We start from the raw sequence: 64,388 nt of genomic DNA on the forward strand, positions 1-64,388 counted from the left end.
TAGTAGTTATACTGTAAAATGTTTTCATCCATTTCAAACACCCATTAGTAACAACAAAATGTGGATATGTTTAATACAAGGCAGAGTGTCTTGCAGTTTCTCTTGTTCTCGGAACGGTGTAGGGTCAAGGAGACTCATGATGTATTCTTATAATTACTTCCATAGTCTTTAAATGCTTTTCACATTCATCTAATCTTACTTGGGCTTTACTGTTTTGGTTTTTTGTTGTTGTTTGTTTGTTTAAAATATCATGCTCAAGAAACTTCATGTTCCTTTACAAATTTATTTTAAAACCAAGTAACAAGAATTAGGTATCTCCCTCAAGGAATTTTCTTTCAGTTAAAAAAAAAAAGTTTCTTACAGGAATTACTTTTTAATAGGCTTTTCCCCAGCTATACAGAAATCTGAGTAGCTCTGGTTATCCTATGAGGATTGTGTTTCATGTCTTAGGCTTTCCAATCTGCTTACTGCCTGTGGTAGACCTTTCAGACTTTGCATCCTGTAACATTTTTGTGGTGGAGTGTACTGGGAAAATATTCCTGCAAGATACATTTCTTTTATGCAACTTCAGTACGTGCTTACTGGTGAGTATGCTAAATTAATTTGTTGCGTAGATCCATCACCTGGGGATAATGAAACCCTGCAGTGTGGAAGAGGGACAATAACACTCTAATTGTCATTTCTATGCCCTTTCCTTTGGAGTTGTGTTGTTGATCATAACACCCATAGTAATAAAAATGCATGGCCGATCGTGGTAGGTGACTTGTGCAATAGCATCCCTGTAGTCTTTGTTTTGCATTTGTGCCATCGAGCTCTCATTTCTCACGGCAATTGTATTAGGGTCTGAGTGGTAGAATCTTATGCTGCGCTGTACTGTCCTTGTGTTTTTCTTTGGCATCTGTGTGCAGTCCCCCTCTGCTACATGAATTCTCAGGGTGAATTGGCCTTGCTGTTCATCTAATCCCTAACTGTATTTTTTTGGAAGCCATCTTTGAAATGTGGCAGGGTATGTCTGTAACAGCTAAGCGAGCTCTGCCTCATTGTGAGAGAAAGGAATCATTCCATTCTGATCTGTGCATTACCTGTAGACTTCACATTGACGTTCTTCTTCTTTGAGGTGGAAAGGGACCACCTGCATCTGTTAATCTGATGACAAGGTTTGCCCGCTGCGGCTGGGGTGAACAGGATTTGACCTAGGAGCAGATGTGGCAAGGGTGATACTGTCTAGTGCCTACTTTGAGGGCACCTAAAGTGCCTAAGGAGACTTCCCGCTGCGCCTTTTGCAGCTGGGCTTGCCTATCCCACATCGGCCTTTTTAGCCATCAGTGTGTTTGTAGCAAGTGCGGGTAGAGCCCTTCCCATATCTTCATTTGCAAAGCCTAGCCATGATGACTTTGGGGGCAAACTGCTTTATTGTATGATGAATGCTCAGCCACTTGCTCTTGGTAAGTGGTGCTGGAAGTGAACCAGAACTTTTGTCTTGTTTTGTTTTGTTTCTGTTCCTTTTATAATCAGGCAGGCAGAAACATTTGCTTTGATCAGTCATCTTTCTATTTTCTCCTTCCTTTACCCCCAGGTACCAGCTTTTATCATTTCCCACAGCTCCGTGCATACAAACACTATAAACAAGTAGTAAAGGGTCTGAGTCATCAGCTATATTTCCTTGGGGAGTCCTGTCGAAGAGAAGTAGATCCTGATTTTTGTTGCTGTTGCTGTGCTTATGTTAAGAATCCCATGACACTGATCTGGTACTCATTTTTAAGAAACAAATTCATAACCAGAAGAAGAAGTTCAGGGAAATCAGCATATTTGTAATCTTCTGGTGGGTCTTATGTGCCTGCTAAAGAACAGATAGATATCTAGCAGTAACTCTTTCCCATTGGATTTTAAAGCAAAAGTGGGAAATAACTGCTGTCATTAACAGCTACTAAATTTGCATATTTATTATATTATGCCAATGAAGAGCAGGACTGTGAATAAACTAATGTTATAACTGACAAGGGATGTCTTCTGGCTGATGCCTTATATGGAATCTTATTGCTGTGACAATTGCTGGTTTGATGCCTTCCCAAATGCTGCATTTTTGAATAGCTTCTTTGAGGATGCTTTCTCAAAGAATTCCCTCCAGATCTAATAGCTCCTGCCATAACACAAATTATGTTTTTGCCTACATTTTGACTCAGTGTTCTTTGTATTAGAAAATGGTATCCAAAGTCCTACATGGATGAAATACAGAAACATACAATGAAAGGTCCATAAAATATGCATAGACTAGCCTTCTTCCAGTCTATTATTTGCTAAGATAACCTTGTAAACTTGTGATGCATATGTAATCCAGACATTGTTCATTATTCCTGTTGCTGAAAGAGAATTATCTAGGAGTGTTAAATAAAGTCAGCATCAACCAAGTGCAAGCTTTATAAAAGATGCTTTCTGTGTGCAGAAATCGTGAAGACAGATAAAGTACGCTGATAGCACACTAGTGCAGCTGAAATCAGATTTAACATTGATATCGTGTGGTCATCAGAATCTGGCGTACTGTGAATTATTAAACCTAATCCTGACAGTTGTCCCCTGCAGCTTGTGGCGATAAGAGCTTTTAAAGAGACGGAAGTCTTTGGCTTGTAATAATGGCACTAGGCTTGCATTGCCCAAGGCAAAGGCGTTGACTTAGAAATGTAATGAAATCCAGGGCAGAGATAAGAGGGAAAAGTAATAAATACACCATAACCGAGATCTGTCTGATGCGAGTTGCAATTTGTTCCAACACATTCCCCCTTCAGCTGGCCCATGCGGAAGCCGAATGGGAAATGGGGATGAACTATTGATTACCGGCGTTTGAATGCAAATACCGGTCCATTAACAGCTGCAGTGCCTAATATGGCTGAACTGATTTTGACCATACAGGAATAAGCACATCACATTTTAGCACCCATTGATGTGAAAGATATGTTCTTACTGGTTCCCTTGCACGAAACAGACGGGGATCATTTCACTTTCCCGTGAGAGGGGCTGCAGTTTACCTTTACACGCCTCCCTCAGGGATATCCTCACGTGCGCTATGCCTTAGCACAGGTGATCACCCAGATCATTCCCCCCGAGGGAGTTAAAGTGTATCAATATATTGATGATATATTGATTGATGGTCCTGAGGCCACCACAGTGAGACAAACCCAAACTGAATTACCTATCTGGAAGACTTAGGACGTCAAATTCCCAAAGAAAAAATACAGCTTCCTGCTTCTGAGGTGAAGTTCCTGGGTATTTGGTGGAGAGGAGGAGCAGTGTGTATTGCCCCCGAAACCTTAACTACCCTTGAACAAGTAAAAATACCTGAAAGTAAAAAGGAATGGTGACATGCTTTAGGTCAGCTGGTATTTTGGAGGAAACACATTCCAGATTTCTCTATTATAGCTTGCCCTTTAAGTGATCTGACACGCAAAAGGGTGATTTGGGACTGGATTCCTGTGCATGAGGAGACTTTAAAGCTGCTACTTTTTGAGGCCAGGGTATCCCAAACGCTGGTACCCATACACCCCACAGATCCACTGCACATAGAGTGTGGTTTTGTGATTCATGGACTATCCATGCATGTGTGGTAGCATGCACTACAGTCTTACTTGACCTATTCAGTTTTATTCGTGTAGATTTAAACGTACAGAAAACTGGTATTCAGTGTGGGAGAAAGGCCTCTTTGTACTAAGTCTAGCTCTGCAAGAAGCTGAAAGAATCATATGGTGACAACCTGTTGTTCTAAGAGGACCCTTCAAGGTCTTGAAGTTAGTGTTGGCCAGAACCTCACCCCCTGCAGGGGTTGCGCGGTGCGAAACAGTGAGCAAATGGGACGGGCGCTTAGATCACTGCTGCCACGCAGCGCCAATGGAGGAGGGAACAAAAGCTAAGCCCTTATGGCAATCCCAACCTTGCTCCCTACCACGGCCTTCACATTTGGTATCTGTGCTTGGATTGACGCAGATCGATGTGGTAAAGAACATAAAATCACTGACCCAATGGATAGGACCGTGCTTTTAACTAACTGGTTCAGACAAACTGGATGTACTCTTTGTATCTTTCAGGAATTTAAGAGCAAAACATTTTCATCATTGTGTCAGAAGGACAACGTGAGCATGTTAATGTTGTGAACCTGTTTATTTGCTGTCTCTTTGATTTGATCATTTTTATCGTTTGTATATATCATAATAGTATGTTTTGGAAATACATACCCCTAATGATTATTTGTATTATCTGTGTAACTTTATGTAATTGTGTTGGATGTTACAATAGGACATTGATCCAAAACGACAAGGGATCTATGTTACTCTTAGTGATTTCAATAACTATACATATTGTAATTAGTAGTCATTTGTAAGTGTAAATGGTTGATAACTGAGGAGTCTGTGTCCCAAGTCTTCAGGAGAAGGTATTGGATTGTCTATGATTAATCTTAAACTCTCCAGTCTTTCACCCGCCACCAGAAGAGTGCTGCGTGTGCCATGGTCGCAGGACCCAAGGGTGCTGATGTTTTTTTTCCTATCACTTTCATGTCTCTCTCTTTCTAGTCTAAACAGAAGGCTGTCTGTGGCACAGCTGGTTCTTTTGCTTGCTAAGGGCTCTTTGCTGAGAGACGTGTTGCTTGCTATAAGTGGACGATTGAAACACATTGTTGTTAGTTCTTTGTTGACTGAGAAATAAAACTGGTGTTAGGATCTTTGGTGTGATTCACCTTATTCCTGAGACTCTTGAAAACAATGCTAGTACTTCCAAGAGCCTTCCTGTGTCTGTATGCATGTGTGCTCTCCAGACAGATCAGTTTTTGATTACCACCGTATATCACTACATAAATTCCACAAAATAAATTTTCACATGTCACTGGGAAAAAAACAAACTCTAAAATAATGAAATTGTAAAATATGGGATGTTCTAGTACATTTTTCCCAGTTGTTTCCCAGAAGTATTTTTAACTTGGAGAAATGTATTTATTCTACATAAAATATATAAAAATGCTTTTATTATGTGAAATATTCATCATTCACTTTGACTAATAAATGCCAGAAAATAAATGTAGTTGTTAAGAGATAAAGATGGGTCTTTGCCAACACAGAGTGAAATCACTGGAGTGCTGTGCAGAGTCTGCCTTGGTTTTACCAGTGCATGCAAGCACTTGCAAGCAATGTTGAACTGTGCTAACGAATATATGGACCTCGGCTCTGTGTTTACAACCTGAGGCAGGAATTTAGATGCGAGAGCATTGAGGAATATATTACCTTATAATAAGTAGCTTACTGATTGTTACAAGAGTTTAATGAGGATAGCAGAAGGAAGACAAGAAGAATATATATTGAGATTACTCTTAAGCTTTCTTGTTTGCTCTCTTTAATTTCCTGGTAGTAAAAAGCATTGGTTTAGGATCACTATTAAAGAAACAGAGAAAAACAGAGAAGATAGGAAAGACTGAAATTCAAACCTTTTAAAAGTAACAATCTCATACAGTATATTGGGCCACATATTTTATCTTTCATGGGATTATAAAAAATTAAGGATTTTGAAATTTAGTACCATGAAATCATATATTTGTGTTATAGCTCAGTAAAAGGAAGTTTTCTATACATTTTGGAATTTTATATGTGTTAGTAATTGTACATCAAGTTGGTATTGCTGTCAGTGCTATAGCTTTTGTATTTTTTAACTCTGTGCACTTGCACTGCAACTAATTTTTGTGGAGATAGTACTGTATTAATTATAATTAATTTGAATAAATACCTCAAGCTCCTTGACTTCTGAGCATACAGTCATAGCACAAGTACTGCATTAGAAATAGGCTGATTTTGACATGGCAAAAGAAGCTTTTTTTGAGTATGGATAGAACTGCATTATTAACTAGGAATGTGTTCCTTTCAGTAAAGATCTCAGGATACAAAGTTTGATTAGGCAGGAGAAATCTTAACCAATATTCAGTTAATGCTTATCTTCCAAGGGAAACCTGTTGGTACTGTAAGAGCATCTTAAAAGCATCTCTGGAGTTATGGCTTGAGTAAAGAAGCTATGGAATGTTTAGCCATTGTGCTGGATTTCATAAATAAGAAGTGGGAGGAAGTCCAGAAATACAATTAGTAGTACCTAAAGAGAGTAAATGTATGATATGTCTTGACAGCAAATCCAGCAGGTGAGAAATGTTTATCGAACTAGAAAATTATCGAGCATGAGAATGTCCTTCCTGCTTCTATTAAATTTGACGTAGTGTGCCTGAGTGTTTGGAAGCAAATTACTTTACATTGCCAAACCCAAACAGGTAAAAATGAGTCAGGTCCCCAAAATCGTGATCAACGTGACATATTAAACGATGTTCTTGGTGGGATATTTTTTATTTATTTTTTAGGACTATGAGCTAATGAAAAGGCTCTGAGAAGACCTTGTAGCAACCTTCCAGTACTTAAAGGGGGCATGCAAGAAAGGAGGAGAGGGGCGGTGGGCCACTAGAACAGGCTGCCCAGGGAGACTGTGGATGCCCCCTCCCTGGAGGTGTTCAAGGCCAGGTTGGATGGGGCTTGGAGCAACCTGGTCTAGTGGGAGGTGTCCCTGCCCATGGTGGGGGGGCTGGAACTAGATGATCTTTAAGACCCCTTCCAACCCTGACCGTTCTGTGATTCTAAGATTTGTTAATTTAACCTTTTCAGGATCTTCTCAGTGCAGTAGCTCTTTAACAATGCTTTCTTATCCTTTACTCGTAGATTATGGACAGACACAATCCCAGGCACCTCTGCTCAAGCTGCTGATGTGCTTTGATAACACCTTCCCTTGGCAGTTGACGTCTGTTACAGCCCCTTGCTTACTGAAAGACTTGTCTCCGAGTATGTGAGTTTGGAATTAAGGTATTATCATAATTTTTCTTGGACAGGAGTGTGCATCTTGGAACCTGAAAGTCAAGATAGTTTTTTTGTTGTTTGTTTCTAATGAAATTCAGCAAAATGAAGTGACTGGCAAACTTTTCACTTACTTGAGACTTGTGTCCATATGAATAGCACTGGGAAGGAGAATATAACCAGTTGCCTTGTGACATAGTTTTCTAATTGGTATACAAATATGAAATTATGTCAATGCACTGAAGTTACTTCTTTTTCTCCAACACATGAATAAATAGAAGTATTACATGTGCTTAGAGCTCTAATGTGATTATGTCTCCACAGGATACCGGGATTTAATGTGTTGCATAGGAAGTCAGGCACTGGAACAGGATGCTGGGGGAGGTGGTTGAGTCACCATCCCTGGAGGTGCTTCAAAGATGAGTAGATGCTGTATTTAGGGACATGGTTTAGTGGCTGACTTGGCCAGGCTGGGTCGGTGGTTGGACTTCATTTTAAAGGTCTTCTCCAACCCCAAGCTATTCTGTGATTCTATATAGTATTAGGCTCTTGCTTACTGTATTTGCAACCAATGTTGGTGTGAAAACTCGAACTGAGTCTAAATTAACATACATTTCGTTGATGTTTTACAAAAGAACAAAGGGTTCATTGATTATCAAGAAAGGTTTCACAGTCAATGAGGAACACTAGAAACAATTAGTTGGATGATGATCTAGCATGTGCAGGTAGAATCTAACATTTTTTTGTGTGTCTGAAACAAGTTAATTCGGCCTTCTTAATCTATGTTTCACATAATTGTTATGACAAAGAAAGTAACCCAGTTTGATTGTAGTTTCCAAGAAGCCAAGAGAAATAATAATTATTTAAAATTAAGAATAGTTCAAATCAGTGAAATAATATTAAAACAGGGCCTTGCAATATCATTTTAGCCTAATCTTTCCAGAATCCAAACTAGTGAAAATTCCCAGGAATCTTGTAGTTTAATTGTGATCATAAGCAGTCTTTAAATTGAATTAGAAGTGAAGTTCCAGATTAATGCATGCTCTTGCATCCCTTAGACTTCTTTTTTTCCATATTCAGTTCTGATAGTACTATGTACCGACATTTCTTGTATATGCAAAGGGAAAAGCTATCTGCAGGGTAGTGATTAGGTTCATCCTAATAGATGGTTGCCAAAATTACTTTTCCCTGAGTTCTTGCCCTGTAATTCTCAGTGAACTTGGTGATACTGCAGTTCAGTCTCTGCTCAAATGAAAACCACAATGTCTGAAGATAGGCATTTGAAAGCAAAAAGGTGTAAATATTTTTGAAACATTTAAGTCTGTATGACAGCATTTGCTTACAGAAATGCCACCTTTCATACACAGATGCACTTTCCTCTCTCTCCTTGCAATGTAGAAATAACCAGTCTTAAAGAATTGCAGGTACTATGCTGCAGGACTTAAGCAAGCTGTAATCAGCAGACAAACTAACCTGTAATTAATCACTTTCATTCCCATTCCTTTGCTCTATAGCACAACATGGTTATTGTAGTTATTGACCATTGTAAAAGGCATTATTCTGACACTGGGCAGCTCTCCTGGTATTTACAGTAGAGCACTGAGCCTGCAGTAGCTTTTCAAGCGTGGCTGAGCCTGGCAGATGTGTTACGATATCTAGTTGAGCAGCTCGATTTTGCATGTTGCCTATCATCATTGTTTGCTGAGACTTTTTCCCAAAGAGTCCAGCTTTGACTAAAGCACTTAAATGTGGTAGAATCATAGAATCCAGTAGGGACAACTGGTGCTCATCTGATTTTGAAATCCTGGTCAGTTATTTACAGAAACAGAATGAAAAAAATCAAGTGTGTGTCATGGAAGTTTTAAAATACTAGTCAACTCTTGTTTTTCCTAAGATGGGAAAACATCTTCTACCACTAGTCCTCCCGAAATCTGCTACTGGGTAACTGATGTAGAAGACTAAGTGTTTGAATGTTTGCTAAGTACTCTGACAGACACTGAATCAGCCCAATTGTTCTGCTGTCCTTTCTGAAACCATGTATACATGCTACCCTCCAAAGGTGCTGCCTTATTTTCTTTCTTTAGCCTTCAGGTAGATGAAGTTGCGAGGATGCTTTGGGTATATTTACTATTGGCACAAAAATACCTGTGTCTGGCTACAAATTCTTACCTGCACAATTCTAGTGAAGAATAAGTTTTCTTAAATAGGAAGAAAACTCCTCTGTATTATTGGGATGTACTCTGCAACAGAGAAATGTTAATACTTCCTATTGCTTTTAAAATTGCAGCATTTTCACTGTGGGTTTTAGTCTTTTGAACAAATGCGTTTGTTCCATAGCTCACTCAGTCACCCAGATCTCTTTACTTCTGTTATACTGCCTGGAATGGAAAGAAAGGAAATGTTGACTGAAAATTTTTATATGTTAGAGATGAATGATAAGATCTATTTTTCTTGAGACAAATATTGAAGAGTGAAGATTGTTACAATTTGTAGCTCTTTGGCTGCACATACCCTAGTGTGAAGTCTTTCAGGGGGACTTTCCTGCACAGATTGTTCAAAGTGTTGATACTGATAGAGATGTCTCTGGTGTATGGCAACAATGTTGAAAAGGCTCTCCAGGTCTTAGGGCAGACACTGATATGTTTAAAAAAAAAAAGTATGTGTTGAACATAAGTACGAACAAGACTTTTTCTCATGCGTTCTTCCTCCGTGTACATTGTTTTACAGAAAAAAATCTCTGTTGCTCTTAGCCCAGAGAGTGCTGTGCGTTGTGTGGCACAGGAACAGGAACAGGAATCATTCTCACACGTAACAACCCAACCAGTTGATCAAGGTGGTTTATCAACTGACCTGAGCTGCGGGCAGTGCTCTTGAAGGGTAGGATTTCAGAAGAATTATTGTAAGCCTGCCAAAGGAGGTGTGGTGTATTTGGTATCTCAAAGCAGTGTTTTCCTTTCTTGCTCGCAATTTTCCTTAAACAGTGTCATTCAGCAGAAAGTGGAAAACATGCTGCTGAGACTGAAGTCAAAAGCATATAACGAGTGCAACTCTGCAGGCTGAGGCGTACCTCACTGGGAGTTTCTCTTTGTTAACACAGTGTAATTAATGTGTAAAGATGAGAGGGTGTTCTAGTTATGCATTTACTGAATATTATGTGTTATAAGATCATTGACAGCTAATTAGAAACTTCCAAACTTGTTCAGCATTCAAAGACCTTTTGTAATCAAATATAAATTTCAAATATATGACTTTGTATCTAACCTTATGTAGATGGGAGTCGGGCTCTTTTCCTAGGCAGCTAGTCATAGGACGAGAGGGTATGGCGTGAAACTCCATCAGGGGAGGTTCAGGTTGGATCTCAGGAAGCCCTTCCTCACCGAGAGGGTGCTGATGCACTGTTCAGGGAAGAGGTGGAGTCACTGTCCCTGGAGGGGTTTAAGGAGAGGCTGGATGTGGCACTCAGTGCCGTGGTCTGGCCAATGTGGTGCTGTTGGGTCTTAGGCTGGACTTTATGATCTCAGAGGTCTTTTCCAGCCTCAAGAATTCTGTGATTCTGTTTTCAGTGACCTCTAATAAAACACACACCAGAACTTCAGAGGATTCAAATTGTTGACTAGTTTCCTCTTGCATTAATTCCTTTAGAGTAAGCACAAGAGCTTTTAAAAACGTTCAACAATTTAATTCACCAACCAGACATATAAACAAAGGGTCTCGATGTCAATTTATAAAGGATATGTAGGAAGGATAGAAAGGATATATAGGAAAGGATATAAAAGCATGTATATATGTATATATATATGCATTTAAAAGCATATATTTAGATGATATTATAAGGAAATTTTTTTTTTACAATGACAGTGGTGAAACACTGGAACAGGTTGCTCAGATTGGTGGTAGAAGCGCCCATCCCTGGAAACACTGTAAGTCAGGCTTGATGGGGCTCTGAGCAATCTGATGCAGTTAAAAATGTCCCTGCTCGTTGAATGGGGGTTGGACTGGATGACCTTTAAAGGTCCCTTCCAAGCCAGAGCATTCTGCAGTTCTGTATCTCCTTTATAAAGGATAAAATTATTATGCTTCTGTCACTGTTCCGCAGCTCACAGAAGATAGCCTTGCTGTCTTACTGTAGTTCTTGGTTTTGAGGTGGCCATTCCTAAACAGTACTGTAGGTGCAACCTGTAAAAGAAATATACGAAGATAAAGGAACCAGTTTGCTAGCTCTGAACACACTATTTTCAGCTTAGAAATAGATCTTTTTTGCTGCTTGAATGGCTCTTGCTGATAAGAAAAGTGAGCAGCTTAGCTGCTTTTCAGCCAAATGAAGTATCTTGAAAAATTCTGGCTAACGGTGGTACCTAGTGACATAACTATGGCATAAAGGAAGCGGTCATTCGAGGTGAAAATGTTTGAATAAATTAGTTGACAAAACAAAATTCACAATATTATTATTTGAAGAATGTATTACTCTTATTCTGAAGTGACGTAGTATTACTCTATGGAAGACACTGCAAATAAGTTATTCAGCAATTTGTCCAAATATTGTGAAATGTGTTCAATAAAATACTCACACGGCATTTAATTGGCCTTAGTTCAGAGTAGTAATGTCCTAATTTACATGTAGGACACGGAAATAAAATAACCTCTGCATGTTTTGGTCAATGCTAAATGTTAGGTATTAAATTTTCCCAGTACCTTTGCTACTTTTACACTGTGCTTAGTGAAATTTAATGTCCAGGAGCAGAGATGATGAGAGGCTGACATTTCTGACTACAACCCTTCCAAAGAGTTTGATACCAGGTCAAGTAATCAAATTAGGATATTTCAGAGGATTACTAAGATTTTCATTTCCTCCTCCTTTGATGTCACTTAGAAAGTGGTTAACAATTCCAGCACATCAAAATGTTTTTGGAATAATGTTTCTGAAGGCTTTTAGAGTCTTAATTTGAGTGAAACTTGGTTCTACTTTGCAAAGACTGTAAGACTATTCAAACTCATAAGACTTTTTTAGTAAAAAGCTTTCTTTGATAAATGGCTATTTTTATCAAGACTTCTAAGTGCATTAAAATGCATTAGTCACATGTCTTGTTCTGTGCTCATCACTGAAATATTAGCTGCTCAGGGCTGAGGTGATAAAAAGGTGCAATGCACTTGCCTGCTCAGTCCTACATTACTTGCTGTCGTGGTACCAGTTTTCAGGGGGAGTTCAGTCAAGGGAAGTTCAGGCTGTGAAAAAAACCCAAAGCACAACCTACCAGTCTGTGCTTTCTTCTTCTTTCTTCTCTTTTAAGCCTCTGAATGTGGAGAACCGGCTGGGCTATTCCCGTGACCATTTCTGGGCATAGGTGTTAACTTAAAATAATTTTAGTGAATCTGAGTTGGTGCCATCAGTGCCTGAATTCATGAGATCCTTCCGGAAACTCAGCATATCCTGTTCCCTCTGTAATGCTTCAGGTTCTCATACTGTGAGCACTTGGAGGCCCTGTTAAATCTCTGCAGTGAAAACTGGACATAATTTAGTTTTCTAGTAGCATTAAAGTAATGAATCAAAGATGAGCATGAATGTTGAAGAAAAGGTTGTCATGAGTTCCCCAGCTGAGAAATAAATAGTACTGATGGATGTGCTATATATTAGCTTTTGTTTTTTTTTCAAAAAAAGTGTTAAAGAACGCATTGCTTTAAAGAGGAAAAATATAAACAGCTGAGAAGAAAGCTATAAAACAATGTATTGAGACGCCTCAGAAACAGATACCAGAGATCTGTACCTGAGATCAAAGTAAATTGCATGAATTAATTTTCTGCTTGTTAAATGTATATAAAGAACTTTAGAAGCAAATTGTAAACTTTTTTCTCAGCCCATAAGGTTGTAAGTTCTGAAAGTAAGAAATAAATCTTATCACTAGTTGTTACATTACAGATTTGTACGCTCTGTGACTCTTCCAGAACTGTGGTTTTCCTCACTGGGAAACAGTCCTAGATACCAGGTCCAGATACCGAGATTTAAGGGTAAGAAGAGATTTATTCCTCTTAAAATACATTGAATTAAAGATGTATTAAAATTAAAAAGTTATTATATTTGTCAAAGAATTCCCTTTAAATATGTTTATTATTTTTAAGAAAGTAGTAATATTCATCAGTTAGGAGCCCATCACGAACATGTACTAACACTACTGCTGTGAGTGAACTATGGCGCATCATTTTTAATATTATCCTGAAAAATTTCAGGTGCTGCCATCAAGCATCGGTTTGATCTGTCTCATTAACAGACCTTACTTAAGATGTCATTCATTCAGAGTTAATGGGAGGAATAATTAAATATCCTTTGTGTAGTGGTAGTTGAAATGGTAAGAAGCCACCAGTGAGCTGTGTGGGAAGATCAGTTAGAATTTACACTGTACCTGAGAGATGAAGGTTTGCACCAAATGTGTGCTTGAAACTCTATTTTTGCTCATCTTTGAGGCAGAAAGTGAAGACAGCCAGTGGAGAATGAGAGAAATCAGCAGCAGCAATGCAAAGGATTATCTCCCTAGGAGAAATGGGGATCCTTCCATTGTAAATAGACAGTTTTACGGCACAGAAATACTTGGATTGAACAATCAATTGCTCCAGCCAACTAATTGCAATAGTGCCTGGTAACTTAAAAAAACTAGATCAACCTCTGTCCTCGGTGCTGCAGCCATGGTTAGCTGAGGTTGGGTTGTAGAGCTGGTGTCTGAACTTCTGTCACATCTCTGAGTCTGTCTTGACTGTGTTGCCTGGTTTACAGCCAGCCACATTTTTTCTCCTAAGGCTCTGTCAGGCTATGTCCTAGTTTCAGAACAATATCTTCACTATGTTTCAGTCCCCCAGGGCAGTATTTACACCAGATTTAATTAAAACTGGGAATGCTAATCAGCAGATCTTCCTGCAACTGTGAGATTTCTAAGACCTTGACTGCAGTCACTGTCCCAAAGTTAAGGCTTTTGCCTTCTAACATTGTGGGAAACATTGAAATAATGCTCCTGGATCACAGATCCCGGAGCCTGCAGTGCCAGCGTTCCTCACAGCTGAAACTTCTGAATAGCAGCAAGTTCATTCGGGGATAGTTCATCTTCAAATACCTCGGTGTGAGGGTTGCGTAATTGAATTCTATAACAAATACCCCTCCTGCGTTTGCAAAAGAGAATATAGCAGCAAGACATTTTTACCGATGGATATGTGTAAGAAAGTTCAAAAGATCTTGAATAATTTAGTGCTCTTCTCTGCAATAAATTAGATCACATCTATGCTGTATAGCAGATAACGTGTTTCAAGGTCCTGATGAGGCGGATTGCCCTAACCAGGGCGTCTCTGTTGCCCTTATGGCCTGGACTACTGTGCTTTCTTCCCACGGGACAGGGGCAGGTAGGAGCACGCTCCAAAGCTGGGCAGTAGGTGAATGTCCCAAAGCGCAGCAGTTGCAACTAACAGTTGAAGTCAACAAGGGGAAGATTTATTTACCTTGCTGCTTTAACGAAAGTGGAGAGGAGCGAGGAAGACGGAGTCAAGTGGAACTAGTAAGCAACAACTGTAACTGCGTAAATTTGCATTGCTGTAATGTTGTCTACGAGTACGGAAATTTCATGAATTACATTTTACTTCCACAGGAAGTTTTGTGTTTGTGTTTAATTTCTAGAAACCCAAGGGCAAAGCAAAGCAATTAAAATGTGGAAGACTTAAAAATAAACTTCAGGAGCTTCGAGTAAAATACCTTTAGCTGATTAGTGGTACAATGCATGTTTAATGAGAAATAAATTAGGATTGCATTATTTCTTAGGAGAATAAGGAGAGACATTAGATATCTGCACTGATAACAGAGGGCTTAGAAATAATCTAACATTATGAGCTGCTTTTCTAGAAAAAAAAGGAAACTTCTACATGGCTTAATGCACAGATAAGAAAAGCAATGGAAGAAATAAATTTGTGAAAGTGCTTTCACTAAAAAGCTTATTGTGAGGTAAATTTTAACATAGTCCCACCACTCTTTTGATCTGTTTAGACCCCTCCCTTCGATATGAGTCCATGTTTCTCCTCTATTTTTGTCAAATTATTAGTTTGTCTTGAAGTCTGATTTTAATGCAGACTAATTTCTGTAAAAATGCAAATTGGATGATTTAGAATTAATTTTGAAGGACCCATATCTGAAATACTACCTGCTGTATTTCTCCACAGCAAACAAAATTCTGTTAGAAACAGGGCTCAAAATTACACTTTATGAAATAGCTCTTCTCAGTTATTCTGTTGTGGCAGTGTACTAAATGAAAGGAATAAGAAAATCCTTTGATTGGGAAGATTGTGAGCACTTAGGTTTTTAAATCAATTGAATTTTAAATATCTATTGTCTGGGTTAAATTTCTACACAGTGAAAGGAGTGCTGTTCTCTAAACAATAATTGGGCTATTTCAGCTCTCAAACTGGGTCACAGCAACAGACAGCATTCTCCCTTGTTTCTCTCTTTTTCCTTGCTTCCTTGAAGAAGTGATTGAAACTCCCATCCTTACCACGTTGAGGCTGGATACTCCTAAAAATAATATTTTTCATGAAGGATAGATCGTGTTCCTTACCCCTGTTTTTGATGGTACCGTATTGCAAAACACCTTGAAGAAGAACATAGGAATCTGCAGCCTGAACAAAATATGCTGAAATGCCAGGACAGCAGTACCAGGTACTGCTGAAATTTATTTCTGGTAGTGAACACTTCACCTTCTCTATGGGACTGTGGTAAAATGCAATAAATTGCAGTGATTAATCTTACACAATTTTACATATTCCTAAACATTCTTTTTAGTCAAAACAGAAGGACCCAGGGTGGGAGGAGATGACAATTCAGAGCTCCTGTGCTAAGTTACCTCTCTCCAGTTATATCTCAAATTGCTCTGACAAATAAATAAGATGGGTAGAGTTTTGTATTGGGACATAGCTGCTACCTCCTGAGTCACAGTGGGAATGCTTTGACTCAGCCTGCTTTTTCCTGAAGTATGTGCACACTGAAAAGGGTACGATGGGAGCTGGGGAGCTGTAGGGAGATACTCATTCCTAGTTTGAACACAGTGACCCTCAGGGCACTTGGGGAATCTACCTGTGTAGTATATACAATGTGTAATATTAACCCAAGTTTTATGTTGGTTTTAACAACAACCATTTATTGATGTTGAGTTGCTGTGAGTATTGACAAATGTCATAGACCAGCTTAGGCCGCTTGCCAGCAGAGAATTTGTCAGAAAGCCTGCAGGAGCACTCCATGGGCCTCACCAGCGTCAGGGGATGCTGGCTTCTCTGGGATGAGTACAGCTGGGCGAGCAGCTCAAGGCTGGGACATTCTGGTGCCTTTGATAGACCCAGGATAGCTCAAGAATGTGGGATACAAAGAAATGCGAGCCTTATTTTGAAAAGTTTGATTCTCATGACTTTTTTTTTTCCTACCACAAATTATTTAAACAACTTGAACAGCAACACTGTTTGGAGAGGTTATAACTTGTAGTAGGCTGAAGTTTTGTCTTATTTTGGTTTATTTTACCTTTTCTGGTACAGTGATTTTTTTTTTTTTAGGATGAGTTCATTTTATTGCCTTAGCAAAAGGGTAGCAGGTGAGAATACAGGCTCTGGTTAATTTTGGGAATGATGATACAAGCTCTGGTTATTTTTGGGAGCCATTATCAGAGGAAGAGGTTAAATTAAATATTATAGTCACATAAAATGTTTAAGATTTGAACTCATGTGCAAGTTTACAGTTACGGAAGCAACATAGACAAGATTCATTGTCTTTGTGCCCTGAGTCTTGTTCACATCCTCCTGGTTTCAGTGCTTGCATCATGCTGGAAGAACCATATTTTTCTTTGGTAATATTGCCTTGGTCTAATGTTTGTCCAAATACAAGTCAGTGGTTTCCTTGCTGGTGTGCTGGACAGGCAGGTTGCCAGATGTAGCACTGCTAATCTTTGTTCAGTAGAGCAATAGAAGAGAACTTCCTGTATTTCTGTGCCTTCTTTGTATGGAAACGGGTGAGAAAGATTTGAGTATATGTAGATAATGCCATTGCCAGTTAATTTAAAAAGGCCATAGTGTAAATTTTTTAACGCTATACCTTTCTAAACATTGTTCAAGAAAGATAGGGATATATTTAGAAGATGGATGTTTCAACTGCCAGCTAGCCAAAAGTGGCATAAAAACACTATAATTTTAAATAGGATGAGGCTTTAATGGGTCTCCTAGAGGGGAAAAAAGCTGCTTATTAGTAGAAATGTACTAAACTACCTGCATTTGACAAAGTGCTAATGGAGGAAATTACTTCTAGAAAAACAAATGGAAATGTCAATTAAAATAAAGTAATGGCTCTCTGAGTTGTGGGTTGTGGGTTTTTTAAAATTTATTTTCTTTTAAAGAGACATGCTGGGCATGGTTTTGTATTGCTTGAAAAGCTTTGATTGGTCTCCGTTGTCTTAGTTCTGTGAGTTTTATGGTTCGTTTTGCCACCCCTCCCTTCTGTATCTGTTGCATCAGAGCTGATTTTCATTTATACTGGAGGATATTTTAATATTCTAGTCTAATTTTTTTATTACGTGTTTTCTTTTTCCAACTTGTTCAGGAGCATCTTCCAAAGAAAATGTGTCCAAATGCCCAATGCCTGCATTTATCAGCTTTGAACTGCCTAATCTTCAGATGGCCAAGTAACAGTTAATCAATAAAACCCCTTTATAGTGGGGAGAACTGGATAAGAATGGGTGCAAACTACTCATGAGGCCTTGCTCCCCTAGTAAGAGGAAATAATTTTGATTGTTGAAACAGTATCTGTAAAACTTTTCCAAAAGAGCCCTACAAATCTTGCAATTGTTTCAGACCTCCCTGTCTTGAGTCTGCTGTTAGTTGAGTGAAGCTGACAGCATCTGTTGTCCTCTCAGTGCTGTCACTGCAATGAACTTAAAGGTGGAGGATGTGGAAGCTGCCACATAGCTGCTTGCCTTCGGGGTGAGTGGAGCTTTAGCAACAGATTCACATCTTGGACCTTACATGCCTGGCCATAAAGTGGTTTCTTGTATTAGCTCGGTTTTTTAGAGGTGTCTCATATCTGTCAAAGAAAATTTGCCCCTCGGCTGGGTGTTGGTTTGGTGGTTCCCGGCGACTGACTGGCACACCGGTGGCCCAGACCACCTGGCTTTGCATTTCCTTATCTGTCAGTGATGTGACATCTCATATGTCTGCACAGAATAGGACCAGAAGGAAGTTCCTAGGAACTGTAGAATATTACTGAAGTGGAAATTCCCTCTTACAATTTTCTAATGCAACCCAGCAACCATTCCTACATGGTGACTGTTTATCATGAACTAAGAGGTAATGTTATGGTTTGCTTGGCAGGCAAGCATTTCGACAAAGAAATGTGTAAATGTTTCCCTGTGCTTTAAAGGATCATGCTGTGTTCAAACAGGAGTTGCAAAGGTGGCTCAATGAGAGCATTTAGGAAAGACACTTATTCACAGCATTAACATCAGCTGAAACAAGGCTGTGCTAGCCTGCAATGGCTTGGACAATGACATGCACAGAGGGAGGACCTGTGCATTTTAAGCACCGAAATCTTTAGGTGCTTTATACATTTGCTTATGTTAGATGTGTCTAATTATTTGTTCTTATAGCAGCCTAACCCCCACTACTTGGTGATAGTATCGGTGATAGTATCTGTAAAAACCGCAGACCCTGGAAAACAAGTTGGGAAGAATTTAAGCCAGCAGGCATGAAGCAGAACAACCACAGGAGGTCGGTCTGTAACCAGGGGTGGTGGCAGAGTCTTTACTTCTGCCACTGGCCATTCCCAATAATACGAGTTTAAGTTTTAGCAAGACACCAAACATTTGTTTTCTGTCTGTAATCTCCAGAAGCTGAATACTGCAGTTGTATCAAAACACTGCCTCTATTAAACCTTGCAGGTTTAGCTGCTGGACCCAAATCAACTAAAGGCAACCAGGATGCAAACATCAGGTATTCAGGGCTTAGTGACCTTTTTGGAAAGACTGGGAAGAAATGTGTTCTATAAGTTGTTGCTTACCCACTGAAACTAGCAAACCAAGATTGATCGCAAAGATTTTTTTTTTTTACTAATTTGCCTCCTGTTCATAGGTTTCCACCTCGGATTGTACTTAATTATGTAGTTTTTGGTTACTTTCACAAATTGCTCTGTTGTTCTAGTATAAATTTTCCACATTTGATAAGGGTCGTCAGGGGTTATCTCAGCCTTTTAGCTGCCCGCAGGAAATCAAAATGAATTGTGGTCACTTGATTTTTTTTTTTTTTTCCCCCCCTCTCTGCCCACCCTCTTGAGTCCATGAAATGCATGAGGACTCATCTGACCTCTATTTAATCAGCAGTTTGAATTTTTAGTGGCATCTTGCTTTAAAGTCAGTCATAAGCTGTCAGAGAGTTACAATTATCAGCCCTCATGGAGATATAGAAATATTGTCCTCAACATCAAAAGATTTTTTTTTTTCTTTTTTAAATGGTAATTAGTGTTTCCAAGGGTGAATTGTTTCATAATTTAACATAATGTGAATTATTTTTCTTTACATAAACAAGAGGAGGCACTTGTGACCACAAGGACCTCGGCCATTTCAAATTAGTTAAGGCATCAGTATTAATTCTGAATTATTTAACTATTCTAAGAAAAGTGATCAAATAAAATTTGTCATTTATGCTGGTTAAAATAGTTTTTAACTCTTCACTTCATACAGTCATGTCCAGCAACACATTATGGTTAAACATCCCTCCCATGATTGCATTATACAAGTGAGGGCATGTTTTCACCTGCATTACACCTGACTGCATCCACTTCATATGACTGAGAAATTGTGTGGAAGTTCTGAGTTGTCATTCAAAACAGGAAAGGTTTTGAAACAATGTGCACTACAAGGGACACAGATCTTATTTTCCTGCTATCTTACATTTTAGGATGCCAAAAGCTTTAATATGGGTGCTAACTTCGCCTTTTCAAACTAAAGCAAGGGCAAAATGACAAACCATGAAATGCTGGGTACCTCTTCCTATTTCAGGCTGATGCAGGGAATTCTAAGTTCACTGAAGTGAGGCATGGGCTCAAAAAAGCTGAAACACTACAGAGGCCGCTCCCTTATTTCAGCTAACGTTACGTTCATCAGCGTGTCACCCAGGCTACAGAATGACACGAACACAACTTGCTCTGCTCTGACATTTGAATTTTCTTCCTTTTGAAAACATGTGAGAACAAAAATAAATGTTTTCCACATTTCAAATATGAAATGTGTGAGAATATTTTTCTTCATCCTGTGAAGTTCATCAAATTTGTCATCCAGTCTTTAAGCATGTAGCTGGGTTTTCCTCTACTTCACCACCTCTTTCATGAGACAGTAGCAGGCAGTACATGACTTCGTGATTACCTGTCTGCCACAACAGGCAGGACGGAAATCTAGGCACAAGCCTCCGTAACGTGTACAGCTACACGGCACTGCTGTTTGCTCCCAAATCCTACACAGGACAAAAAGGCATTTAACAAAAATAAAAATCAGCAGCCCAGCTTTACTGTCTTATAAAACTCCAAAATGAAGGCAAATCTTGTAATATTTTTACACATGAATATCACCAGATATTCTTGGAAATCATTAAAGGAAGAATTTGGGATATAAAGATAGCTTATTTTTTTAAAGTAGAATTTCAGCTTCATACTTAAGTGCTATTTTAATGATGAAATGCCATTTAATTTGTTATGGTGCAATGACAATTGAAAAAAGTGAAAAAAATTTAAAAATAATCAAAATTACACTTATATTAATGTTTCTTTTGTATATCAGTATACTGTAACTCTGGAAAAACCTACAACAAAACACTCTCATGTTTGTGGAAAGACTTTCTCCCAAAGTTATGCCTCAGTCTCCCAAGCTGCTTATATGTAGTTAAAATTATGTCCTTTAATAAACAGGCATATTAAAAATTGTTTAAACTTTTCCTCTGTTCGGCTTTACAGTGTTGGACTGGAGCAGGGAGAATATTCCATGCCTGGATTATCTCGGGTCCCTCCTCTGAGCTGCTTCAGCCTTACAAAAGGAACTGACTTGGGAAGATTTAAGTCATAGAGACTGTTCTTCCCACTGCAAAACATGAACTAGCATCATCTCATTCTTGAAATTGTTAATTAGCTGTGATTACTAAATAGCTCCCAGCTATGGAAAACCAAATTTTACCAATAGTGGATTAAGCACACAGATTTCTTAAACTCAATAGCTAGTTGCTTAAATTCCACTGAAACTGCCACTTGTACTTGGGTACCTGCCTGTTCAAATTAATCCAGCCTTCAATTTCAGCTCTTATGTCCCAGATGTTCCCTTGAAAATGAGGCTGTGAAAATGTTCAGCTGAGCGAAAAAAACAAAAGCAAAGTAATTCTCTTTCTTTCTGAATCGAACATTACCTTGCTTAGGCTGTTGTCGGGGGGCAGGAGTCCACATTTGGTCCTGTCCGCTTGCAGGTGCAGCTCTTTCACTCGTGCGAGTGAATTTCAGATTTTTCAAGAGTCCCACAAATCAAGCTCAGAGGACTCTCCTAGTTAAACTGTTGTGACTAAAATGTAATGAAGAACAGCATTTCATCTCTTTCACCATATTTAAAATACCTGTAATATCCTCTAGGGAACAATGTTGTATGTAAGTATACATAAAGCCAGAAAGAACGCATTACTTTTTCAGTCGGCATTGTTTGTGTTCTTCCCTCTTCAGGTGCTAAAGCTGCTCTATCTTTATTTCTAGACAACTGTGGCACAGATTATACTGTGTTCAGCTAAATACTTAAAAAATAAAAATAGCTTAAGTGTTAATTACATGAGGACGTCTTTTTGTATTTAGCAGTAAATAAATCAGATACACTTGAAAAAAAAAATCAAAAAAAAGGTGGATAGCAGCAGATAAATTTCTTTATTTTTAATGACTTAGTCCAGTGAAGAAAATAGACTTTTTAGTGTTTTTCAATATTCAATATCGTACAAGATTACAGTAAGGCACTCGAATTCCATTTTGAAATCAAAGCTCTCCCCTTGTCTAGGAATCAATGAAGTGACTTCTGGTAACAGCATTCTGTACAGAATATTCTCCCCATGCAATTATTGCAACTTCTGAAGCTAGAGCAAGAATATATGCTAATTGAATGGTAGTTACATTTCAAAAGGAAACTAGTTTCTCCATGTGTAGTTTCTGTCAATGGCATCTCTATTAGCTTCATTTACAGACTTTTCATTATATAAAACAAGGATATAACAGAAACCTAAGCTGCAAAACAGAGTATGTTTGCTCTCCTCCTGGCTTTTAAGAGTGAAGGAAATGACGTGTGGGAAATGGGAGAAAATACAACCTCTAGGTAACAAGAGCTGATCCAAAGGTTGCTAAAAGTCAGTGGGAGCCTGCTGATTACACTTTCTGAGATTTGTTTTTATACAGTAAAAAAAGTCCCATTTATATTGTCCAGAGTGTAACAGAAATGACTGAACAGCACAAAATTAAAATAGACATGACTTAAAGAGTTCTCTAGAAGCTACAACTTGCAGTCTTTGATAAAATTTCTCTTTAGCAAGAAAGTCTTATCTAGGAGCAAAGTAAAAATTCTCAGGATGCTTCATTTCAATGATACATTACTGTATTAGTTCTGCTATTCTACTATATTCCTCACAGGTCTCATTTTCAAAAGGAGAAACGTCAACAACTTTTTTGTTATTTAGGATGATAACAAATTGAGGGCTGTCCTGGGACGTGGTGCGCAATCAGAAATCTGTATCTTCGGTTTGGGAAAACTTTCTGAAACTGCTTCTATTTGTCTAATATGGAAAAAAATCACATTACTTGACATAGCCTAATTTTGCTCAGCAAGCATATCTAGCAGCTCTTGCTCTAAGCCTTGGCTGCTCAGTTCATTTAAACTGTAGTAGCGATGAACAATCTTTTCATCTGTGATGACAACCACTCGAAGCCCGTGTGCGTCTTCTCCCAGCTGACATCCTATCGCTGATGAAACCACCATTTCCAGTCCTTTGTAGGACCCTCCAGCATTCCGATGGTAATGCCCAGAAAATACAGCTTTAATGCCTGTTTAAAAAGCAAGAAAAAAAGAGAGTATGTATTTAGTTAGCTGGCAGATGGAGTTTATGTATAAAATATGTTGACAGTAAAAGATACTGCGGAGGTTCTATGCCGAGGCTTATGCAGCGCTGGGGTTGTAGAGAAAGGTCTACAGCAAGTACAGCTGCAGGTGTTGTGTTTACTTTCATTCTTTAATGGTTCATAAAGCATAAAATTGTAAGTAAACCATTTACCTGAACTTTCATTTTAAACAAATAATTGGTTAACAGCAGTACATACTTCTAATAGTAAAAAAAAAATCAGTAAAAACTTTACTATACTCTACTTGCTCTGTTTAGACTTACTGGGCTCTGACTTCTTTATGCTTACAGCTAGGTGTGTTTGTCATCTTGCTACTCCTTCAGCTAGAAAGAAGGAACACTCTAGAGGAAGCTGATTGCAACTAGAAAAAAATTTTCAGTATTTCAATAACTGCCTAAAGAATGATGCTGCTGAAATATGAGTGGAAAGCCAAGGAGTGTGGAGCTGTATTTGTCAATTAACATGCAGAAAATTCACTGAGAAGACCGTAAACCTGTTTACCCAAGGTCAGTGCCCTTAAATAAAAAAAACAACACAAGGACAAACAACTAAAAACCTCAAATAACTTGTAATCTTTCCTCAAAGATATCGGGGGGTTAGCACAGATGGAATAGAGCCAGAGACATCAAAGAAAACTAATAAGCAGAAGAGGTTGTGAGTTATAATAAGAAAGGAAGAAAGATGAGAGCAGCCAGAAAAGGAAAGGTTGACAACCTGCAAGAGGAGTCAGGTTTGGTAGTGACATGAATTAACATTTGCCTAGTATGGGGTACAAAGAAGGCAGGTTTATTCTGATTTCCTCTGTATTTTTAATGACTTAAGGCTGTTCTGTTTCTTTCTTTTTTAAAAAGACTATTTATATTTTGGACTGTATTGGGGTGAAAAAAAAATCACTCTGTTACAAACTTGAAAAGAAAAGAATATATTTGATCTGTTGCATACACTGAAAACTGACATACACTGAAAACTTCTGAGTAGGTTGCATGCAAGTATCATCCAAGCTTGGTCAGGAGTTGAAAAGTTTAAGGACAAGCAGCAGCAGGTAAAGAGGAAAAGAAAAAAAAAACCACTTAATAGTTAAGGCTTTATAATGTACTTTGAAATTCTTGGCTGAATCATTGTCTAACTGATTAGCCAAGTGAATGTTTAAAGAAATCCAACCATTCTTCCCTTTCTCTGAGAATATGATAATTTAACACATAATGCTTTTATTACTACAAAATAATGAAACCTTGTTTAGTCTCATGAGTCAAAACAGTAAAGAAGATGTCATTTGGATGCCAAGTACTTAACTTTATCACAGGTTGCAACCCCATTAACAACAGAGCTGAGAACCAAGCTCCTTCCCAAGCGCGCACTCGCTGTCACAGACAGCATTTCACTGCCAGTTCTGCCAGTCTGTGCACTGGTGACAGACAGAGCTGAGCGTCCCCGTCAGCAGCATTCATAGCATTCCTAGTTTTCTTGCTAACTGAAGATGGTGCATAGCTTATTTTGAATGCAAAGCATGGAGTCAGTACAAACAGCTAATTTTACAAACAGGCTTTGGGGTTAATTTTTGGCATGTTCAGTCTAAGATCCCTGGATTTCAGACTACTGCAGCTTCCTGGAGCTGCATCTAGTACTATTTCATACTGTTGCGAAACAGAAAAATTACTGGACCAGATGGCTGAAAACACTGGGAATTTTGTTGTTTATTATCAAGTGCAAAACATGTAAATTAATTTAATATTTTTTTACAGAAAGTGTTTAGAACTGGCGCTGATGTACAGTGCTATTAATGACAATTCAAACAATTTTCAAGCACACTTAAAGGATTTATGTGTACTTTCTTTACTGAAATACAATAGGTTGCGTGCGCCTTAATTGTAATGACACTTTGATGGTTCTGTGTGAAGCATCTGAAAACACACTAATAGTGAGTGACTCAAAAAACACACCAAGTAGTGCCTGACAACTATGACTGGATAGTCAGGAGATTATGAAAATAACTGGTTACTTTACGAAACTGAATCTTTTCTAACGTTTGCTACGTTGGCCAAAAAACTGCTGTGCCAGAATAGAAAAATATTTCACTGGCACTATGCTATAGGTGCTGTACCTTGCTGAACAGAATTTGTGTTTTTATTGAAAAAGAAATTTACACGCAAAGGCCTAAAAATGTGCCGGTTCCTGAGGAGGACAGCAGAGCAGAAAGAAGCCCAGCACACGTGGGGACAAGTGCCAGCTCTCGAGGGCTGTGTGAGGTGCTCCCTCATGGCTTGCTCATGGCTCCAGGCTAAAAGCAGCACCGATAATTACCTTTCCAACCATAGCTTATTTCATTACAGAATAACGAGCAAGCATCCCACAGGGATGGACACCAGGATAACACCACCAATCTTCATTTGTTACTTTTCATATATTCCAGGAATCTGCCATTCCACGCTGAACACTAAAGCTAACACATGCTTAGTCCTGTTCAAGTCGTAGGCCAGAGACTGGGTAATTTGTGAGACAGGATAACCTTAAATGACATTTTAAAAAAAAAATCTGAGTCTTCAGAGAGCAGAAATTCTGGAAAAAAAGAGCAGAGGCAATTTAAAGGCAGAGAGCTGTGATTAGGAACACACTGTAACTTCCTAAGGCAATCCTTTTTTCTGTAGTCAAAAAAAAAAACCAAACCAACCCCTTCTCTTGCAGTAGATTTAGACCTCTTTTACAGTGAATAAATGAAAAAAAGAAGTAGGTGAACCTCTCTGTAAGACAGTTGGCTGCATCAGTCCTTTGATTTTGTGGCACTGAGTGATTTGAAGACTGATATAAAATATATAAACTAGGCTCAAAGTACAGTTAAATATTAAGCAGCTTGGAAAGCAAAATATAAATTATTCTGCTGTGTGCCTGGTAAAAGCTATATGGGCTTTCATATTTCAAAATCCAAACCCTTGTCTCAGATAGCAAATGACTCAAGGTGCAAAACAGAGAATGAAGTTACCTTTACATGGATAGTGGTATATGGTCATCCTCAGCTAGAACTTATATGCTTATCATCTGCTTATCTAAAACTTCTGCTGTTTTAGTTTATCAGTACTAATTCTCTTTGTTTAGTGTGATCTGATCATCTACCTGGTGTGAGTTATACTTGTAAGCCAGTGTAATAACTTTGAGAACTTGCTCTGACTCGCAGGAACTTTGCAGTTTTTTGGTTTTGCTTTTTTGAAATCTTGGGAGAAAATCCATCAGAACACATCAAAAGACAATGATGGAATATAAAAGCCCTTTGCAGAGATTCTGTAGTTTCTAGATATTATTTGTGTTCTTAAAAACCATAATATAAAATTGTTTCACAGCTGATGCTACAGTCAGTTTGAGAGTGAACAGACATTTCTCAACTCCTACCATGCTGCAGCTTACTACAGCGAGTGTCTAACACAACATATTTAAGCGATTCAAGCAGTGGAACTAAATGTTTCTTTCTCCCTTTCTCATTATGCACACACCTATCCAAACCGTGAGGCTGAACTTGCCTCCTCCATCCTGCAGCCCTTCTGCAGTGACCGACAGAACGTGCTCTTTATGGTGTGGCCGGGCATCCCCTTGCCTTGCTTCCTCAGGCAGAGAGCAAAACTGACCATTTTGGGACCTTTACATATAACATCCTACTCATTAAAGTGAGGCTCGTTTTGCCCTGTGGCATCGTTCTTAGAAGAGCAAGCCCTGATGGGCCAGGAGAGGATGCAGAGGAGAGGAGCATGGAGCCAATGGTCTCCAGGAACATTCTAGATTCCACTCTCAGACACACATCTAGCCCAGACCTGACCATATTGTGCTTTGTTCCTGCAGAGTTAAGTGGCAGCTAAAGGAAGGCTTGAGGACTGAACATTTAGGAACGTAATGTTTGGCCTCCTTGATTCCTGCACCAGTTAGATCTGTAAAGTAACCTCTCCAGCCTGCAGTAAGTGACAGTGCTACTACAGTAACAAGGGCTTTTCAATATTTTCCACTTTTTCTGCAGGTAAGTAAAACTACTTTAGTCTATGAAGAAGCAACAATCATAAAACCATAGTGCGGTGTAAATCATAGAATCACAGAATGGCCTAGGCTGGAAGAGACCTTAGAGATCATTTAATCCAACCTCCCTGTCACGGGCAGGGACGCCTCTCAGCTAGATCAGGCTCCTCAAGGCTCCGTCCAACCTGGCCTTGAACACCTCCAGGGAGGGGGCAGCCACAACATCTCTGGGCAATTTATTCCAAAGTCTTGCCACCTCGTACTGAAGAATTTCTTCCTAAGATCCAATCTAAATCTAGTCTCCTTCAACTTAAACCCATTTCCCCTTGTCCTATCGCTGGACACTCTTGTAAAAAGTCCCTCCCCAGCCTTCCTGTAGGTTCCCTTCAGGTGTTGGAAGGCAGCTATTAGTAAGGGAAGCATCCATGTTCGTAAAGTAGCATCTTCCCACCATCCAGAGAATTTAACCTTTGAAATTAAAATAGGAACAGAAGCCAAGGCTTTGCATCATCATATATGTAAACCAAACCCTGACATACAGTTTCTGTGTAATTAGAGGGACAGAGGATGGAAAAGCAATAAAGCAACTTTAGTTATACGATAAACGAGTATCTCCCCTTGCCTGATTCAAGGGAAGATTTTGAGAAAATCATCCTAGACAGTGGACAGACAGCAGGTAAAAAAAATTGGCCCACCAATCATGTAGCTTTTTTATCTTCTTCAGCAAATACTGCAACTTCACCACAGTTATGTTTGATATGTGCTAACTACCTACACTCGAGAACGTATTTTGGTATGGAACTGAAGTAAGAGTGATTTCTAAGCAGTGCAAATATGATAGCTGAGACCAGAGAGAAAGTGATTTCAAACCTCTTTTAGCTCCTGTTGGCTATGAGAGGCAGATCCTGGCTCACAAAGGCGGTGTTGATAGGCACTGTTCATCCAAATTCCTCCTTTTGGCATATGTATGTCATTCACATCCTAACTGCACTAGACAGGGGTTCGGTGCTGAAAAGCCCATGTGGACCTCAGTGCTCAGCATCAGCCTCTGCCTGAATTTACTATCTGCTTCAGATACCTCCCAGTGAAAATTGTGCACAGACTTTAGTTCTCAGGTTGGGTTTGCAGCGCTAGTATTACTTCTTGTGACTGTTGTGTTACAGGAGGTTAGACCAGGCTGCTGCAACCCCCCTGCAACCTGGCCTTGAGCGCTTCAGGGAGGGGCCTTCCAGAGCTTCCCTGGGCAACCTCTTGAACAAAGAAACAACGAGGTCACTGCTGTGTATTGACAGAGATCTAACTGATGATGTTTTTTTCTTCAATAGCGCTTTTTTGTTCAGTCAACTTATTCCACTCACTTTTGTTCGTTAGCACAGGAAGGAAATCTGAACCAGTCAGGGCAATAATACTAAGATGACAAGCAGGCAATTTACTTTGCTTTTGCTTTTGATCTTAAACATAAAAAGAATCTAAGAGATGTATGCACTCAAATTTAATTTATTCATTTCAGATGTTTTTCTGAAGTAATACTGTCAAGTTGCTATCAGTCCCTCCTCATCCCTCGCCCTCCTTTTTCCCCCCCGCTAAACTCTGTGAGGAATGAACAAGTCTCATTTTTATAGCCTGCTTTAAGGTATCCTCAGGTCAGTTAAACGCATCCAGCTATATCTACAAAAGTACGCTCCCTTCACATTAAAAAAAAAAAGAAAAAAAAAAGGGTAGAGCAGTGATTTGTTTTTAATCCCTAGTGTCTGAAATAGCAATTGGGAAAAGCTGTATAAAATACTAAAAAAAACTACTGTCCAATATATGTCCAGAGGATGGCACCTTCACAAGCATTCATTATTTATTTTTTTTATGAAGGACATAGTGATTTGAATTTAAATGTGACTGGAAATTTCACAGTATCCATTAACCAAAAAAAAGCAAGATCCATTACTGCAAGACACTATTCATACCTAATAGATTATTCATTAGAAGGAAAAAAAAGGGATTAAAATCAGAATAAAATAAAAAGAAAACTGAGCAGATAGTTACTATAGAAAAAAATGCAAAACAAAGCATGCACACGCTCACTGATCAGCATTGTCTGGTGTCAGACCGCATAACAACACAACATTTATGGAGTATTTGCTACAGAAAAGAAGGCCTGAAGTGCCAAACTAATTTTTGATCAGGGCAGGACTGGAAACCAGAGACTCAGGACAGGCAAGATCTGGTGTTGGGTACCAGGGTCTTGCACTGGCTTTTCTAAAACTGTACTTGGATCATGAAAACACCTAAAACCAGTGAGCTTCAGGCCTGTACACCAAACATGAGTTTTCAGAACCAATCAACCTGCAAAAAAAAAATTAAAATAAGCAGCGTCATTGTAAAAAAGGTTTAAATACAGGAATTCTGATTTTAGTGAAGTCCTCCTGCCATGCAATTTATCATCATTCTATGACCAAGGTCAGAAAGTCCTCTTTAGTTCTGAGCTGACAAAGCTGAATCTGAAAGACAAAAAGATCTGATCCAAAGATCTGATCATAACTCTTCTTCTCTGTAAAATAATGCATTTCTACTAAGAAATGAAATGTCTGTTTTAGTATAAACTCGAGGTTCTCAAATCAGCCTATTTAGTATAAATCATGACATATATAATGACTGACCAAAACACGGGTTGTTCAAGAATCACCACAAGAGATGCAGTATTTACTTGTGTAACTCTTCATTAACTTGACCATGAAACGAGCTAATAAATACTTTGTTTTTATGCTAATTCACACACTGCAGTAGGTCACTGTAAGGCCACACAGTGGTTTTGGCAAGGCAAGAGGTCAGTGCTGAGAAGGATAATTAATAGTTCACGTAATTCAGCATGTGACCTTTGATGCAATCTGTATGTTTATTCATAAGCAGAACCTTTAAAGCACAACAAAATTTATATTTTAATTCGGATACCTTTCTCCAAGTCAAAACCACGATATGAATACTTTGCTCATCGTTTGTATTGCAGACAATTCTCAGCAGAAAGTCAAAACCACCTCTGAAGACATTTCCCTGCCCCTTCCTCATTTCCAGCACCTGCTTGCTAAAGCCGGCTCACCAAATGAGTTGTCATCACAAGAGCTTCTGCAAACTCGTGTTGATTTGCATCTTTGAGTTTAACAGCTCTGGTGAGATGGACAACTTTTACTGGCATTTCCCATTTTCTCTTTGTTCTCTCTTCAAGCTTTGTGAACCCAACCAGCACACTGTCGCAAGGGCTTATCTTAGAGAGATGCTGTAGTGGGTACTGCTAAACTGACTCATTGGCCTCATAGGGAAGGAGATCTCTCTATCAGAGATTTGTTTTGGATGCTTCATGAAAAGATTGGTACAGAAAGGGATGATCAGTCCGACAAGGCTCAGGAGCAATTGCAGGTATAAAACCCTCACACCCTCGCAGACTGCACTAGCTCTCACTTAAGAGAGATTATTCTTTGTAACGACGACCATCTTACAGCAGTTCTGGGTTCCCAAACAATAAAAGCACAACAATGTTCTGAAAGAACTTGAGTACTGAGTGGAATTTTCACCACCTCTTTCTGGCCTAGTAATACTGAAAAAACGTTGACAGAACTTTAGCTACTCCAGGTGAGATAACAGTTCATTACGTGAAAAGAAACTACATACTGAATATCACGCAGAAGGCAGTTTGTTAGCAGGAGAAGCTATGGTTATTTTACAGAATTTTAAAAGCGCAGCATCTTCTTCCCATAAACTGTAGTTTATCACTGAGAAACCTTTCTAAACAACAATTCTGTGGCACCAAGGAGAAAGGTCAGCATGATTTTGATGTAATCGCACTGTAAGAGAACAAAGGCTGTGTCTCATGGCTACTTCCCAAGAGAGTGATCGCATCCCTGCCTTAGCTTATCGTGCAGTTCCAGCCCCATAATTCCCAGACTCTTCTCCCTTAGTTGGTACTTCTGTAGTGTAGAAAAATGCAAGGCCGTGGAAGACTGGGCATGATTTCAACTCCATTTAGGGCAGGAAGGGAAGGGGATTATGGCCCACCTTCTCTACGGGGATGAAGAGAGCACCACATCTGTTTTCATCAGGGTCCTCACCAGCCTTTCCCTAAGGAAACAGTTACATCATGATAAATTGTCTCTACTTTAAACATGAAATGCTAGTCAAGTCATCTTTCTGCTTTATTTAACAGATATATTCCATAACAATGCAGCAGGACAACTTTTTAAATGTTTCTAACTTCTTGAAAAATGTGGTGCTTGTTACTTTAATCAAAGAAATACAGACTGAGTCCCAATTGCAGAGGAAACCTAGTTGCAATGATTACAGAAATGGGTTAAAACAGAAGGGACTATAATGCAACCACATTTATCTCGAGATATTAAAAATAATTTCATAAAGAAACATGAGCCTAAACCCCAATTTTTCTCACACAATCAGATGATACTGGGCTGGAATTCAGACTTGAAATAGTTTAAATTTCAGGGGCTTCTTATTCCGATTTCTATAATTACACTCACTTCCACAGCTTGCTTCCAAAAAACCCTGAATTCAGAAGAAGCTGTTTTCCAACTCTAGCTCCTAACATACAAAAATCATTTTGAGGCAGGTTTGCTGTGCCCAAATTGTGACTGGCCTAGCCTCAGTTGGAAATCAAACTGCTCAACCCAGCACCATGGACAATGTAAAAATAAGCCACAGAAAAAGCAAGCAGATTTTCCAAATTAGGAAGAGAATGCCTGGAATAATCAGCAAAGGCAATCAGTAGCATGCTTTATTTAGACTGAGCCTTCAATTAAATAAATGCTTTTCTCAGCAAAAGCAAATGAGACTGTAAGAGAAGAAGGCTAAATTAGTGCAATATGAATGACATAATAAATATGTAATGGGTACAGTACAGACCTTGCTTCTCCTCCCATGCACTCTGTAGAGAATTCAGACAAAAAAGTGGTTCTGGCTGAGTAGTGAAATTTATCACATGGTCCAGATTATCACCCTTTAAGTGCTGATTAATGAACTATTTTTTACAGTAACTGCAGTCATGAATCAATGTTCACTGTGCTTCATTTACAGACTTATGGCTCTCGATCCAGACTACAGGTGAAGTTCAAAGCAAACAAAAGGAGGCATTTCTTCAAGTAGCAGTGAAAAGAGACACTCCCTCCCGCAGACCACTGTAAAACTGGAGAGTTTTCAGAAATCATCTGAACAAATCTATAAAAGAATCTCTACACTGCACTATGTAGATAACATTAATATCATACAGTAAGTCCCCAAATGAAGAATTGTTAGAAGAAATACCAGTGTCTTGTGCTCTTTGCAGGGTTTGTCTAGTAGGAGAAGCAAAAGACAGGGCTATAGGTTTTGTAATTCTGTTCTAATTACCCTGCTTTTATGCTACCTGTTCAAGTTTAATGATAAAATTAGGTTTAAAATACAATTATGCTTATCCAAAAATCATTGCTTCACTGGCCAAACGTGTTGCTTAGTCAAGGACTGAAGAAAGAGGATATACTTGCAAAAGGTGATCTTATCTGTAATTGTCCCCAGAACTGCAGGAGCTAGAGAGAAGCAGAGAGCCAAAAGCAGAGAGAAGAGAGCCAAAACAAAAGCAAACAGGTGGGAAAACAGTTCTGTAAAGAAATTAAATTGTACTGAGTAGAAAACCTGAGCGTTGTGAACTCTAGAACCCTCTCAAGTTTTCATAGGCAGAAAAAAATAAGTAGTACTCAGGCACACAGAGACGTAAGAGACGTCTGTGTGTGTGTGCGCGCGTACCCACATACCTGTACGTGTAGATACACATCTTTTAAAAAGCATTGTTTCTGGCAAATACAACCATTTAAGTCACATGGATAAACCAATCTTGAGCACTTTCCCTGGAATATCAGGCAGAAACAGGCTCTTTTTCCTTTCCCTTGCAGTGTACAGCTGCTTTCTGAAGTGCCGAGTAACATGATCGGTTCAACAGCAATACCTGTTCTCAGAACAATTTTGCACTCCAACATGATGTTCTTTCAGCTTCCCTACAAGAGCACACATTAACCACAGGCATTTTTTGCTGTACCTTTTTTCTTCCCTGGGCAGGTGGTGTACATAATTTTTTCAAGACTCCAGTGCTACAAAGCAAATGATAACATTTAGTAGTCTTTGTAAATAAAATCTCTCATGTGGAATAGAATTCATTTTAGCTCACTGCATTTTGAGAGTGCTCCTGTCACCCCATCTGCCAAGCAGGTGTCAGAGCAGCAAACAGAGATGGGAGAGCATCAGTCACAGCACTGTTAACAGAACCGTTCCGGGCTTGGGCAGTTCTCAGAACCTGTTCTCCAAAAACACACCCATCATTTCCCACCAAAAAGCTCCAGTAGAAGGAAACAGTCCCACTGGTGTCAGGGATCAACAAATCTCTATTTCATAACCTCTCTTCAGCCAACCTTAAATAACATTATCATATTATCTTGCGTAGCCCTTTAGAAGTTCTCTGTTATTCTACTTTCTTCATCAGAGGAGTTGTGAGGATTTCTTAGACATGCAGCTTACAAATACAGTTTAATTTTGCACAGTAATAATACATATTTACAAGTGCCAGATTTTCAATTTATAAATATTTACCATAAGGACATGATTTTATCTTTAATTAGCCCAACTGTTAGGGACACTTCTAATGTGAGAAATGTAATTCAGGATTTCATACCAGATGTAGCCTCTATAGCTATTTTTTTATCTCTGTTTGTAGTAAGCGGATACTTAAACCAAAACCATTATGTAGTATGTAACTAATTAGAAGAGAATAACTACAGAAGATCTGGGCTCTGAATTTAAAATAATTTTATGGTTGCATACATCACTTGCAAGCACTTGTGCAATATCACCACACTTTAAGTATCTAATTATTTCCTACACATACCTATATGAATTTATTTGTTCATGGAAAGACCAGAATTACTAGATTGTCATTCCGTTCCTGTACCTCTCTAATCAGGTGAGCTATGGTATGGCTGCATGTTTGATACTTCTAGAAAAATTATAAACATGGAAACTGGGATAGCTCCAGGGTTATCAAGAACTGAAATACGATGCCCATCTAGCAACGCTGCACTGTCAAACATAACACCCCTCAAACAGGCACGTTATACTGAAATTTTTCATAATTATACAACAAACCCTTGAAGTGTTTGGAAACACAGAATCAGAGAATGAAAGTGCAGAAGGAAGGAAGAAAGGACTGCTGAAAGGTTGGGGGAAGAAGAGCAGCAGCCTGGTGGACTCATTAAAAAGGCAGACTTCCTTTCTTTTTCCAGAATAAGTAGTTACACCAAATTTCTAAATTAAGTGCTATAAGGGCTTAGCCTTCTTAAACTGCAAGTCATAATTTTAAAAAAACCCAAACAAAACAACAAAAAAACCCCAAGACAACAAACCACAATCAAATGCAAAGTAGATTGGGATTTAGTTAGCAATATTCTGTGTTTTAATCCTCCAAGAATGTATTAAGTGAACTGAGGGAAAACCAATTTCACGTCTAATGATATGCTGAAATCAATTACTCTTTAGCAAAGCAAAGAGTCAGAAACTAAGTGGTGTCTTTGCATATCTGTGCATTTATCCTATCATGATAACTGCCTGTTTGCAATCCACTGATAACATCTTGTGGTCTTACAAAGACCATTTGCCAATTGAATAATAAAATGGAAACAGAATGCACTCGTTACTAAGGAAACTCTGAGCCAACTTTTGATTCAGCTAATTTTTCTCAGCAGCATGAGTGAAACCAAGCTGCTTGTTCACTGTATTCATTTCATTACCCAAATGTTTGATTATTGGATTGTATTACCTGTTGACTCATTTACTTACTGTATAAAAGAGCAAGCAAAAGATCAACGGTTTAGCATATTCATGAAGGCACCAAACAACACATCATTTTGGGAGGAGTTCTAGGGATAAGAATGAGGGAGACAACAGGCAATGGGGGGAAGGTACAATGAAGGGAAGGTACAAAACGAGATGTTGGAACGAAGGGAGCTTGGGAATTTCTCCTGTAGAGTTTTCTCGTATTGGCTTTCCCATTCTCTCTCCCTTCCCCCCTTCATTTGAAGCCTACCCAACTTTTGGTTAAGCCTCTGCACACACATTAGGAGAATCAGTCTGAAATACCCCTCTAAGAAACACGGTAACAATGACAAATGTTACAGTGACAATGTTTTGCATAACTGCTTTGATCTATTAATTAAATTCCCAGCACCGAGTGTGGCCAAATGGTAATAAACTATCTGGATCAGAGAAAAGTCTAGAACAGAATTACTTTGTTTTTCACATTAATGCTTATTTACGGGGATACACCTGTAGGGCAACATGCTCCTGCTGACAAGCTCTCCAATGAACTGAGACATGGTTTTAGTCACCAGTACGTAAGCAGTCTTTTAGCTGCCCAACTTCCCAATAGCAATACCTCCCACTGTATTAACTCTAGGACAAAAATTTTAAAAAGATATCATGAGGTATCTCAGCACGTCCCCTCAAGGGAAATAAAAACCAAAACCACCTGTAAATCTTGAATCTGCCAGTATGTCAGCCTCCTGGAGAGCCCTTGGACAGCTGTGACTTTTGGCCCCACTGAGTGGAAACAGCAGGAGATTCAGAGCTTGGAAATTAGGCTGGTTTTGGACGAGTCCAGGCTTAGCTATTATTTGTAAATTACAAAAAATATCAGAAACAATGTGCATTGTTCAGTAATCCAAACAATGCGTTCTTACAGATCCAGGAAAATGACACTCCGATGCAGTGACAGCAGGAGATTCTGAGGGACTGGCACACTCCAGTAACATGAAAGGCAATGTACAGAAAACAACACAAACTGTGGAGAAGGAGCTGTGTCTGTCCCCAGAGCATTCCAGTGTCCAGCAAAGCTGAGGGGTTTGGTACAATTGATTTATTCAGCACATGTCCCACCTGCTCGGCATCCCAGAAGCGGCCCCTATTAGTAACGGATCTGCAAAGGACTGATCTTAGCAGCAAGACTCTTTCTAACACAATAAATCTGGAGTGCATTACACTCTTGGTTTAAAATTGGCTCAGTGTGGGAGAGAACAACCTCCAAGGTAATTCTGAATTCTGTTTCCACGTTTTATGCAAAACATAAAATCTGTATTTTTCTCCCATGGCAATACCTGATCTTCTATTCCTTATGAAAAAAACCCTCAGATTGTCTTACATCAGCACTTGCAAAATGGAATCCTTGCTATTTACTTTAAAGAGTTTTTCACTTCTAGGTTTTTGCTTTTCACTCAAAGTTTTATATTTTGTTTGGTACTTTTAACAGGTGGTGAGATTATGTTGATAATTTAGACCTAAGGGGCACAAATAAGGCTTATAAGCAGTAATGTAAGTTTAAATGTATTTTATCTGGCAGCATAGCCATTAACAATTTGAAACAAAAATTCAAAACTGGGGAAGTTTGAAGAAAATACCTGCTTTATGAAACTTTTCCATTATCTCTTGACGAACTGATTTTTCCAAGTTGAAATAATCGTGGTCTTCATCAGGTGTTCTCAGAAACAGAGGGATGTGCTGAAATACTATGATATGCTTGCATTTCTGTTTTTCAGCGACAGCCAGTTGCTCATTGAGCCACACATCCTGGGCTTGCTTTAACTCAGGGCATTTAGAAGAATCAAAGTATAACTGAGAATTCAGCACAAGAAAGAAAACGCCTCCAACCCAAAAGCTGAAGTAGTCATCTCCCCAGCTCTTGCAATAGTTATCTATTGTTTCTCTTGTTGGAGTATTGCCAATATCGTGATTTCCACTGACGAATACCAGTGGTATATCCTGGTCAGTGTTCTTCAGAACATTCTTTAAATCTTGCTCTTGGTCCTTTCTCCATCGAGTACCTATAGAAAAAAGCAAACATTCTAGTGTTTATGCTGTCTTTTCCTACCCTCACTGTTCGATTGTGTTTACAGAACTACGCACAGTAAAACAGATGCGATCATGATAACATGCAGACACTTGAACACTGTGTGTCCACTCAACCCTCTCCCTCCTTTATCGAGCACGCAGCCTTTTTCAGTGACTTGCCTGAAGCAAGGTTCTGCATAGGAGCCACCAGGCAGCATCGCAGTGAGCGATGGAATGGTCAGTATTTGCACCAAAAACTTTAGCAGGATGATTCTTTTCACCTATAGGCTGACGACGTGGTGAAAAATGCAGCAACCCCCGATGCTGTAACAGCTTTACACAAAACCGGGTCCGCTTCTGGTTTATATTTCAGGGTTATGCAAGGGAATTAAGGTTGGTTTTTTTCATTACAAGAACTACTTTAACAGCAAAACTATAATTAGTGTCTTGTGGCGACTTGTTTATATGATGAGTCTGTTTTAATAATAAGCATGGCATTAATTTTGAAGAAAGGTAACTCTGCTAGTTTTTCCCACATCTCTGTTTTTATATTAATATGCATGTCCAGACAGTTAACTCTTCTGGTTGTCAGAAATGTTTCCTTGTCTAGGAAGGTTTATCTAAGTGCTGGATTAATTTACAATCAATGAAAGAAAGAAAATTAGGAAGTATTTTTTAAAATAGCAATTATTTTATTCTAAAGATGACAGAAGGCTTTTTAAAGTTTTCTAAAGAGTAATCTTTAATCAGAGGCCATTGATATGTTTACTGTTCATGAATTAAATTGAATATTTATAAACTTTATTTTGTCCCGCAATACAGAACACGTATCTGACACAGGCCCATTTCACAAACAACTGCATTTTTTAACCACGAGGTCATAATAGGATTTTTACAAGAACTATGAAATCAGATGTATAAATCAATATTATGGATATTTAAATTGTGCTCTATTTTTGTAACTACACATACGTATTTTTGATAGAAACGTATTAGAGGTGCTCCTTTAACGTAACTATGAGAGAAATTATTTTTTGTGTATTTCTTCAAAATACTTAGGATCAATATGTTGACAAACGCTGACGCTTAGTAACTATTATTAGTGAAGATCTCAATTCTTTTTCCATATCCTATAGATACTGGCTTACGTACCACATTATTGCTGTTACTAGAATTAATTCTACAGCTTTAGAAGAATACTGGTGACAAACTATATTCGCATTATGTCTAAATTATGTCTACATGGAGAGATGGATGTGAGATTTGATATGTGGTGCGTGAATTCAAACTGAACAACTGTGTTTAGATGCTGTACAGGGTAGAAAGTTATTGTAGCAAAATCTTTGAGTAACTTGAGAAGTAGTGGGCATGTGACACCCAGTGTAGTCTAGAAAGTAGTCGACAGTAAATCAGCTTGTGGGGTATATTGATGTGCCAGGACCATGGTCAATTTACACCATCCTTCCAGTTATGGAAAATTCCTTACTAATCCTAGAAAAAACAAGGCTAATGACATCTCATGTCACTTGGAAAAACTGGATTTTTGAAAATAAGCCCAAGAATTTAAATAAACCTGGCACATTGTGTTGCCCATGAGGTAAGGAACCTGTCTGAGGAAGCTGCTTTTCCTGCCACTCCCCATCCTCCTATGCAAAAGGCTGGAAATTTCAAGCTATAAATATGAAAATGTACAGGGGAGGGAGGTGGGGAAAAGGCAAAGGGGAAGGCTCTGTTAAGATATATGTAAACACATCACACCATGTTAATCTCTGTGATAGTACTTTGGGAAATTTAGCTAACAGTTTCAGAGTACAAAGACATTTATGCCTAAGTTATGGAAATAATTTGTAGAATTATGTATACTTCTTCCCAGTGGTGAAATTCAAGCTCTAGAGACTAACACTTAGATTAGATTTGTTGACAGCAGGGCACTGGTTCCCTCGCTTAATGCAATATTATTTCTATAGCAACAGAGAGACATATTCAGTGTTTTATTGCAGAAAACAGATTGCTCAAAATGGAAGGCAAGGTCTCTGCCCAGATCGTCTAGGAAATCATACTAAGCAAAAATTATTTTAAGACAATTGTATCTCGCCTTGACCTTTTCTAGGTAGAAGGTAAAAAGAACCTGAAGAGAAGAAAAACCCATGGAGATAAAGGTGGGAAAAGTCTCTGTGCTGGCTGGGTGTAGCGCTGGAGAGAAAGGGCTGGGCTGTACACGCCAACCACAAGTTGTACTACGGCAGCACGATTTGTGCTACGGTAAGCCACGCCACTATGCAGCGGCCCCCTGAAGGCACCTCCCTCTAAATTTGTAACTGAGGTAAGTAATAGATTAAAAAAAAACAGGTTAAAAAGTGATAAAGAAAATAAGGAAGCCACTAAAGACTACAACAGTCACTGCCATAACGTAAAAAATATCCCCTTTAATCTCCATTGGGCACAGAGCTAGCTGTAATATTTAATTATTGCCGTTATTATGAAGAACATTTTTATTTGATGACACGTATTTCTTTAGCTTAGATAGAGGTTTGTTGTAGGTGAATAGGAAATAAATATAATGCCAAGAGGCAATGTAAAAAAACAATTTGGGAGGTGTCAGCGTAGATGTAACTGAAATTAATTTCTGTTTATCTTGGCATCATGTGCAGCGACATTTTTAAATCCCTGGCTACAGTATTGTCTTTATGTTAGGTTCTGTAAATACAGTTTTGCCCTGAGATAAATGACTTCACAAATTAATAGCCCATAAAAGGCAGTTTGGCTTCTATGAAAAACATGAAGGTGAGAACTCTTGCTAGTGTAGTTGCCTACAATTTTCCGCAGCTTCCCAGTCTATTGTTTTTGAAAGCTGAGTGATGTGAACAGGAGCAAAAACGTGCAAAGTCAATGTGTCTGTTGCAGTACATCTTTCTGTTGTATGTTATATCACTATTTGCCTAACACTTAAAATATTCTTTCTTGCATTGCTTAAAGGATTCAAGAAAACCTGTCTTCACTCACTGGAAGAGGAGATTTCAGGAAAGAAAGTGCTTTCAAAGCATTTTTGCTGAAGTTGGCTTCAGTCAGCAAAAGCAGAATTCACAGTTTATTCTGCCAAATAAATAATCCTTTAGCTCCTAATCCACAGTTACAGTTTACTTTGGTATTTCACAGAACAGAGCACCTCTGTAACAAAGTGTTGTGTCTGGGTTTTTCAATGCACTAGCTATGAAGCCAGCTTGAAGCACCATCAGTCCCCAAACCGTATCTCTGCAATGCACACTGACCACAATTTTTGCAAGAGGCATCGATCCCCTTACAGTAACCTCCACTAACATTATAACTTTTTCCCCAAAAGCATTCCAAGTGAAAAATTACCAATCAAGTAACAATAGCACCCATTCTTCTACTGATAGAAATCGGGAGAGGGAAAGGGGGAGGTGATAATGACAGCCCCAGGTGTGTGTGTCAGTGTGAGGAGAACTCCAAGCACCCCCCCCGGAGGCGGGAGGCGCCTGCCAGCCCCTGCCAGGGGACACGGGCGTGCTGGCACCGGCGGGGTGCTGGCCTGCATCTCCACTGCACGTCGTTCTCCAAGAGATTGAAGTTCCCGGGAGGTAATCAGACTTCTAACAGTCAAAGCTATTGGTGATAAATTCACAGAGAAAAAGACCATCTGAGGTCTGCTAACTCAGAATTATGTGATGATGCTGCATTTCAGAGAACTTTCCAAAGATCTTCCTAGAGGTCACGCTGAAGGATCTGGCTGGCACGAGCTGACTCAGCTGCAGGGCAGAGCTGCTGCAACTCAGCCCCCGATCCTGATGTTGCTGCTGTTTCTAAACCTCCTTTTGGGGGTGGGTTTTCTCAGGAGCCAGAACAGTACCTTGTGGTTACCTGTTCTGCAAATCTTGACACAGGGTCATGGTTTACTACAGGAAAGGTTACAGACATAAAAAGCAGTGGATTTAACATTTGGTTTTAAGATTTTTGCAACAGGGGACTTAACTGAGCCAGAGTACATATTTACATCCCCCACTGATCCTTTGCACTACATTACCGTGGTCTCTGTTTCTGCAACATCTTTGCTCAGCTTAGGCTGAGGACCAGCACAGGCACTTGGAGGATAAAGCTGCCCAGGGTGTCTTTTGCCATTTTAACAACATGTGAAAACACAGCACAACGATTTCCTGGATTTCTAAATTACCTGGCCTCAGTATTTCAATGTCTCTTAAATGTGTCCCAAACTTAGAGGAACTGAAAACATCAATTTTAACAGAAAGCACTTTTAACAGAAATCACACATCTTTGAAAAAGATGAAAGTTAAAAAGAAAATCTTTTAACTCTGAGCTTTTATATGAGCAACACTCTTGAAAACCCCTGATACAACTACAATCTGCTTCACATTTAACCCAAGAGACTGAATGATGAAAGAATAAAAGCTACTCGTAAATTAAAATACTATGCAAAATATCACATAGAAATAGTAACTAAATCTGATAAAGAAAATAAAAAGGTCAAAATACCACCAATTAAGATGGAATGTGTAAAAACATTGAGTCCATTTCTTCTGATACCAGAATTACTGATGTGAAAAGACAGAAGCCATCACATGATTGTTAAAAAAACCCAAAAGGCAGATTTATGTATTTTCCTGGGACTTACAGTGTATCACAACTGTTTTACGCAAAGAATCTATGCTGGGCACTTCCCTGTTCTTAAGTTTTTTGTCTCTTTTTCGGCTTTCATGATTGCAGTTGCTGTACTCCCTTTGCATGCCATTTAGAGGAATTTCCCTGGAAGTATCCTCTAACTTTCTAGAGAACAGGGGAGTCTGAGGCTATATTCACAGCACGCCCCTTTTGCAAGTACTTCACTGAAACGAATTTAACTGCTACCTCTCTCCCCCTGTGGAAAAGTAGTCTCCTCTTGTTCAAAATAGGACTGCCTTTCATCTCTGCTGTCATTTTGGATACCTGGCTGATGGCTCCAGCCTAACAGGGCTGCAACTAAGCTCCTGTGTCATCCCTCTCAGCTGACCCCTACCCAGTGACAGCCCCATTGCTGCGTCTGCCACCTAGAATAGAGCACAGGCCCCAAACCAATAGCATTGGGATGGTCAGGCTGTATCTTACAGGCTCCTTCTGCAATTACATCTTTACTGCATCTAATTTTTATGCACTACCATAAATAGAAGTTTAACGGAGTTTTAATCTTGTCACATCTCCAATACTAATACAGAGTTTTCTCTGATTTTTGCAAACACAACCCAGCATCCCTTCAGAGCACTGATGCAGAGAGAGCTTTCCCACCTCAAAGCCCTGACACCGTTCCTCATCTCGCTGCTCTGCCTTCTCTTCTGACTTTCCCCATCTCACCAACGCGGGGAACTCCTCTTCACTGTCATGGCCAAACTCTCACTCTCTTTTCATTTGTTTACATGTTGCCATCCCACAAAAGCAGTGACTCTCTCTTTGTCCACAAACAGAAAAAAACCACCTTGCTCTCCACATTCATTTTTCCTAGGACACTACAAAAATGTGGTAATAGACAGGGCGCTGGCATAGAAGGAGACGAACTGTCAGGTCATCCAGTTCAGTCTTACCAGCACTCTTGCTAGTCTATATTCTTCATGGTTTCTTGTTTTAAAGTTTTCTCTCTAGCATCTGCCATAACAAAGTCATGCAGTACACTGCATCACTCCAAATTACTACGTGCCAGAATAAGCTGATCAATCTTAACAAACCCAGTACGGTCATGTTCTAAAATAGTTTTTCCTGGCCTAGTCTGTGCTGTAGTAGTTAAGACGTCTCCTCTCACTTCTTTAGACATATGTATTTCTAGCATTCAGATAGCCTGGAAAGAAATCATGTGGAATAAAAAAAAATTACACAGTTAAAAATAATGTAAATATGACTATATTCACTACTGGACAAACTGACTACTCAGACTAACTTACAAAGAATCTCATCTCATTAGTTCCACTGAAAAGCAAGAACTGAGGTACTCATTTGTCTCCAGCTGTAAGTGACTTTTTTTCAGCACATTAGAAACCAGTAATAATCTGTTCCAAGACACAAAAAGCGATCACACTAAAGAGTTTCCCAGCATGAAAACACAAATTAAATTTATTTTGTAACTTTGGGCATCTAACTCCAGTTTTAGCTAGTAATTAATAATTATTACATTAAAGCAATGACAAAACCCCAAAAGTGAACGAGGAAGCCTATTAGGGGATCACTGCTCCCAGAGTTTCGATGCAGGACATTACATCTAATGACTGCAAGTGCTGACACTTTTCTGAGTGCCAGTCACACAAGTGCTCACTTAACAACCTAATTCATGGGATTTACTGTTCCACCTTCTGCTGTGAAAGTAAGTATTATGCTTCACTTAAGCACAACTCTGCTCTTCTTATCCTTACTTATCTCCTCGCTCTGCAGAGCTGTCACATCAAGCATGGGTCTGTTCTTAGGAAATCATCACAAGTAAGAAAAAATACCACAATGTTACAGGAGTTACAACAACTTAATAAAAACAAGCAGAATGTATGAAAGTCTTGTTTCCAATAACTGTTTTTAGGAGACATAGCAAGATTTTAACCTTTCACGCTTTCTTCAAATGACTATCTGTGAGAATTTTACAGCTTTGAGGCCTTCACATCATATTTACATTTTCATATTAGAGCATGACTAATAACTCTTTGAAACACTAGTCCCTTAAGTCCAATGGAATTGTCCTCATTGTTAAACTGAGAAATGCTTGCAACAAGTGGGTACAATTACTTAGGAAGACATGTACTTTTCCTGATGTCTAAGGCATTGTCTACCTTGAGAAAGACATCTCTGCTAGCAGAACGGAAAGGCAGTTAATATCAGGCAGAGTCAATGGTTCAGATTAAACCACTTCTTCTTTAGTATGCTCTCTTAGCCCAAATAGTCTTTTGCCAGTTTGTGTCTTTGTTCCACAGTCACATGGGCTATGGGGTGGTCAGAGAAGAGTGTGTGACACACACACGCGACGTGCCCCGGTCAAAGCGGCGATGCAGCTTGCTCAGAGCCCCAGACACGAACTGGATGCTTTAGCCCAGTTAAATCCATGTTACCCTCCACTGACTACAGAAGACATGGCACTTTGAGTCAAACTGTGTGGGCTGGATCTTCTGCCACTGACTTCTAAGGAAGAAGAAAACCCTTTACAATTCAGAGGGATGGAAAAGCCTGGAAACATGCCTTCCAAAAAGCGAACACAAACTAGAAAGACAGTTCTGATCACCTTGTCTGACCATACCTGCATAAGCATTGACTTTGTGCAAGTTACTCTTTGCAAATAGCAAATCCAATTCCAAGAAAGCAAAGGAGGCAACAAAGATCCTAACACAGGAAGATATTTACTGTACAATATGCCAAATAACTCCATGAGGCTGTGCACTCCAGGTGTACATTTACAAATGTTCATAGATAGAAGTTGAATTGCTAAAGTTGAAAATATACTCAGCTAAACTAAAACTTTCTGGGATGAGAAAGAATGAGAAAAAGAAATTATAACTGGACTTTGAGAGATTAAGTTTTTACTAGAACATGCTAACTATGTTTCAATATAAATTTATATTTATTTGTGTATATATATGTAATTGAGTACTTGTACTAGATTTTCAGTACTAATACTAAATCTAGTACTCAGGATATCATAAAAGTATACGATTTCAGGCAATCGCATAATTAATTACATCTCAAAGATTTTCATATATAGTTACAGTCAACAGGATTCCTTAGTTCATTTGTGGATGGGACTATAGATTATGGTCTAAAATAACAAATAAGCGTACACACTTGTTGAGGACTATTTGCTTCTGACAGCCCAACGGTTTATTTGCTATATGAGACTGTAATGTATTGCTGAGCATGCGTGGAGAATCTCTCATGCTTCCCTACTTTTGGGCAGATCAGAGCGAATTAAACTTCACACTAAGCAGTTTGGAGGCTTTGAGCGCTCCACTAGGTTTTAGTAGAATCAGATAATTACTATAAAAAGCTTCTTTATGCAACCTTAGTGACATTTCTTGAAATTGGTATCATTAGATGTTTGACAAATGATGTGCTACTTACACAAATTCTTAGACATTATTAACATTAGCCTAAGAGTGTGGAGAAGAAAATAGCCAAGATTTTTTTTTTGTTTGGGCTCCATCCTACCAAGCAAATAAAAGTTTTTGATAGGTTACAAAAGCAAAAAGAAATGGATGCAGTGATTTTATTTAGACTGAGCTATCTTATTGTCATGAAATTAGGTCAAACTTAACCACTGCTCATATGTTATTTCAGGTGACAGTACAAAAAAAGCCCCATTGATCAGTCAGTGACATTTTTATAAAAAATTACCTTGTATTCAACAAAAAGAGTTTTTTACCTTTAGCCTGATTCAGTACAAACATTTCAAAGCCACTGCTTCTACCTCACACTTAAGTCAATCTGTTTCTTCTGTTCTACTTTGTGCTCTATTATAAATCTCCACTGACAAAGATTCAGGAATTGGGATTCAGCTGACAATTTTGCTGACATAGCATGTGATGGGAGAATACAGCTGCCTCCTCCCCAGCTGTGCCAGGCTGATGGGAGTTAAAAAAGACTACACAAACTTGCTTTTGTTAGTTAACCAAGCAGCCAGTTCAAATGAAAAAAAGCACAAATATACTAAAAGTGGCATGTTTACAGGCATTTATAAAGCTGGAATCATATTTAAAGACACCATCTTTTAACCTGATCATATGCTTGTTACATGGACAAAGCAAATACCATCATTCATGCTCTTGCCTTCTAGATGAGAAAGGTTTTTTTTTAAAGAACTACTATATTTTTAGTTAAAATTAAAACTTTACAAAATATCTCCTTATATACATGCTTCCCTTAAGGACTAGCAGAGCTGCTTAATTTTATCTGGCAAGTTGAGGTTTTTTAAATTAATGTTCCTTTGTTTTAGCAAAATGGGTCATTTAGCAGTATCTTAAAAGCAATACTAAAAGCAGTTCACAGATAGATTTACTGCGGTAAAATCACTTTTTGAGAAAGATATTAAGCACTATCAGGCATTTTTTTTTCCTTTGCAGAATGTCTTACTAATTTGCTGTATGTAACATCAAGACCTTGAATAGGACCTGACATTTCTCTGTATTTTATTCAGTTCACAAATGTATAAATGGCAGCTTGTGCATTTGCATGCAGATTTCAGCATTACATTCATATCACATCTTGTGGGCAAAACCCACCAGCAGCAAATCTCCAAATCTCCCAACAACTCAGTTACTAAAATGTGAACAAGTTAGTTATCATACCTGATGGAATAAAGTACAGCAGTCTGTCTCCTAGAAATGACATCAGGCTGAACCCACTCCAAAACAATTGCAAATTTACAAGTTTGTACATTAAACATCTGTGAAATATTTACTAAGAAGGAAGAACACACACCTGCAGATGACTGTAGACTTCATCAAATATGTTAAGAGTTGTAATACTCGCTATTATCTCATTCCTTTTTTGTGGATCCAAAAGCAAAAGACAGGTAGGACTTCCTGAGAGGTACCAACTCCAGCTCTTAGTGAAACCAAGTATTCACTGACCTTTCCTGGTCAAGCCCAAGACAAGCTAGAGAGTTTTCTCAGAGTTACCCTCTAAGGCAGCTGTTCGCAATTACATGCTGCAGCCTATGCTTTAAGATTTAGTACCTATAAAAACTACATTTCTGGCAGAAGTCATATTAATGCACTCAATATTTAACAGAAACAAGAGAGAGAAATACTCTGGGCTGCGGCAGTTGCACATCAAATTTGGGCACGGGAAAGAAGCTCAAGATAATCCATTTAGCAATTCTCTCAGGAGAGAGGATGCCTTCAAATGTTACAGTGATTATAAACAGATATGAAGCCATACCGCTGTCTGGACACCAGAACCATCAGTTCTGATGTTTCTCAGCTCTGAAGCTGTCTATTCTGGACGTAAATTACTTCACTCTCTACAGCATACGTGTCAGAGCTTATAAAAGGTACTGATTGTATAAAAGCCAGTATGCCCCGCTCGTCTTGTATCCTGATCATCAAACTGTCAAGCAGAAGTCAAACAGAGAAATGCTGATTTGAAAATCATGTCCCTTAATTGCTTCCTAAATATAAACTCAGAATCTAAATATTTGGCACCTGCTTTTAAAAATCTTGGTGCATACCATCGCCTGTATTATTATATTAAAAAACCCCACTGTTTGCCTAGAGGACAGGATAGGGTACAAAATTTTGGGGAGACAAGTAGCCAGCAGCTTTGCTTTTCACATAAAGCACATAGTGTTGGTTGCATTAAGCTGATATGCTTTACTGAGGCTTTATAGAAGAGTTAAGAGCATTAACGAAACGTACAGAATTTGTGGCGGGAAACGCAGGTGCCAGAGATGCATTACGGAGCCCTGTGTGCAGCCATGGGGAGTCTGCTGGCAGGTGAGGAGGTCCCAGAAAAGTCGGAGCCTATGGAAGCAGCAGCTGGAGAGCAGGACAGCCACACCTCCAGCCAGGCAGGCAGGGGCCCAGGATGCTTAAAGCAGAGACAGAGAGCAGGCAAAGGCAAAAGGTAACAGCGAGGGACACTGAAGCAGGCAGTGTGCCTGCACCTCCAGCAATCTCAGTGATTCTGCAGCAGTTTGATCCCAAATTCAAACCCTTGTCTTTTTACGGGATATCAGGCTTTCTAGGTACTCTGTGCCTTTTCACCACTACACATGGCATGGTGCTCAAGGGCACTGCTTTCCAGAGCTGCAGAAGGTGCCTTGTCCTGCTGCTTGCTTGCCTCTCTCCCTACTGTCATGCTCAAAAATATCTTTTTCCAGCTCTCAAGGCTACACTGCCTCAGTGACCAGAACAGACCATCAATGTGCTGCTGATAGTTTGGGAACCCCTGTTTTTCAGTTTGTCTCTCTATTGTCAAGGTCTTTCCTGTCACCCCGGGTTTCAGCTGTTCACAGCAATGTCACAGGTCTGGCCCCGAGCTCCCATTCACAGAGCAAGTTCCTGTAACAAGCTGGCAAAAGCCCAAATGGCCATGACTGCGGCACGGCAAAGCCAGGCCAAAGCAGGCTAGTGCACCGCCAGCGGCCTGCGGGCAACCATGGCAATGCTCTTCTGACTGCTTCTGGGCAACAACAACATTCACACCCATATGGGATCAGTCTATAGTTTCCCAGAAAAATTAACATCCGCTTTAAAATCTGGGAAGTCTTGAGTGGCAGGAAGGCATGAAAGGGCATACCCAAAGGATGAGGGGTCTGCGATAGGTTAGAATTGATACGGGCCATGCAGACTACGACAGCTTTGGTTAAACCCGACAGCTCGTTTAATTCTCTCCAACCACATTCTGTTCGTTAAAGTGTAACTAGTTTCTGTCTGAAAAAATAAATCAATTTATGCTATTTTAACGGAGTAGGCACAACTGCTTATTTCCTCATGATCAAACTCGGAAGCAAGATGGACACTTGCTTCTGAAACTAATGAGAAAAATTAAAGTGTAGGCAGATTAATTAAAAAGGAAGAAGTACCATCATAATTAATTCACTGGGCCTGTCCGAAGAGCAGACGACAGAATCCTTCTACTAGAATTCTGTTTATTTCAAATACAATGGCTTAGTCTCCTGCCACAGCTTACACAGCTGTCCAGATTTTTTTTTATATCCATTTGCAAAGAACCAAAGAGGTGGATCCTTTAGAGAAAAGACTTTTGAAACAGCAGATGCAAATAACGTGGGCAACTTCCTCCCCTCCACCTCTCAGCAAAACAGGGTAATTGTGAAGCAGAGCACAGCATACACAGCTCTGACCTGTCAGGGCTTTTTCCACTTACTTTAGCAGAGCTAAAGTTTCCTTCACCAGAACTGTTTCAGAAATGTGTTATAAGTAACAGTTTGAAAGTCTTTATTTAAACAATTTAATAATATAAAGCAAAGGCAGAAGGAAGGAAAAATATATTCACTACTTTTAATTCACTGAAAAGGCTGACATCAGATTATATAGCACTGAATAACCTGGGCAGGATATGAGTATTTTAGAGATTATGCCTTCACTTAACTAAAGGAATTAGAATAAGTGCTGTAATATTCAATTTTAGTGATTTTGATTTCTTCTAATTAACATATACACACAAATGAATCTAAAACAGCAAGCATAAACATTACTTGCTCACTGATCCATTATCACACTGCTAACAGATCAAGCTTAATCAAGTTCTATCAGTTTTTTTATTATACCCATTATTAGACAGTCTCGTTTCATTTAGTCTCTAAACAGCTGCATTTTATTACAGCCAGAGCTCAGTGAAGTTTGCAGGAGACTTGCTGTCTTACTTGCTCTTTCACCCATGTAAGCAGAGCAATTAATGAAAAATAATTAAACACCTGGTCTAAAGGTACATCACATAAGGGACTTTGCTGGCAAGAACTGATTTCTATCAGGTTACTGACAGCAATAGTATTGTTAAACAAAAATGCAGTTGAACAATTTCCTCCGACGGAATTCAGCCATATAAAAATAGGAAGCTGAGAATCTAGCAGCTAAGTCAGTGTTTCTCTGTGGCTTCATCAGGGTGACCTTGACTGCAAACAGCTGAATTCTCTGCTGTTGTAACGAAGGTGTTGAAATGCAGAAGCTGTTTCTTGGACAGCAAACTACACTTGAGGTATGGGATGAAGAAGGAAGCACAATCCTTCATGTTAAACTGAAACAGGAAAGACAGGCAAGAAAGAAGGCAGGGATGTGTGCCCTCAATGCAAAGGGAGATATGGAATAGACATATTTGTTGAGCTTGTGCGTCACAATCAGAAGAGAGGTCAGCCAATAAGAGTGGGGTTCTGCTACAGATCACCCAACAGAGGCAAAGAAGTGGATTCAGTCTTCTATAAACAACTTGAACAAGCCTACATGTCACAGACCTTGGTTCTCGGGGAGACTGACCTCCCTGACCGACATGTGCTGACACCAGTCCAGGAGGGAGTCTGGGAAAATCTCGACACAGATGAGCCAGCCAGGGCCCACTCTCCTAGTCCTGCTCCGCACAAACGAAGTGCTGCAGATGTGTTAATCCCTGGCAACCTTGGCTGCTGCAGCCACCAAAGCGGAGCTCAAGATCCTGGGGGGGAGTCAGGAAGGCAGACAGGAGATCTGAGGCCTCAGGACAGCAGACTGGCTTATTTGGAAAGCTGGTATACGGGATCCTGTGGGAGGCAGCTCTGAAAGACAGAAGTTTCAGAGAGTTGACATGTCTTCAAAGACAAGCTCTTCCTGACAGCAGAATGGTCCTTGCTGACTCTGAGGGGAGAAGGGGGGGGGAAAAAAAAAAAAAAAAAAAGAGGGAAAAACTATCAGGAGAGAATGACTTGGCTAAATGAGGAACTCATGCCTGATTACCGATGGAAGAAGGCCATAAAAGAGAGATGGAAGCAAAGGCTGACTTGAAAGGAAGAGTATTGAAAAAGTACCTGGGCATGCAGGGCTAGTGTGAAGAAAACCAAAGCTCACTGGGGGCTGAAACTAGCAAACGCTTCTACTACTTTACCAGTAAAATAATAGGCAAAGAAAATACACGTCCACTGCTGCGTGAGGCAGTGACAAGTGACAGGTACTCAAGTTCTGCTTCTGCCAGTCTTCAGTGAAATGTTTTCCTGGAGTTAAAGGAGCAGAGGAAATACTGGTACTGAAACGGAATTCAGATAAGTTGAAAATTTCATCCCAAGCAAGTCCATGGGACCTGATGAGATGCATCCAAGAGTACCAAGAGCTGGCTGATGTCACTGTGAGGCACCTCTCTGTAGTCATCCGAAGGTTGTGGAGTCAGGAAATAGTGGTCTAGATGAGTGGAGAACTAGATGAGTGACAAAATGTCTGGACTGTTGAGCTGAAAAGGTGTTGCTTAATGGAACAATATGGAAAGGTGTCATAAAACAAATCAGAAGGTTCCAACTTGTCATGAGGAGAAAAAAAAAAAGCTTTTAGAAATTTTGGTGATGCCCAGTAATTGGACAAGAAATAATGGGTACAAGCTAGAACACAGAAAGTTCCACCTCAACATGAGGAGAAACTTCTTTCCTGTGAGGGTGACGGAGCCCTGGCACAGGCTGCCCAGAGAGAGTGTGGAGTCTCCTGCTCTGGAGACTTTCAAAACCCACCTGAACGTGTTCCTGTGTGGCTGCCCTAGGGGATCCTGCTCTTGCAGGGCGGTTGGACTGTATGATCTCTAGAGGTCCCTTCCAACCCCTAACATTCTACGATTCTATGGAATGAATTTCCAGAGTTTTATAAAAATATTTTACAAAAATGCAGTGAAACAAACACATCCAATCAATGATATTCTGCATTTTGCAGATGACCATTTTTGCTAAGTTATGGTCCACTAACTTGATGCTCACAAATGTCTTCGCAAGTAAGTCTTTAATTATCACAGTGTACCTATGTGTAAGTATAGAGTTTATAGAATTTATTTTCAGTAACACAGTTGCCCTATAAGGTATTGCTTAAAATTCTTCATTATGTAGCACAGTATTAGCGTTACCAGGAATAGATATCCTATTCTTGATTATGTAATCAAGAAAAACTACTGAAAATAATATTCAGCCTGCAAACTACTTTTAATCAGCAGCTAAATACCAAGATACTGGCACTGATTACTTCGTTGCTCTAATGACACATGTAATGGATTCCAAGTGCTGTGCCTGATTGCTTCCCAGCTGATCAGGATTCTGTTCATCTCTTCTAGCTGCTGGAATTCTGATTATTTCTTAGAGTCCCTTTACCAAAGGCTTCAACATTGCCTCAGCTGAACATCTACAGTGCATGCTTTATAGCAGTCACCATAAACTTTACACTTCGTACTCCATGACAAAATGTATAAAGAGAAGACAGGAAGATCTGGTGGGGCTTTTTTCCCCGCTTTTTGTTGACAGGCATTGATTATAAAGCAGTGTAATCCAAGGAACTTGAGAGACAATGGCCAATGGATTGTAAAATACAGCTGAACTTCAGCTGATCATAGCTCTGCAATAACCATGCTGCACCACTGTGATACACTTTCACTATTTCACTTTTAGTACAGGCAACATAGACAAATGATTTAAAAGGCATTTTGTAACATTAAATAAGATATACACGTACAAGCCAAATTCACAATTGTTAAACTTAAATCAATGCCTTCTCTCATGTAATTTCTGATTTTTGCCTACCAAAAAATGAATTTTAAATCCTTCGTTTTATTGAACTAACATGATAAGAGAATTGACTCGGCCATTATTCTTGGAGACACTACTCAGTGGAAAAGTATGAACTGATTACAGTACCAATCTACTACAGACGTACATTACATAAGTCTAAACATCCTTGGCTAGAATTATGACAATACTTAAATTACTCCAGGAAAAGAAATATTACTACCGGTCTTCAATTCTGCAAACATTTATACATTCAAATTATCTGAAAAGCTATTTGCTACAAAAATTCTTAGCTTCTCTGTTTGCTCCTTTTTATTAATACAGTACTGCTAAAAGACTTCATATCTTTTCAAATTTTTATTGTAACAAATAATGGAAGTGCTGGCAAATTTCAATATTGCTCTTATAATGTTGAAATGGAACTCCTAAATTTTTGTTAAGAGTTTAATCAGTTGCTGACAGCTTTTTAGCTGACTGTGTATTCTCTTTAAATTAGAATTATTTAAATTAATTATGTAAAGATGTATGAAATCTCAAGCATAGTATTGGTACTAGAATTAGTGGAGAAAGACTTCTGCCATATGACAGTGGAATAGAACAACTCTCGGTATTTATGTGAGTCATAACTGGTGCAGAAATGCAGTACCAGTTCAAACATATACCTGTGTAAGAAAAGAAATTTAAGACCTCATTCCTCAATGAGAAGAAGTAACCTCAATCCCTAGCATGGGAAATTTTAAAGTTCCTTTTAGCAGTATATTTCCTTAACTATTTTATAGAACTACATGATAACACAGGCTTGCAGAGTATTAACATCATTTCAATCAACAAGAAATTACTAGATGAATTAAAATACGGTGGCTCAAGTGAGGTAATCACAGAAACATTTAGGCTAGAAAAGACCCTTAAGATTCCTGAGTAAGGAGGTGCTCTTTCTTGCAATTTCCTGCAGCCTCCAATATTTCTAAAATGCACGGCACATACATCACACAACATAAATGATCTCCACAGTACAAGCCATTCAGCTTCTCTTAGATGTTTGTTAGCAAAATGAATACATGATAATGTTCAGCAAAATCCTGACAGGTTTATATTTAAAATGTTACCCAAGTCAGAGACATACACTGGTAAATGGGACAATAACGACTACAGAGATCTGTTACTAGAAACAAAAACATAAAAACTGCCCCACGCAAGACTTATTGTATCTAGCCATTCATTGCCTAGTGGAAGTCAGAAGGCTGTTGGCTTTCTGTAGTTTGTGCTTGCTCTCTGCCAACAGAAAAGCCTTAGAATAACATTGTTTAAAGTCAATAGAGCCAAAAGTACTCAGAACTTTGCACTGTTTTATGAGCCTTTCAGAAACATCTAGGTGAAAAGAAATTAACTTCCTGGATTATTTAAATTTGTGAGTGAAAGATTCAACAGGATGCAGAACACCTATTATTTGCCCTGATTTTTCTTCCTCTTGCAAGGGATACTGAAGATAACTTATTTGGAACACTTATACAAATTAAAAATTCTTATCAAAATACAATTTAAAACTCTGCTATAGTAAGGCCAGATGATTCTTAGGAACAGATTGTTTTATGATTCCGGGTTAACTTGTACTTCCAAAATTAACTGAAGAACATAAACCAATCAAATAACTGCATAAAGGCAGACTTTACATTATGATCAAGCTACTGAGGTGTTAACACAGTAGATTTGGTCAAGCTTAAATCTGTTGTTTTTTTTACACTTTCCCACTCTTACCACTAAAATCATGTTCTGGTCAAAAGAAAGTCTGTTGCCTATAAATAATGCCAATGTGACTTGTCAATTTGACAGCTAAGGTTTTAAAACCCACTTTGTGGGACACAAAGAATTAGTGCAAGGTCTCCAACATGCTCAAAAGCTGGCTGTGCAACCAAGAGCTGGGGAGCACCACCTCAGGTGCAAGCGGAGCGCAAAGCAGAGCACAGCACTAATACAGGACCCTGCCGCCAAGCTCACTTGCTGGCTTATGCTGTCAGTGCAGAGCTGAGGCTGCCTGCAGCTCGCTCTCCTCCTTATCAGGGCTAAGAAATGTAAGACACCACCTAGATCTGCTTTTCAGGCCACTTGTCAACTGGTAACATCACTTTTTCTGTCACTTCCAAGAACAGTATTTATCTTAAGATAGAAAATATCTGTTTTAAAGTTATAACTGCCAAATGTTGTATCCTACCTTTTTAGATGGTTTGTTGTTCTTTCTCTGACTGTACACCGAAGCACACTAATCTCTGAGTCCCACAGCAACAGGACAGAATGTCAAAACTTCAATTTGCTGACTTCTGGTATTTTAATTATTTAGATATTGAAGAAGTTGAATTTATTAAGCCGAAGAATTTATTAGAAAGCCAGAGAATTCTCTGAGCTTCACCCACTTTAGGTGCTCAAAAAGCCACACCTATTTTATGTTCTCTTTTTGGCATTGTTTTTCCCCAATGACTAAAGTCCTTATTTGTCTTCTCAAAGCAGTTTGTTCAGAAAAAAGAATTTTGATACGTGTTCTTCATACTCTTATTTCAAAATTTCCCCAGGCCCACTGAAAAGAAGGCAATTAACTAACAAAAGTACACCCATAAAATGAATGATAGAGGAAGTCAGATGAAGAAATCAGAATAACATCTCAAAAAACACTTACAAAGCACACTTTAGTCTCCAAACACCCAAAGAGTAGCATACCAAATCCTGCGAAAGAATATTGTGAAGTCAAGAAAATTATAGTCTTGTTTCCAATCTGATATATTAAAAAAATGGAGTTACGATCCCCATTCTACACTTCCAAGTTGCCCTACCTGGCATTCCATGGATAAGGTCTCCACATAGCACAAAGAACTTGGGTTTAGGGTTTAGTTTGTTAATGGCCTGCACTGCTTGCTCTGTTAATTTGATTTCTTCTCCCCATTCATCATCTCCATTTTTAGTGTCTCCAATTGCCCAAGATTTCATCAGTCCAAACTGAGGATCTGCTCCTTGGATGAAGTAGAAGGGTCCCTTCCATAGGTACTCATCATCTAATCAAAAAGAGAAAAAAACACCACAATAAAAAAAATTAAGCACTAGGGAAATTTAGAAAGAGAACGAAAGCTCCCATGCATCATTAAATTGACTGCTCTTCACCTAAGTAAGGAAAGGCCACTTTAATGGAAGCACAGAACTCCAAGTCATTCATACAGGACAAATGTAAAGGCAGAAGTACAAAATTTTCCTCTAATGGGTAGCTGCAATAAATGAAAGCATATTAATCTAATTATACCACATGGTAATTACAGACTGATTAGAGGAAAAATATGTGAGGAATTCAGCAAATAGGGCTGAAAATTACAAGACTACAATATAGCACAAGTGTATAATGTTAGATTTCAGCTGATTCTTTTAAGACTCCAATTACTGCTTCTTTAATTAACACGTTAAAACATACACAAGACATTTCACATTCTATGCTGCCAGTAGACTTGTCCTTAAATTACTAACAAGTTAAATGCTTTTAGTTCTTATAGAGAGAAGTTGGACGTAGCACATTCCTGGGAACTAGAATTGAAGCCACTCAACAGGATCAAGGTCAGCAAACAAAATCCTGCAACAACATAGAAAATCCAAATTTAGAACTGCTACAGTAGCTCCTGAGACCTATGATAAAAAGGTAAGAACTCAGAAACAAATTTCCATTGGTAGAGTCAGTACAGACAGAAGGTACAACAGAAGTTGTACTGCTACACTTTTCTTGTATATTTGTTCCTCTGATACTCTAACAACAAGTCCCACAAGAGAAGCATGATACATAGGACTACAAGCACATTAAGAAAATTATATCTCAGCACTGGGCAAATAAAGCAACAGTTAGCTACAAATTAAAAGCAAAAGTGGATATCCTGTTTCCTAGACTTATGTCTCAAGACGGAATTAAAGTACAAACGTGAGCATACTGTGGTTTTACCAGCTGTCTAAAGACATTCATTTGCAACCTGAATATTTCAGTTTTGACAGCTGTATTTGGCTTAATACATTTAGTGTTATTGGATTTTTTTTAAACAGCATTTAAACTGTTAAAAACTCACTGGCTATATCAATCTGTAGTTGAATCTGAAAAAGAAAGACACAGCAAATTACTTCAAACTAAAAGATAATCCACAAATATAGTCCCATATTACGTTATTCTGATATTAAATACAGTTTGAGACAAAACTAATCTTCGGGTAACAGTATGTAAGCAATAGCAAGTCCACCACATGGAACTGCTTTTGACTTTATTTGAAGTGATCTACAACTGGAGCGTCTTACATTGCAAGAAGCGAAGTTATGTTTCTTTCAAGGAAGGTTAGAAAAGAGAGATGAAAATTCGTCTCCTGCAACATGGCTGTGGATAGGCTGGGGTGAGGGAGAAGGAATCTGGCAACTCCCAGAAGTCATTTGTTGCTATGGCATCAGATCATTTTGCTACATGCAAGCTTCTATATTTTAGTTAAAGTGATATTTAATTTCTAAACATTTTTTTATAATCTGTTACCGTTGTTAATTCATACCAGTACTGCCTTGTTCTAAATAATATTCACGTGGTTTACAGACACAAACTTTTAGGCATTCATTAGCTTTTAATTCTGAAATCAGGTTAGCTTTTTTAGATAACTTATTCAGAAGTGACATGATCCATCTATCTGTGAGTTTGCAATAGAAGCCTTATGGAACCAGCTGAATGACACAGAGCTATTTAGGTTTTATTTTATGTCTCACATGGCAAAGTAGAGCTACCATAAAAAACAGTTTACATGCTGCATCAAAGGCACTTTTTATAAGTGGAAAACTTTTGAAAAAAAAAAACAGTTAATGAAGCCTGCATGAGAAATCCTCTACAACCTGTGCAAAATAAAACTTAAAAAAGGGAAAGTTTGAAAAAGGAACTTGTTTTAGAGGAGCAACACAATCCTCAAACGCATTAAAAGGGAATAAAAAGCTCAAGCCTTTGAACGTGTCAGGATTTTTAACACCTGTCCCTTTTCCAGCAACACAGTACACAGTATTGATAATCAACGCTGATCAAAATCTGTGTGTTTTGTGTAGATTAATTTGAAGCCACTAATTTCTACCACAGTAGCCTAAGTAAAATATAGAGACATATATTAATTTGCTTTTATAGGAACTACTTAGGAAAGACAGAAAAGTGAGTATTTGTTTTAAAAGACTGCTTTTCAATTAAGGACGTACTGTTTCCATTTCCAGAGCCCCAGGGACAGCGCCTGGAGGGCAACGACAGCCAGAGCCCCTGCAGCAGGCCAGCACAGGCAGCAGGACTAGACCAGGTCCCAGGTGACAGGGAGCTTCATGTATAATATGCCTCAACAGAGAGAAGCCTGGCAAGCAGACTGCCAGAGAGCGTGCGGAGCTGATACAAAACAGGTTGCAAAGCCAGACCAGGGGCTATTGCAATATATGCTTCCTGGATATTTTCTTCCTGCCTTATATTCATGCCAGTACAGCAGCTCTCTAGGTTTTAAGTACCTGAACGTTCCCAAGACTGTGCACAGATGCTCTAGTTTGAGTGGGTGAGTGATGGTCATGTGAGGCAGAGAGAGAGAGACACTGATAAGATGAATTTGAAAACAGAAGTTGAGTATGCAGACAGAATCAAGAAGTGGCAGAAGAAAGGAGAAACAGAAGATGCAGGGGTGGAGGTGAAGAAGAGTGGGGAGAAAAGGAAAGAGATAGGAGGTGAAAAGAGAAAGGAACTGAAAATGATGCAGAGGTATATGCTAAATTCTCCCATAGGAAAAAAAAAAAAAAGAAAGTGAAGCAGGGACAACAGAAAAGATCCAGGCATACGGGCTACATAAATAGCATTTACTTTAAAAGTTAGCTTAATTAACTGGTCTTAGTTAAATAATTCAGTCAATAACTATTTTTGTGGTACTTGAGAACTTACTAAATAGTTTCAGAAAAAGACAGTAAGGTTAAATAAATATTTTCTACCTTGACCTTGTTATTTGATCACTCCAAACCTAGTACTTAAACCAAATTCCATTAGCTTATCCATTATTACTTACCAAGTGGTACTTACTGATTTAGTTTAGTACTTAGCGATTTTGTTGCCCACAATGGGGAAAAAATATTATACGAACATTCAGTTTAAACTTACAGCTTAAGTTTTTTTTTAAATCAGGAATGTGTCTCAATTACTATAAAATACTATGATTAAAAGCAGAATATCACCAAGATGATTGTATTGGTATAACAACACTCGAGCCAACTTGCACCTGGACCAACCCTTAAGCTTGTTCTGAATTCAGCTCATCCAGGACCTAACTCTGTAGTGGCCTGTCTGTGCTGGAGTTCCTACAAGTCTTTCCTCATCTGTGCAAGGCATAATATCAGTCCAGCTAAATTATAAAGTGTTGCAACTGGTGCAGTTTGGCTAATTTTGCTTGAAACTTCAGCAACACACCTGTAGGAATGCTCTTTCAACAGACCAATATGGTAAGAGAACGGTAATGAGAAACAGAATGTTAAAGCATCTTCCACTACCCCATAGATGGACACAGAATAATATCTTGGATAGAGATAGTCTTTTCCCCAATAATTAATTTATCAATGGACTGTGTTCAGATAATTACTAACAAAATTTCCGTACCTAATTCTCTCCATCACGAGTTTCTCGTTAGCACCCTCAAGCAGAACAGGTACTGTAGGCCGTCCATCATCTGCTTGAGCAGTAAGTCAGGCAGTACAACAAATTGTAGGAATAATTTTTTGGACTTTGCACTGAATCACAAGAAGAGAACCCAGACAAATCTTTCTGTTGCTACGCTGGGGAATGCTAAAATCTGTCAGAGGGTTAGCAGCAAACAGCATTGGGCACAAGCGGTGGGAGGAGTACACTATTCCATGTTGCAGAGTATGTTGCTCCATAGGATTTCCATTAAACAGCACGCACAGTCGCTATCTTCCCTTCAAATGGAGCAAGTGGCAACTTTTATGGGAATGACAAAGGCATCCTTTTCACTAGGGGTTTCAATTTTCAGGCCTTCAGATGAGCTACGTAGTTGCATTAGATAAAGTGCATGCTAGGTAAAGCAACAGAGGATTAGGATTAAATTAACAAACAATTCTTTCCACTCTCTCTCTTGCATCGCCAAATCAAGTGGCCGCAAATCGGCTCTTCACTCCTATGATCACAGAGGTTGGTTGCAACTTTTTGAATTTATCACAGCAATATGAAAATAAAAATGTCAGATAAAAGCAGATTTCTCAGATAACTGATGGACATACGGTTTTCATTTGTGAAGGACAAATAATGTCTGTAGAGCTGTTCGTATGCATTGAGCCACACAAAACTCCCATTCCAAATCTGTTTTGCTTCCAGGTCTTCTTAAAAGCTGCAAAGTTGATCACCACAGAAGAAGTTCAACTTCAGAACACGTTCTTACACCTCAGTTTCAATAGCTTCCCACTCTTTCTGCTCCCATGCATGCCAGAGAGAGGATCAATGCATTGTATTTTTAGTAGCATAGGTTGAAAAATGGTCCCATCTTCTAAATTTATCTAAGGATTAATTCTGTGAAGGGCCAGAGCAGCAAGCAGCAACTCACAAAAGAAAACCTCAGCTATGTATTGTCATCACGCACAAAGACACTTCAAGGACCTAGGTGAGATTTAAGTCGAACTTGACCATTTCTAGAGGACAACAGCTAATATCTTACCATGCCTTTATCTTCTTCCCCTTTTGCTTTTCCTAATTTCTCCTCCATTTTCTTTTTGCCTCTCCAAGGATCACGAACACACGTATATAGACATGGCTCACATAAACGACGGCAAGCTTGCCTTTGACAGTCATGCAATACTGGTGGGATTTCCAGTGTTTCCCTAGTGGGATTTTTCAAAAAGTACAGTGGTTTTCTTCCTCTACACTCTATGGCATTCCATGGAAACACATTTGTTATGAGAATTTACTCCTGTCCATAGTCTCTCTAGGGACACTATTTATCAGAGGAAAAGGGATGTGGACACACATCTAGTGCTTGCTCACGTGGGCAATAGTAAATACAAATAATGCCCTCATTGTCATGTTGGATTTGCCAAGGGAATTTCACTTCTCCAAAAAGTGACAATAGCTGAAAGAGGTAAATGGTTCCCACCCTGAGCTATCTCTGCCTAAAAAAATGTACCCATGACTCTTTTTTTACATAAAATTGGACAAGAAGCACAACCTTGGTTTTCTAAAGAAGCTATAGGCAGGAAGGTATCACAGAATGTCAGGGGTTGGAAGGGACCTCAAAAGATCATCTAGTCCAGCCCCCCTGCCGGAACAGGATCACCTACGGATAAACAGTAAACGGAATCTTTTAAGTGAAGGAGTATTTATACATCCTGAGCAATAAAAAAGGCAAAACTTTTTTTTCTTGCAGTGGTTTTGCAGTTTACATTTAGAGGAATTTGTTTCCATTCCTCTCAGTCCTGGGCTAGCTTGAAAAACAGTAAAGGACTTGCACTAAATCCTCAATAATTCCTTGTTTAATATTAAAACATTACCAATAACTATGGCTTCAAAACCATCATTGTTATTGTCTGTATGTCCAAATACAAAAGATTTAAATATAATGGAATATGCATTCATTTCAACTATATTTTCCATGTATGCCTGAGAGACTACCAAAGACAAGACTGACAGAGGGTTCTGCGGAATGACCAAGGCAACCTATTATGGAAGGCATAATTTTATGCCTTGGAAAAAAAAACCACAAAAACAACACAACCTTCAAAATAGGTAACAGAATACATTTTTTCAGAGAGAATATAAAACCCTTAAAAAAGTAATTGTTGCAGAAATTATGTATATTGAACCTAAACTACAGAGATAATGTCAGCAGAAACTGACAGAACACAGTTTCTCAAATAAATGAGGTAGTCCTACTGTTTTGAAAAGATGTACTTTTAAACTTCTTTCATAACTATCAAGGTTGGAAATGCCCCCTCAGATGCAGTTTATTTGTACTGAGGGCTACAGAGTGCTAAACTCTAGTCATGCCTTTATGCTCACCCCCAAATTTAACATGTAAACTCATTACAGAAACTTTGCAGCCCAAGACTGTAGGTGTGAAGGGGGGTGGCTTGCATAATGACAAGGTGAAGTCACAGAAAGTTGCTCAAAACCCACATAAAGAATTTGCCTAATTTGTCTGAGAGTTAGAGACGTGATTGGAAATGGAATATGCTGGCTGGGAAGCAACTCTGATCTGTGCTTAGAAGTATTAATGTAGAAGAGTTGTAATGTGCCAAGGCCCAACACTCACGTGAAAGCAAGAAAAAAGGAAGAAATCAACTGTGGTTGTATTTAATTTCAAAGAAAGGCCAATTATATGTAATTATGACACTTCTAAAAAGCGTAAAAATCCTTGAAGGCAGCATGGAAGCTATTCAAAGACACTATCCCAGAGGCCCAGACCATATGCACAGCATTTACTAAGAACTTCAGAAAGATCAGAAAGAATCCAGACTGACTAAACAACATAAACAGCAGCCTTAAGGATGATAGTAAAAGTCAACTAGCATCCTTCAAAAAGCTAAAGTATCCAAATAAAGAAGGAAGATTTTATACACTGTAAGGCTGGATACAGACATCCAAGTAAGTCAGGGTAAAAAAGTGAAGAGTAACTGGAAAACTGAAAACTAATAAAGTCCTTTTTAGAAGAATTAGAAGCAGGCAGCCTACCAGACAGTCACTAAGGCTAACAGATGTTCTGGACATACAAGATGCACCCAGAGATAAAGGCAGATAAAAAAATCTGTAAATTTTTGTATCCATGCTTATTGTGAAGGAGCTTGTCAAGATTAAATGCCAGAATTCTTCCTTACAGACAACACATCAGATCTATCTCAAATCAAAACACTGGTAATGAGTCAACAAATAGACATGAACAGTAACAAACCACTCCAGTCAGGTGGCATCCACAGAAGAACTCAAAAGTAAAACCCAGTTACTTCTTGCTTAAATCTGCTTTTGCACCAGAAAAGCTGGAAGATGGCCAGTATCACATCTACATTTAAAAGGATTTCCTGACCAATTCAGTAGATAATGACTGCAAAACCAGCATCTGTACAGACCAGTCAATGGAAATTGTAACAAAGACAATAACTACTGCACTTATTGATTCTTTAGAAAGAGTAATTGATGACTTTTGCACAGACAACGGAAATGCGCTTGATACCATCTCCACAAGATATCTGACAGTTGCTCATCAAGACTCTTAAGGAAGTCAATCTGTCTTGAAACAGTAAAGTCCTTGCATACATATAAACAGGTAAAAAAAATAAATAAAAAATGGACAAGACACAGGAAGTGAAAGTTGCTAAAACTAAGTCATTTGGCACTATGAGAATAAGGCCTGGTTGTGAAGAAGCGGGGAAGTGACTTTGGTTACGCAGTGACTGTTCAAAAAGGCAGGTGAGCTCAGTGCAGGGAACTGCAGGACAGCGCACAAGGAAGAATCACCACTGACTTCATATGGGCACCGATAGTTCTAGCAAGCACTACAAATTAAAATCACCTTAACGTTTGATAATGGTGAAAAACCAGAGACAGGAAAGGAATAAAGAACAGCACAAAATAAAAAATACGAGAAGCAAATGAAAAAATTTAAAGAGTTTGCAAAAGATTGGTCATGGAGGCACGATGGAGGAACATAAAAATCACATGTGGAACTGAGAAGGCGACTACACAACGCTCATTATCTGCCTCTTCCAGGTAAATCTTTTGGAACCATCAGTTAAAACTAGCAAAAGACAAATTCAGAGCAGAGACATTTCTCAACTAGTTAAGGTGATGGTACTGTCACTTGTTAGTTACTTCAAAAAAGCGCTCTACTTGCTTTCACAGAAATTCTTTGAATAGCGTGCTACTGGCATACACCCAAACCAACCAAACAAAAAACCAAAACTCTCAAAACCCCCCAAAACAAGGGAAAAACCAAACCAACCAAACAAAAATAAATCACAAAACTTTAGGAGTGGTGAAGTTAGGATTTAACCAAACACGTGGTTGTACAGATAACTGAGATCCCTAACCTCGAGCTTCTGATTCACACATGTCACATATGAAGAGCAGACTAGAGCAGGTTACAGGCATAACCTCCACATTCTGTGAAAGCAGACTGAACAAATTACTACTGGGGGATAGGGTGTGGAAGAGTGATTTTACAGAAAAAGTAGTAAGAAAAAAAGGAAATTAAGCTCTCAGGATCAACTCTCAAATTTTAAAGGGAAGCTGCATGCCAAACCATAGCAGCGGTAGTAAATGCTTTGTGTAGCTACTGTTTAACAGGAGTTAAACCTAAAGTCGGAGGAAAACAACAAAACACAGATAACTTACTTTCATCTTAAAAGGCAAGTAACTTTTCCTCCGTTTTATTAGTCCTTTGTTCTTTTTTCCCCAATCTTCAGTTATTGAAAAGCTGTGTTGAACTTTAGCCTCTTAAGAAAGACCTAAGTAAATTATTGACAAAGAAACATTGCACCCAAAGATAGTAGCTGCACTATGACAGCCTAAGAAGTGCAAAACAAGATTGAAATTACCCAATCGGTAAGAAAAGTCTTAATTAATATCAAAAGAATTCCAAACAAAAACACTTCAGAAGAAGGCAACACACCTAGAAAACAGATACTCAAATCACATCTTCTATGTTTAAGGCTATCTTCAGAAAATACTTAGATAAAGCTAAACTTCAGAAATTTTCATACTGTTGAACACTCCTTTTGTCATAATTTCACTATACAGTTGATACAACTAGATGGCTTGTCTGCCATCTGGCCCCTCAACAAATGCGAGGCATTCTGTTCCAAACCAACCACGCCATCTGCAATTAATAGGTTGCCAGAATGACTGTATATGTATACTTCACATGCTCAGAGTAAGTGATTTTTCTTTATTTGGCAACAAGCAAAGCCAAATATTTCCAATTAAACTCAAGAATGTACCACAAAATTGACAGGACTGAATAGCCTTGCCCACCTCACCAAACCAATACCATGTGTAACTTAACAACAAATACAAGTAAAATACCTTCCACGTGTGGCAATAGGAAAGACTTCTTAACACAGCACTAGTTATGCAACCTAGGCACACTGCAGAAACTTTGCCAACAGGTGAGATGCACAGAGATGTTCAACACAGCGCTCTGCTGGTCCGGCCACACCAGAACCATCGGCCAGCAGGTGGCTGCCATCTTTGGCCTGGCAGCGGCCC

General features: G+C 38.9%; 1 protein-coding gene across 1 annotated transcript; it reads right to left on the reverse strand.

Moving 5' to 3' along the window:
* Positions 1-22,726: 22,726 nt before the first annotated feature.
* Positions 22,727-58,948, reverse strand: CPPED1 (calcineurin-like phosphoesterase domain containing 1). The gene is made up of 4 exons (XM_009874275.1): positions 58,933-58,948; positions 54,955-55,173; positions 36,495-36,917; positions 22,727-22,959 (listed from the first exon to the last, which is right to left on the reverse strand). The coding sequence occupies exons 2-4, from the start codon at positions 55,106-55,108 to the stop codon at positions 22,727-22,729; spliced, it is 810 nt and encodes a 269-aa protein (XP_009872577.1). The 5' UTR covers positions 55,109-55,173; positions 58,933-58,948.
* Positions 58,949-64,388: the final 5,440 nt, after the last annotated feature.

Source organism: Apaloderma vittatum, unplaced genomic scaffold (assembly GCF_000703405.1).
Source record: "Apaloderma vittatum isolate BGI_N311 unplaced genomic scaffold, ASM70340v1 scaffold7468, whole genome shotgun sequence".
NCBI lineage: Eukaryota > Metazoa > Chordata > Aves > Trogoniformes > Trogonidae > Apaloderma > Apaloderma vittatum.

Bases quoted from the DNA above. Each gene is read 5' to 3' on its own strand.
- CPPED1 (XM_009874275.1), bottom strand. From the start codon at position 55,108: ATGAAATCTTGGGCAATTGGAGACACTAAAAATGGAGATGATGAATGG. The intron at 36,918-54,954 runs GTAGGGCAACTT...TTTTTTCTATAG, and splicing joins CCTTATCCATGGAATGCCAG to GTACTCGATGGAGAAAGGAC. The intron at 22,960-36,494 runs GTATTTTCTTCA...CTTTTTAAACAG, and splicing joins GGAAAAGTTTCATAAAGCAG to GCATTAAAGCTGTATTTTCT.